At 45.3% G+C, this 60,948-nt stretch overlaps 1 protein-coding gene across 1 annotated transcript; it reads left to right on the top strand.

The window, feature by feature from the left end:
• Positions 1–329: 329 nt before the first annotated feature.
• c34h6orf136 (chromosome 34 C6orf136 homolog) lies at positions 330–38,820 on the top strand. The gene is made up of 7 exons (XM_052043806.1): positions 330–561; positions 2,249–2,450; positions 9,230–10,099; positions 26,496–26,584; positions 31,046–31,246; positions 31,537–31,606; positions 33,381–38,820. The coding sequence occupies exons 2-7, from the start codon at positions 2,271–2,273 to the stop codon at positions 33,522–33,524; spliced, it is 1,554 nt and encodes a 517-aa protein (XP_051899766.1). The 5' UTR covers positions 330–561; positions 2,249–2,270; the 3' UTR covers positions 33,525–38,820.
• The last annotated feature ends 22,128 nt before the right edge of the window (positions 38,821–60,948 follow it).

Below are 60,948 nucleotides of genomic sequence, written 5' to 3'. Positions count from 1 at the left end.
AATGCCAATAAGAATGACGCAGGAAGGAGATGGAAAAACTGATGTGGACGAATTAATTACTACAACAAAACCCAGAGTTAAAACCAAGAAGGCAAAAGCCTCAATCCTTCCACATTTAGACCCCAAGGGACTACATCTCCCAGAATCCCACAGCATTAAAACGCGTGCGCACTAACAACCCCGTCCCAGGGCGCTGCGTCACAATCCCCACGCAGATTGCACCAATAGGCGCGTTGGTTTCTTCCCACGGAGGTGCCGGCCAATGGGAGGGCTCGTTTGAGGTGGCAGTTGCGACGTCTCTTCTGGAAGTGTCTGTGCGTGTAGGCGCATGCGCGGGGCGCCAGTCTGCCCCGGTATCCAAGGGCAAGGAGGTGGAGGAGAAGCCGGGCGGTGGGAGAGGTCCTGAGGGGTGAAGCGGGACGCGGCGCGGTGGAGCGTTGCTGGACGGGTGGCGGCGGCGGCGGCGACGACGATGATGATGATGATGATGATGCTGGCGGTGGTGGAGTAGGAGGTGGTTCTGGCGCCGAGGCCGAGCTACGGGGCTGCAGTTGCTCTCAGGTGACTTCTGCATCCCCGACGGCTGCCGGCGCCGAGAGGCAGTGCGGGCGCGCTGCCGGCGGGGGGCGCTGCCGCCGCTGGGCGGGGCCACCTCGGTGTGGGCGGGGCCAAAGGAGGGCTGGGCTCAGACAAGGTGGGCATCAGTATAACCTCGGGAGGGTTAATGGGGCTGGTGCATCAGGTTGGGTGAGGTGGGGGGAAAGGAGGCTAAAATGGCATAGGGCAGGATGCAAGGTGGTGTGGTGGACAGGTAGGTTATTGCAATGGGGGATGGGGTTATAGCAGTGCACTTTAATTGGAATTGGTTTATTATTGTCACTTGTGCCGAGGTACAGTGGAAAATCTTGTCCTGCATACTGTTCATACAGATCAATTAATTACACAGTTCATTGAGGTAGGACAAAGTAAAACAATGCAGAATAAAGTGTAACAGCTACAGAGAAAGTGCAGTGCAGGTAGACAATAAGGTGCAAGGTCAAAATGAGGTAGAGAATCCATCTTATCCTACCAGGGAACCCGCTAAGGTGAGCTCCTGTGTAACAGTAATAGGGTACGGTGCTGCAGTGGGGTTGGAGTAACTGGAGGCATGAGAGACTACAGATGCTAGAATCTGGAGAAACATGCAAAACGTTGGAGGAATTCCAGCATCTGCAGTCTCTCGTGTCTTCCTTTTGCTGCTCCACTGCAAAGTCCCTTTAAGGTATGCTGACTTTGCAGAAGTTTTCCTGCTTTGAAGTGACCTGCTGAGTTCCTCCAGCATTTTATAAGGTGCTGGAGGAACTCGGCGGGTCAGGCAGTATCAGTGGCGGGAAATGGACAGTCCACGTTTCAGGTGGAGGCCCTTCATCTGGACTGAAAGATAGAGGGGAGGTTGTCAGTACGAGAAGGAAAAGGGAAGGCGTGGAGCAAGAGCTGGGAGGTGATAGGTGGATCCAGGTGAGGAGAGGTGATAGGCAGATGGGAGGGAAGGGTGGAGATAGTGACAGAGGCTGAGGGTGATGGGTGGAGGTGACAAAAGGGCTGAAGATGATGAAATGTGATGGGAGAGGAAGGGGGATGCAGAGTGCTTTAATGGACAGATATGCTATTGTAACGGAGGATGAGGTTATGACTGTGCTTTAATTGGAAGGCTAAGATGTGCCCCTGTCCAATAGTGATAGGGCATGGTGTTGCAGTGGGGTAAGTATAACTGGAGACACAAGAGACTGCAGATGCAGGAATTTGGAGCAACAAATAATGTGCTGGAGGAGCTCAGCAGGTTGAGCAGCATCTGTGGGGGGGGGGGGGGTGAGGGTGGAAGGACGTCAACGTTTTGGGTCGAGACCCTACTTTGTGGGCCAAAGGGCCTGTATTGTGCAGTAGATGCTGCTCGACCTGCTGAGCTCCTCCAGCATGTTGTCTTTTGGGTAGGTATAACTTTTTGCATTTTAGGCTAGGGAAGCTGATTTATTGGGCATTGGCAGAGTAGGATGGTGGCCTCCAGTGTACTAGAGAACGAAAGGCATAGGAGGACATGGTCCTTGTGCAGACAAATGGGATTGGTGTAGATGGGCAAAAAGGTTGATTTGGATGTGGTGGGCCTGTTTCTGTGCTGTATGACTGATTCTGGGTGTTGTTAGGTTTGATGGAGTGCGTCGGTGGTGTATTTTCGGGGGAGGTTGTAGTAACTGGATTTTGTACCCCACAGTGGCGGTGGGCTGTGTACATGCATGGCTGGTGCAGTGAATTGCAGGCAGAGTGCAGCCAGGGGACTGGCAACGCTTGGACTCAGGCAATGGAAACCCAGCAGTTGCACTCTGATCAGGATCAGAGGGATTGACAGCAGCACCCACTACAGTTGCTACTATCCGATCAGGAAGCAGGATTCCTCCTCTCGCTGCCGCGTGCAGGTAAGCCATGGGAATTGTTGAAGTTTTGCCTTGCGAATTTGATCACTGCTTGTTGTGGCTTGGTGCGTGTCCATTCTTGGATCTTGACGCAGCAAGTTGTAAGTTCGAGACCTTTTCTGGAAACTTGAGGATGTGATCTATCCTGGTGTAGCACTAGAGGTGCTACGTTTAGGGTGAATTGTTAACGTGAGGTGGTCTTGAAGGATGAGGACTCTGAACACAATCTCAGAGATAAATGATTTATTTACAAAGACAAACACAGGGAAAAGGTAACAGGAACAACACACACGCACAGTTGATAGCGAGCGTGGGAGAATCGCAACAGGTAAAATACGCGCACGCAACAAACTGGGTACATACAGTCAAAGAAAAACAATACGATACCTGCCACCCCTTGACTCAGTGCAGGCACAGCTCTGCTACCAGGGATACTAACTAATTTCTCCAGTGTCATTCCATGGTTCCTCAGCCTGGAATGAAGCAGATGCTCCTAACTCTATTAAACAGTACACAGCTTACCAACAAGGCATCCCTCGGAGACAAAAGAGACAGAACCAAGCACATGTGGCACTCTTTATAGTGCTAGAGGGATGGGGGGTCCAGCCCATGTAGTTCAAACAGGCCTATGGCCCAAGGCCAAGTACAAAGGTGCTTAAAGGGACCAATGGTCAGGTGTGCACTGATGGGTGGGGTGGAGCCAAACCTTGATTGATAGTGGTGTGTCTTTCGACCAGGTAATGGGCAGTGCTGTCATGTGACAGCCACGATCCTCCACAATACAGATGGCAACTGACTTTTCTGATGGATTTTAAAGAATCAGTGGCTCCAATAACCTGTCTGTCTACTCAAACACCCTGCATCCTCCTTCCTCTCCGATCAGATTCCATCATCTTCGGCCCATTGCCGCCTCCACCTATCACCTCCCAGCCTCTGTCGCTACTTCCACTCTCCCGTCCTCCATTAGTGGCTCCAGTATAATTGAGACAGAAGAGACTGCAACTGCTGGAGTCTGGAAAAACAAATTGCTGGAGGAACTCAGCGGGTCAGGCAGCGTCTGTGGAAGGAAATGGATGGTCGATGTTTTGGGTCGAGACCAGTCCAGGTGAAGGGTCTCAACCTGAATCGTCGACTGTCCATTTTCTTCCAGAGATGCTGCCTGACCCCGCTGTTCCTTCAGCAGTTTTCTTTTTGCACCATTATAACACTATGGGAACCCCTAGCACCCTGAGTGGTATTCATAGAATGACGCAGCCTGGAAAGAAGCCCTTTGTCCTATTGAGTTCGTACATTGGGCACTGGTTTACGCTAGTCCTTCTTTATTGTCTTTGCATTTCCATCAATTTTCCCCAGATTTGACCACTTACCTGCACAAGGAGTAATTTACAGTGGTTAATTAACCTACCAACCCTCACATCTTTGGGATGTAGAAGAAAAGCGGAGCACCCAGGGCACCCACACATGAGACCAGGATTGAACCCTGGAGCTGTGAGGCAGTGGCTCTGCTAGCTGCGCCACTGTGCATTACCTAGCATTTTCATAATGGTTCCTATATCACCAAGTACTTAACATCGAACAGTACAGCACTGGAACAGGCCCTTCAGCCCACAATGTCTGTGCCAGACATGATGCCAAATTAAACTAAATCCCTTCTGCCAGTATGTGATCCATATCCTTCCATTCCCTGCGTATTCACGTATCTATTTGAAAGCCCATTAAATGCCATTATCTTATCTGCTTTCACCACCACCCCTGGCGGTGTGATCCAGCCACCTACCACTCTGTTTAAAACAAAAGAAAAAACTTGCTCTGCCCGTCTCCTCTGAACCTTCCCCCTCTCGCCTTAAAGCTTTGTCCTCTAGTACTGGACATTTCTATCGTGGGGGAAAAGATTCTGACTGTCTACCCTATCCATGCCTCTCATGATTTTATAAACTTCTATCAGGTCTCCCCTCAGCCTCTTGACGTGCCAGAGAAAACAACCCTAAGTTTGACCATCCTCTCCTTGTACCTAATATTCTCTAATCAGGCAGCAATCCGGTAAACCTTCCGAAGCTGTGAAATGTTTAGGACTTTGAGGTTGGGGGCAGAGCTTTAAAAATTTTTTAAGATCTTTTTATCGATTATGTATAAAATGTGACCTTGAGCCACTGTTCTGGGCATGTTGATGTCTTCTGTCACTTTGGTTCCAATGTTATGTCTCAAATAATTGTGCCAAGAACTTCAAAGTGAAAGGCTAAGATCTGAATGGATATATGCAAAAATCAGGAGTGCATGTCGTAAAAGGGAAAGTTTAATGGGCGATTTTTAACTTTTATAGCTCGGGATATGCAGACTTTGCATGTGTCTGAAAGGTAGTCAGTTTTAATTGCACATGATTGAGATTTGTCTGTTTGGTGTCTAATGTTAACCACATTAAAGAAACATGTTGAAGCTCCTGCAATACAAGATTCCCTCTGGAGTTATAACCCCCTAGTTCTAGACTGCCCAGATGGAGAAGCAACCCTGTCAAATCCTATTAATAATTTTGTACTTTTCAATATTCTCATTCTTCAAAACCCCAGAGAATGTGATCTTTATCGTAAGAAAGCAAACAGCAATTTAAAAGGGAGCCTTGACTTTTTCTTGAAACTCATTTTCCGAGCCCCGCTGTGGCTGTAGCCAGCAGTAGCAGTTCTGGTTGAGGTCGGCTGACTAAACATAAGGATCATACTGGAAACCTGACTACAGTGGCGTGTCGAATAATGTGGTTGCTGTCGAGAACCAGTGAACCAGGTTCAATCCTGACCTCCGGTGCCATCTGTGCAGAGTTTGCACGTTCTCCCTGTGACTGCACAGATTGTCCCCAAGCGCTGATGTGCTGGTTAGTAGGCTAATTGTCTCTTTTAAATTACCCCCCGTCAAGGTGGAAGGCATAGAATTGGGTGGGGAGGGGGGAGGTTGGTGGGCATGTGAGAGAGGGGTAGGTTACAGGGAAATAGAACATAGAACAGTACTGCACAATACGGGCCCTTTGGCCATGATGTTGTGCCGACCTATATAAACCTACTCCCCGATCAAATGGTGGAATGGGACGTGGAAATGCTTCTGGACCTGATGGGCTGAATGGCCTCCTGAAATTTCTGAAAACTGCTCAGCTGGTCAAGCAGCATGTGGAGAAAACGGCTGCTGTTGGATGATCAGAAAAGCCTTTTGTTTAAACCTCCTGTTTGCAAAGAGTACGTGTTATATGACCTCAGGATGCAGAAATTAAAATTTTTAAATATAAAACATTTAAAAAAAAATTTTATTTACAGCATGGTAACAGGCCCTTCCGGCCCAACGAGTCCGCGCTGCCATTTTTAAACCCAAATTAACCTATCTGTATGTCTTTGGAATGTGGGAGGAAACTGGAGCACTCGGAGGAAACCCACGCAGACATGGGAGAACGTACAAACTCCTTACAGACAGCGACGGGAGTTGAACCCCGATTGCTGGTGCTGTAATACGGAACAAAAGAGAGGCAACTAAGGGAAGGGAGTTAGTGATTAATTCTCTTGGAACATGATCAGCATGATTCAGCACCTAAGAAATAAAATTAATGCATAAATCTGAAGTCAAAATACACTGGTAGAAATGGTATCTGTGGAAGAGGAAATGGAGTGAATATTTTGGGCTCAGACTTCTGTCGTGACTGAGGGGAAAATTTAGAAATGGGGCATTTTGTGCAGTAGGGCAGAGGCAGGGAAGATGGGAATGAGATTGGCAGAAAGTCTGTGGTGGGATGAGTGAAAACTAAATGGCAAAAGGAGGTAATGGTCCAGGGAATAATGGGACGTAAAGACTCGTCTAGGTCTAGAGTTGCTGCACGTCTTATAGGAAAGACGTCATTAAACTGGAAAGAGTGCAAAGAAGATTAACAAGGATGTTTCCAGGACTCAAGGGCCTGAGAAAGAGGGAGAGGTTGGGCAGGCTAGGACTTTACTCCTTGGAGTGTAGGAGGTTGAGGGGTGACCTTATAGAGGTGTATAAGATCACGAGGGGCATAGATAGGGTGAATGCACTCAATCTTTTTCCCAGGGAAAGAGAATCAAAAACTTGAGGGCATAGGTTTATGGTGAGAGTGGAAAATTTTAAAAGGGACCTGAAGGGTAACTTCTTTGTGCAGAGGGTGGTGCGTACATGGAACGAGCTGCTAGGGAAAGTAGTTAAGGCAGGTACAATAATGACATTTAAAAGATATTTGGTTAAGTATATGGGTAAGAAAGGTTTAGAGGGATATGGGCCAAGCATGGGCAAATGGGTCCAGTTTAGATTGAAATCTTGGTCGGCATGGACGAGTTGGGCTGAAGGGCCTGTTTCTGTGCTGTATTATTCTGACAAAATGGTGGTAGCCAAGTTAGTACTGGAACCTGATGCCTGGGAAAATGGTGGCTGCTATGAAATTGTTGACCTTGTTGAGTCCAAAAGGCGCAAAGTGGAAGAGATCAAAAGATAAGGTGTTGTGCTTAGAGTGTCTCTTGAGCATCGTTTGAATAGTGGAAGGGGCTGAGGTTGGAGGGTAATGTAGAAATGAAATGGTAATGATGGGCTGGTCCATCTCAGGTTTGTGAATGGATTGTGGGGGAGTTTTGGATATTGCTCTGAGTCTACCTCGCTCTTCAAAAATTATGCATCACCTTCAGTAACTTCTATTTTCAATGCTGCTTGAATTCCACTTGCATAGAATTTACATCAAGCATAGCGATGAATAAATGATGATTTTTATTCCTCACAAGAACTCTCTCTACTTCACTCTGCCCTATCCACTTGGCCTTCCATATCCGCCTCACTGTTCTCCACCTGTCGATGAGGTACCTTGGATATAGGGGTAGGTCACTTGGCACCTCAAGCCCATTCTGACATTTGGTGAGACCACAACTGATCTCTGGTCTAACCCCGTGTATCATCTTTTGTCCTACGTCAGATCACCAGTGGTTAACAAAAACCTATCAATGTCACAATTAAAAATTAACAGTTGACTCCGTGTTAATTTTGCAGAAGAGCTCCGAACTTGTTTTGCCTGAGGGAGTATTTCTTAACTCCAATCCTATATTTAGACTACATCCTTAGTTCATGACTCTTTAGCCGAAAGATACACTTCCTCTTCATTTATCTTATCAGTTCAATTAAATTATATTATTCTTCAGTAGGTGACTGTGCAGTTCTTGGAATGCTGTCATTTCAGTTGTTGCATAGAAAATAAAAACGAGCCATTAAATAGGGCTCCTATATTTTCTTCATCTTCCCATGGGAAAGTTCCAATCTTCCAATAAACTGCTGACAGTGGGAAGATTGAACTCAGAAGTTCACCACGTGTTGGGATTGATGCCTGTGATTCAGCTGATTAGTGTTTCTGAAAGGGTCCCTTGCTCAGTAGGCTGGTTGGGATTGCTTGCTGGCATGTGGTGAGTGAATTTGATTAATGGTGAGACTAGTTTCCTGCAATGTCCAGAACTGAGGTGACATTTGTTCAGTTCGACCCCCAAAAACATTCCAAATGTTGTAAACCCCTACACAATGTAGTTTATAAAATACTCCCCTTTTCTGTTTCTGTGCAGCATTTTGTGTGGGTTTGGTATGTATAAAATTCACAGTACAGAAATAGGAGAGGTGACACAGTTGGACTTGCTGTTGTTTGCGTTCCATAGACCTACCCTCCTACGTTGCATCTGACCTGATCAGCCTATCTGATTATTCCTCCTCAGATCTGCTCTCTGCTTGCCATTAACTGCGCCTTGACTACTTGTGGGTGTGAGTTCCACATGCTCATATCTCCCAGGTTCTTGAGCGTTCTTGTAGATCACATACATTAGTGTACTAGCACTGGGAGACTTGATTAAAATGCATTTGGCCTTAGAGACACTGAGTATGCAGTTGTTTTAATGTTCAGGAGTTGTGTGCACCTGGGTTGAACCAGTCAAGGCTTGCTAGATAATTACCATTAATGTGTTCTTTTTATTTGAGCTTGTTAGATCTTTTCATAGCTTTCATTCTTTACAAACCGGAATGACTAATTGGCAGGCTTATTGAATAGGCTTCCACAGCCTTTTGAAGTAGTGATTTCAGGTTGCGAGCCCTGTACCTATTTGATGAGCATTATGCAGTTGCATCCTTTTTATGGGGTTTTGGTGTAGTAACTTCAAAATTGTCGATCATAAGTAAAAGTGGAAAGTCAGTGAAAGTCTGCTTCAAGTTACTAATTAAAGCACAAGCTTGTGTTAAAAGGCTGCATTGTCTACTCTGTCTTAGTAATTGATTCTGGTGCAGTGGGAAATTGAGAAGCCAATACTGATCTTCACCCCTACCTCATTGCCTATAAATTTCAGTTTTTATCGGAGTGACATTTATTTTGTTTGCTACTGAAAAGTACCTTTGATTTGCATGCAGAATGAAATTCTTTAAAGACATACGGGTTAGGAAGCTGTGGGCATGCTATGTTGGTGCCGTAAGCAGGGCAACACTTGTGGGCTGCCCCCAGAACACTCTACACAAAGATGCATTTCACTGTGTGTTTTGATGTACATGTGACTAATAAAGGTATCATATCATTGGTCAAACATGCAACTTGCAATCTCACGGAATGGCTAAAACAAATACAGCCACGTTTAATATCATCCTTTGCATTATCTCTTGCATCTATTGTTTTTATAACTGGACAGGGAATTGGTGTGTGAAGCCAGTTCAACTTGGCAGGTAAATTTGGAAAAACTTGTCAAAGCTTTTTTGTATTGACTCAGGCTGATTTCCCTTTCCTTCCGCAGAAGTTCGAGATGTGTCATGGCAGATTCTTTCGGCATATCAGCACCACCTCATGGACTACGCCCGTCTGCGTGTGGCACCAAAACAAAAGACAGATAGGCGTGGAGAACTACACGGCAGCAGATCGCAGTCCAAGCCTTGTGGCTCGCGACTTGCCTTGCTCCCAATTCCTTCCCAGTGGTTCTTTGCGCAGTGCTTGCATTCAAGGGACACACCCAGGTGATGTGCATCTCCAGTCCCTCGTCTGTATCCCGGATCAGAAGATCAGCATGCAGGTGATCGTGCATAGCCAGGGCAGGGAGCAGGCGGCCCTCGTGGAGAAGTCCTGCGCAGGTATGGAGCAATTGGTGGCCTCCAGGATAGAAAGTGGGGCCTGTGAGCTGGAGGAGTGCCTTGGTGCCGAGCAAGCAAGGGCACTTCTGCTTTCCCATCTCTTGGATTCAATCACCACGGTTGACGGGCGCAGTACAGATGACATCGCCGTAGAGCATCGCTCCATGTCTGACTTTCACGTGAGCCCAGTAAGTGAGCCAGCAGCTGAGGGCATCCCTGAGACACTGGCGGGGAGTTTTGCGGGGGCAGAGGTGCCCACTGTAGGCAGGCCGGCTTCCCTGAAAGAGGAGTCCCTGGACAAAGTGGTGAACCCTTGGGACGTGAGCGAGGGGCACCTGGACTCTTTCAGGACTCTGTTTGACAGCGAGTGCTGTCGGGTGCCGTACCATGCAGGCCTTGAACATCTAACTGTGACTGCACCTCAGCTCCGGGAGCTAGCCTTTCGCAGAGCAGGGGAGCTGAAGAGCACAAACCCACAGAAGGGGGAGCCCAGTATGGAGGAGCATCTTGCTGTCCTTTACGAAAAGCTGAGGCAGGAGGTAAGGGAACTCTTGATTTTAATTGTCAATTAAATCTTGCACAAAGGATACCTACTGATTGGTAAATGTACTGACTATGTCTGTAGTAACTTGCATTTGATGTAGAATACTGTACACCAAATATCAAACAAAATCCATTACCGTAGATTGTCAAATCTTTGGTCAAAGAGCAAAGCTCTATGTGGTTTCTAGAAGGCAGAGCAGTGGAGGGGTTTGGGGGGAGAATTTGTGTGTGGAGCATTGGCACCACAGTCAGCATTGGCGAATAATAAAGATCAGCATGTTCATCAGCACAGATCGCTGGGAAATCATTGAACTGGGAAAAAGTTACAGACTGGGAGAAGCTGAGGGAAAAGTTTTGAAAATTTGAAGTACTCCCAAACAAGGGTGTAAGATAAGTTAACTTGCAAATGACCTTGTATGCTTGTTATGACACAGGGTGCAGATTTTAAGACAGGAATACTTTGTTTGTATCATCATCTGGATGTGGTGGTTTCTGAGCTAGAGGGATGAGCAGGTTAGAGTAAAAGGGTCTGTCTAAAAAATCTGTCGAAATGCCTCCTAAATGTAATGATCGTATCTGACTTCTCCATCTCCTCTAGCACTCATTTCCAGATACCAACTACATTTTGTGTGGAAAGATTTGCCCCTCGGGTCCCCTCTTAAACCTCTTCCCTCTCACATTATGCCTATGCCCTCTCGCTTTAGACACGCCTACCATGGGAAACAGACACTGGCTATCTACCCTATTCATGCCTCTCATAATTTTATATATCATGTCACCTCTCTGACTCTCTCGCTCCAGGGTAAGCAACTTTAACCATTTGTGATGGCCCACACGGGAATAGTTTGGTGACACCTCTAAGTTCAAGAATAGGTGCTTGAATGAGTTAATGGAGAGTGTCAGTAAATCCATTCTAAAATATATTTGCAAACAGCCTTAATTTTGTACTGTTTTCCCTACCCCCATCCCCAGCCTTCCATTTCTTAGAACTGCTTTGTGTCTACAGCTTGGAAATGGGCCATTTGATCCTGCTGTTTATAGGGGCATCATCTTGATATATCTGCCTTACCAGCATATTCTCAATTTATTTCTCTAGTTTCCCCTTAAATGCGTCTGTGTTACTTGCTTTGATTACTTTGTATTGGTCCCCCAGGTTCACTAGAATCCTATCAGAGCTCAAATTATGAGGACAGGTTGCATTAGATGGAATAGAAAACTGTCCATATCACGATTTTCCGTAACCTGAAGCCACGTCATTTGTGCGTGCGTCAAGAAATAAGAGTTGATGGAAAAAATACACTTTGTTTATTTACCTTTTTTCCACACAAATTTCGCAGAAGTGAATTTTTATTCCTTATTCCAGATTTTTTTTGGTGGTGATGTGTGAATTCCATAACGGAGAATTTCTATTACCTGAATAGCCGTAACCCGTGGGTCACCTTACTTGGTGCTTTATTCCTTTATTTTGTGGTTGCTGTCATTAATAGTCTGGTATGGAGCGGTAATGCACACCTGTGGGAACATTGGTCGCTATTCAGTCTTTCCCTAATAAACAGTGGAAACCAAATGCACTGCCATCACTGGCGTAAGGCAGGGGTCGCCTGTAGTGGTGAGTTCCAGCCTATGGGGAAAGGACGTACTTCCAAATTTCTTACAGGGACCAGGAGTGATTGCCGGTATGGTTTTGGATTCCCTGTTGTTTGTACTGCAAAGTTTTGTGTTGGCTCTGAAGGGTGCCAACTAAAAAGAAAGTGATCACCTCTGGCCTAATGTCTCCTTTGAGCATCTTCGCTTGTATCTCCCAGTGCTTGCTGGTTGGCATTGATGAGCTGAGGGTGATCAGCTCGGATAAAAGCTTCTGATGCTCAGCAATAGAAACGGGTTTGTCATTTTAAGGACAGCTCCGTTAATTTTTTCCGTGATGACACTTTAACAGCAGGAGGACTTGTACCTTTTTCATGGGTGTCCATATTTTGTTAAACACAAACTTAGAAAGAGGCTTTTCAATATCTCCGTTAGTCTCTTGCATTCAAACTGGGGATTAATTTGGTCGCAACTTTTTCAATGTTTCAACAGCGACTACATTTGAAAAGACTGTCAGTGGTTTCATGAAGGCTGCGGAAGCCACTGTGGAATGCTTATTTCCTCTGGGAAATTCTTGGTAGGAAGCTGTTCTAGTCTTAACAGAATAAATGAAAGCAAAACGACACAGGAAATATTTGAACAGTGCAGGATTGTGAGAAGGTCTGAGAGCAAGTGGTCTCTTAGCTGCACTTCACTTCCTAAATGACAACTTGCCTTTCTTTAGCATCTTCCACAACCTCCTCTTTGAACCTTCTGAAGCGTAGTCACTATTTTAAAACAGCAAAGTAACAATCAATTTGCCCACAGCAAGATTCCACAAACACCAAGATAAATGACCAGATGATCTCTCTTCAATGATGTTGGTTGAGTTAAATACTTGCCACCTCACTGGGCAGCATTCCTTTGCTGCTCTAAGTATATCTCATGGCAAAATTTTGGAGAGAAGAGATGACGCCTCACCTGAAAGGTAACACTTAAAAAGGGTGCAGTGCTCCTTCAGTATTGCAGCCTGGATTTTGGAACAGCTTGAACCCACTCCAGACCACCAAATCACAGCTGATGGCAATTTCTTGTTTAAAATACAGAATTGCGGAACTTGGGTAGCAAATCACACTATACAGTTAAGCTCCAATAATCTTGTCACACTCCAGTCTTTGGCTGCACTGGACTGACAGATTTTCCAGACTCAGATTTCATAGAACATAGAACAGTACAGCACAGGAACAGGTCCTTTGGCCTACCAGCGATCGGGGTTCGATTCCCGTCACTGTCTGTAAGGAGTTTGTACGTTCTCCCGTGTCTGCATGGGTTTCCTCCGGGTGCTCCGGTTTCCTCCCACATTGCAAAGACGTACGGGTAGGTTAATTTGGGTTTAAAATGGGCGGCGTGGACTCACTGGGCCGGAAGGGCCTGATTGCCACTCTATAAATAAAAAAAACTAAATCTCTCCTGCTTGTACATGATCCATATGCCTCCATGTCCTGCATATTCATGTGTCTAACAGCCTGTTGAACACCACTATCATGTCTGCTTCCACCACTACCCCTGGCAGCCTGTTCCAGGCACCTACCACTCTCTGTGTTTAATAAAAAAAAACTTGCCCCTCGCATCTCTAAATTTTTCCTCTCTCACCTTAAGTGAACGTACTCTAGTACTTGATATTTCTACCCTGGGGTCAGAAATAGGTTCTGACTATCTACCCTATCTATGCCTCTCATAATTTTATAAGCTTCTATCAGGTCTCCCCTCAATCTTCGACACTCCAGAGAAAACAACCCAAGTTTGTCCAACCTCTCCTTATAGCTCATACCCTCTAATCCAGGCAGCATCCTGGTGAACCTCTTCTGCACCCTTTCCCAAGCCTCCACATCCTTCCCGTAATGAGCAACCAGAACTGCACACAATACTCCAAGTGCAGCCTAACCAAAGTTTTATACAACTGCAATGTGACTTCCTGACTCTTACACTCAGTGCCCTGACTGATGAAGCATGCCGTACTCCTTTATCACCATATCTACTTGTGTGGCCACTTTCAGTGAGCTATGGACATGGACCCCAAGATCATTATTGATATTATTCCTATCAATACCCCAACTCATGGGTAATTAGTTTTTTGGATGTTATGATAAATTCTCCAGTGAACCCAATGAGTTTCAAGGGTGTGCAGGGACTGGGGCCCTGATGAGTTTCAATGGTGCAGGGGAACTGCTGAGTCTTGGAGAGTGTGGGAATCTTCAACTGAAGAGCATGGTGCTGAACCATTGGAATTTCTGAATAGTGGGACAGTGGAATATTGTTTTATTGTACTCCGTGTAGGCATCACAGCTTTGCTCATGCCTGACCACTTGCTACAGAACTCAATCTCAGCACTCTGTGCTAAGATGCTAAGCATTACCAAAGGCTTGTGCCAAATCTTAGTTTTGAGGAATGCTTTCCATATTTGAATTAGACTTGTTCCCTTCGACTTCCACCACGAGCCTTCAGGTGAAAAACACGATGATGCTGGAGAAACTCAGCAGGCCAGGCAGCATCCGTGGAGAAAAGCAGGTAGTCAACGTTTTGGGTCAGGACCCTTCTTCAGGACATCCAGTCCCTATGTACCTCCATTTCCCATCATGACAGCCTCACCGCCTTCCACTTCTCTTGACTAGAGACAGAACCAGTCCCCTTCCACTAACACTCTCCTCTGCCTGGCTGACCTCGTCCTCACCCTTAACAACTTTACTTTCGATTCCTCTCACTTTCTACAGACCAAGGGCGTAGCTATGGGCACTTGCACGGGCCCCAGCTATTCCTGCCTCTTAGTTGGCTACGTTGAACAGTCTCTGTTCCAAGCCTACTCTGGCCCCATTCATCAACTTTCTCCCCTATATTGACGACTGCATTGGTGCCACCTCTTGTACCTGTACGGAACCCAAAACCAGTCCTGAAGAAGGGTCCTGATCCGAAACGTTGACTGTCTGTTTCTCTCCACGGATGCTGCCTGGCCTGCTGAGTTCCTCCAGCATCATTGTGTTTTTCATCTGGATTCCAGTATCTGCAGTCCTTTGTTTCTCTATTGAGCCTTCAGGTGACTTTTCACAACTTCTGCTGCTCTGTGGTTTAATCGCATTTCTTAATATAGTTAAAGAATGATCGTTCTTATTGGCCTATAGAATTGAGCTTTAATTCAATTACTGTTAAGCAGCTTAATCTTTGTGAGGTCACTCTATATAGGGTGACCCCAGGTAATGAACAGGTTCTGTTTTCACAGATGTCCATAAGTCGATTTTTGTCCATAAGTTGTAAAATTCACAAAAATCACTCTATGGTAACCACACCTTCAGTATTGTAATGATTGGCATCAAAAGCACGTAAGACTGATGTGAAAGAATTACTAAAAGTTAGGGAGAGAGGGGAAACCAGTTCTGCTGTTCATCAGAATGAACGTATGCCGGACTTTTGAATTTAATAATATTATGGGAGCTCGCTCGTATGTTGGCGTGTCCATAAGTTGGGCAGGCACGTCATAAATTGGGCATTCTTAACCCAGGGGTGGCCTGCATTAAATCCCTCTAAACTTGAGCTCATCGGAAGCTCTGTCATCCATATGCTAACAGGCACTAAGTCTGGTTTGTCTTTTTCTGCCTCTGCTCACTCACTATTATTACCCTTCAGTCTGAATTTTAAAGTTCTCACCTTTGTATTTTAAATCCTTACCCCTCCCTGTCGCTGTGATCTCTCCACCCTGCAACCCTCCCAGATCTCTGATCTCTTATTCCCTCCTTTGCACAATCCTTATTTTGTTTGCTCCATTGTTTGTCTTCAGCTAATTGATCCTGTGAAGTGATTTTCAGGAACTTTACTGTGTTGGAGGTACTAAAGAAATACAATAACATGTCAAATTGCCAGCTAACAGTATCAGAATTTTGAATGGAAAACTACAAATCTGAAATAAAAACAAAATGCTGGAAAAACTCAGCCGGTTGGACAGCATCTGTGGAGAAAGAAGCAATTACCATGTTGGTTCAGTTTTCTTATCCTACTCCTACAGTTTGGCCTGCCAGGCAGGTTCTGCACCCTTGCCATTAGCAATACCTTATACAGACTAAGAAGCTTAATGTGCTGATATCTGCCCCCATTAAGCCGTTTTGACTCACCCTATCACAGACGCTACTTTTTTTCTATACATCCCTTGCCCACCTCCTCTCCTACTGAAAACTAACTTGTATCTCTCTCTTTCCCAGTTCTGATGAAGAGTCACAGACCCAAAACATTGACAGTTACTCTTTCCACAGATGCTGCCTGACCTGCTGAGTTTTCCCAGTGCTTTGTTTTTATTGCAGGGGGTTATGCTTAAGCCTTCTGTCACTTCTCATCTGAATCTATTGAGGTAACCTTCTATTCCCTTCTTCCTCAAATGCTTGTCCAGCATCTCTTTAAATATGGAGACACGAGACTGCAGATGCTGAAACCTGGAGCAACATCTGCTGGAGGAACTCGGAGGTTGGGCAGCATTTATGGAGGGAAGTGGATGGTTGACGTTTTGGTTTGAAGCCCTACATCCTCCAGCATCTTGTTTTTTTTTGATCCCTTTAAATATTTCAACAGTCTTCTCCTCAACCACTTCCTATGGGAACGGTTCCCATGTTCTCTTTGCTCTTTCAGTAAAGAACTCTTTTTCTGAATTTCCATTTGGATTTCTTGGTGACTGTCTTGTATTGAAGACTTCCTAGAACATAGAACAATTATAGCACAACTCAGGCCCTTCGGCCCACAAAGCTGTGCCGAGCATGTCCCTACCCTAGAAATTACTAGGCTTACCCATAGCCCTCTATTTCACTCAGCTCCATGTACCCTATCTAACAGTCTCTTGAAAGACCCTATCGTATCAGCCTCCACCACCGTTTCTGGCAGCACTACTTCCTGTAATGATCATTCCCACAAGTGGAAATATTTATTCACTCTTAAATGCTCAAAGTTTAGAGACGTCTCAGCTGCCTGTTCCTAAGAGAAAGGAGACACAGTTTGTTCATTCTTTCATGACATGTACACTCTCCCACTTCTGGTACTGTCCTTTATAATTCTTCTCTGTAGTTTGTCTAATGCCTCTATAATTTTCATGATATTGTTACCGGAATTGTGTTCAGTACTAGGACTAGTTTAACCAAGGTTCAATAAGGCTTGGTATAATTTCCCTACTTTTCAATTCATTCAGTCTCGAAGCAACTGCTTGGTTTGTTGTTTTTTAAATGGCTTTACTAACTTGTGGTGCAGGTCTTAATGATGAGTGTATTTGTACTTTGAGATCTTAGTTTCTCAACCTGACTTAGAGTGTTTGTTTTGTTGAACGTCACTTGCTAATTAATTGTCCTTTCTACAAGCTAATTAATTTCTTTCTGTAATTTGCTGGAGTCCTCCCTTGTATTGACTATTTCCCTCCCTCCCTCACCCCCACCCCTACCCCCCCCCAAAAAAATTCAGGAAGGTATGCAGATTTATAAATTACTGTGGCTCTTTGCCTCAAAATCAAAGTTGTTGGTTTAAAAATTCTGGTTTCATCTTGATGCTGGACAGGATTAGGAAAGAGCCATTTTTACAGAAACCCCTATGTCCGAACCTTGCCCTTTGGTTTGCATCAAATACAAAGGAGTGGAGTGACAGGTATTGGGGTTTACGTGGTGCCCATTGACCAAAGGGAGTTTGAAATTGCTGCTTGACCTCCTTATGTGAGTTTGGTTACTGCATTGCAAGATTAGCAAACGTAGCCTTGTTGCACTATGTTGAGATCTCCAAGTACTTGGCCAGGACCCAGAGGTAAAGAGCAGGTGGCAGATGTGAGAACACAGAGCATTGAGATGAAATGAAGGAATTTGACCAGTGTCACTTCAGTGATTGATGAGAAATCTCTACTGGAAGAGGAATATATTACCATTGTGATCTATGAATAGCTCTGATTTTGTGCAATTTCTATCCATAATATAGTATCAGGAATAACCTTGTGCCTTCTTGCCAAACATATAGTCATGTTCAGCTGGAGGTGTCTACAGTGATGACCTACAGTCTAAGATTGCATTCCTGATGTAAAGTTCAATATAAATTGCGACAGAATGCTCAGGTTCTTTTGGCTTAGATTCTTTCCCCTTGAAAATAGAAGTGACCCCAGATCTACATTAATCCCTTCCGTAATTTTAAAGTATGTGTTGAAAAATCCTTCTGCTTGTGTGCAGTTTGAAATTAGATGCTGTTAAACATGAGAGCCACTAATAAATTCTGTGGGGAATTCAAGAGAAACTTTATCCAGAAAGCTGTGTGAAGGCTCTGCCTTGAGCAGTAGTAGATATGACTGAAGTAGCATTTAAGAGGAAGCTAGATGGTACTTAAGGAAGGAATAATGAGGAGGTTTGAGGAGGCCTAAATGGAGTATAAAACATTGGGATAAGGTTGCTTGGCCTTCTCCCATTTCTTGTGTTCTTGTTACCTGCAGAGAACATCCTGAAGACCTTTTGAGCTCTGACTTCTTTTGCCAAGGTTTCTCAGCATGGCTGTTTGACCATAGACAGCAGGAGCCCTTGGCTGATTTTCTTCTCTGTCCCGCTGAAATCAATTACACAATCTGTGCTAAAGCACACTGTGTTGGAATCTGATGTAAAGATTTAGGCTTTGCCTTTCCTTGGGTCTTCTAAACAGAGAAAAGTAATGATCTAAAATTTGCCCCTTTGCATATAGTGAGTCCAAGATTGTCAGTTAACCCATGTGTGTGTAGAGAGAATATTTAAATAGAGATTGTACAGAATGCTTACCAAATACTTGTTGATTCTTAGTTTAATGCACACACGGAGCTCTCCTTTTTACCAGCTGAACACCTGAGAGATTGAAGAGAAAATATCTATCATTATTTTAATTTTTTAAATTTTATTTACAGCGTGGTAATAGGCCCTTCCGGCCCAACGAGTCCGCGTCGCCCATTTTTAAAACCAATTAACCTACCGTTATGTCTTTGCAATGTGGGAGGAAACCGGAGCACCCGGAGGAAACCCACGCAGACACGGGGAGAACGTACAAACTCCTTACAGACAGTGACGGGAATCGAACCCCGATCGCTGGTGCTGTAATATGTTACGGACTCAGTGAAAGTCCCTTTAAGATAGAGAGTGTGTGTGTATGTGTGTGTGGGGCGTGCTTACGTCAATAGAAGATAAAGGACGTAATGACGTTGTTGAAGAAGAAGAAGAAGAAGAAGAAGAAGAGAGAGAGAGAAGGGAGAGAGACACCAGCCTGCTTGTTTTTCTCTATCGATGGATGAGAAACAATAACTGTGTTTACCACTGAAATCCATGTATGGAAAAGTTGGAAGTAATCCGGTGGAGTTCACTTTGTTGCTGACCTGTAGAAGGAAACAGGTATTTGTGTGTGGACGACCACGGTTCGGATGCTTTTCGGGGTGAGGAAGTCACTACCGAGTAAACACTGAAGTGTCGTTTGGGTTCCATCATGGAACATTTGGATTTCGTATGTACTCTCTCTATGTTTTTCTACATCTACATCTTATCTTCAGACAACGGTGGTTGTTGAAGAAGCCCTTGCTCATGTTTCACCTTATGGCTTGCGGAACTGAACTTTAAGAACCATTCAGGAACTGGGAGTTTTGGACTTTGTCACACACACACACACGAAGAGTTTAGTTTTGGGGTTAACGTTCGAGGTTTAACATTCTTGAATTCTAACATACTAACTTTTTTTACTTTTATTTTACGTATTATCAATAGTAGTGATTAATAAAATAGTTTTTAACACTGAAACATGCTCAGTGTGTTTCTTTTGTTGCTGGTTTGTGACAAAATTGGGGGCTCGTCCGGGATAGTTCCCAAGGTTAACGAGTGTCGTCTGGGATTGTACCCCAGATTGACGAGATTAGTTCGGGATTCAATCCAAAGATTTTTGAGGGAGGTCTGATAAATTCTTTTTAATTGGCTTGTGTGTGTGGAAACCAGCAGCAATGGATATTAAGGCATTTTTGGAGTCACCAACCCAAAAGGGATTGGAGGTGGCGAAAAAGGATGATTTGATAAAGATTGCTACAAGGCTAAACCTTACAGAAGTAAAGCAGTCTATGAGAAAGGCAGATATTCAGAGACTGATAGCTGGCCATTATGTGGAAAAGAAGGTGTTTGAGAAGGAAGTGTTAAAACAGTTTCCTGGCAGTGAAATAGCAATTTCTGAGGCACAGGTGCAGCTGGCAAAGATAGAGGCTGAACGAGAGCAAACCCAGTTAAAGATAGAGGCTGAACGAGAGCAAACCCAGTTAAAGATAGAGGCTGAACGAGAACAAACCCAGTTAAAGATAGAGGCTGAACGAGAACAAAAGAAATTAGAGGCCGAACAAGAGGAAAAGAAATTAGAGGCTGAACAAAAGCTAACTCAGATGAAGATAGAGGCTGATCTAGCAATGAAGCAGATGGAATTGAAGAGGATGGAGCTGGATAGTGAGGAGAAGGAAAAACAGAGGCAGCATGAGTTACAAATGAAGCGTAGGAGTTCGGAATCTGATTCTGATGATGGTTTTTCAGCCAGCAGGGAGGTTCGATTAGTCCCTCCGTTTGAAGAAGATCAGGTTGATCAGTATTTCCAACATTTTGAAAAGGTTGCTGTGAGTTCAAACTGGCCAAGGAAAGGATGGGCTCTTATGGTACAGAGTGTGATTAAAGGTAAAGCTCAAAAAGCTTATTCTGCTTTGTCTGTTGAGGATGCAGCTGATTATACCAAGGTAAAACAAGCTATATTGAAGGCCTATGAATTGGTCCCTGAGGCTTATAGACAAAAATTCAGAGACTTGAGGAAATCTGCAGATCAGACTTATATGGAATTTGCCAATGGAAAGAGAATATGTTTTGAACGATGGTGCCTGGCTAAAAATGTAGATGGGGATTACGATAAATTGACAGAATTGATACTGGTGGAAGACTTTAAAAGATGTGTTCCAGCTGAATTAACAACATATTTAAATGAAAAGGCAGTGGAAACTTTACAAGAAACTGCTAGGTTGGCAGATGATTATGCTTTAACCCATAAATCCAAATGGGGACAACCTAAAACCTTTCAAAAGAGTTACAAAGACAATCCAGGTAAACCAGAGATTAAATTGGGAGGTAATCAAAAAGGAAAAGATGAAAAGAAGCCAGGGCTGGAGAAACCTGTTGAGCGTACTTGTTATTACTGTAGGAAACCTGGCCACGTGATATCTAATTGTGCCCTTTTGAAGAAAAAGAAGGAAGCTGGGCCCAATGCTTGCTTTCAGGCAATTAAAAATCAAAAAGGTTCAGGAGATGCTGTTAAAGATCAGTCCTTGCAAGAGGGAAAAGTGGAAAAGTTGGAGGAGGTGAGAAAAGAATTCCATTCGTATGTATCAGAGGGTTTTGTTTCACTGAATGATGAGTCACCCCAGGTGCCAGTGAAAATTCTTAGAGATACTGGGGCTAGTCAATCTCTCTTGCTGGACAGTGTTTTAAATTTTGGTGAAGAAAGTGACACTGGTGAAGTAAATCTAGTACGAGGCGTTACAGGTGAGACCATGTCTGTCCCTTTTCACAGGGTGATTTTAAAGTCAAAGTTCGTGGAAGGACCAGTCGAGATAGGGATAAGACCTAGTTTGCCAGTGGAAGGAGTTTCTTTGTTATTGGGAAATGACCTTGCAGATGGAGAAAGTGATCCTGTGGTACGGTTAACAACCAAACCAAGGATTGATGAGTCTGAGAATGATCAAGATGTTTACCCATCATGTGCGGTGACTCGAGCTAGAGCTAAAGAATTAGCCAAGACAGACAGTCCGGTGCAGTCTGATGTGGTTCCTTGTGACAGTCCTAAACAGGAAGAAAATTTTGATGCCTTATCTGAGACTTTTCTGTCTTCACTGGAGGATCAACATCCTTATAGTGAGCCTGAATTTAAAGATTTGTCTTTGTCGAGGAAGGATTTTATGGTGGAACAGACAAAGGACCCTGAGTTGACAGAATTGAAAGAAAAAGCTCTCTCATGTGAGGAGATTGAAAAAGTGCCAACTGGATACTATGTCAAAAATGGAGTGTTAATGAGGAAATGGAGACCTCCTCATGTTCCTGTTACTGAGGAATGGGAAGTTATTCATCAGGTTGTTGTTCCAAAAGTTTATAGGGATGAGATTTTAAACCTGGCCCATAGTATGCCTTTGAGTAGTCATTTTGGTGTGAATAAAACTGTAGGGAAGATCTTGAAACAATTCTATTGGCCTGGTTTGAGAAAAGATGTGGTGATGTTTTGTCGAACCTGCCACACATGTCAGATGGTAGGTAAACCAAATCAAAAACCCCCTGTGGCTCCTTTGAAACCAATTCCTGCTTTTGGTGAACCCTTTTCGAAGGTGATTGTGGACTGTGTTGGCCCCTTACCAAAGTCTAAGACTGGAAATCAGTATTTGTTAACCATCATGTGTGCCACTTCTAGATTTCCAGAGGCAATACCCCTTAGAAATATTAAGGCCAAGACGGTGTCAAAGGCTCTTGTAAAATTTTTTACCTTGTTTGGTTTGCCAAAAGAAATCCAATCTGATCAAGGTAGTAATTTTATGTCAAAAATTTTTCAACAAATAGTCTATGAGCTGGGAGCAAAGCAGATTGTATCATCTGCATATCACCCAGAATCTCAAGGAGCTCTGGAGAGATTTCATTCTACTCTCAAAAATATGCTGAAGACTTATTGCTTTGAAAACACCAAGGATTGGGACGAAGGTATCCATTTACTTTTGTTTGCCGTTAGAGAATCGATCCAGGAGTCAATAGGATTTAGTCCGTTTGAGCTTGTGTTTGGACATAGGGTGAGAGGACCTTTGGAGTTGTTGAGAGAGCAATGGGTTAATGAGGAAGTTCACTTGAGTCTGTTGGACTATGTCCAAAAATTTAAAACTCGGTTGGAGAGAGTCTGCCAGCTAGCGAGAGAGAATCTGAAAACAAGCCAGATAAGAATGAAGACATATTTTGATAGACGTGCTCGGCCTAGGACATTCGCAGTGGGGCAAAAGGTGTTGGTATTTTTCCCTAGCCAAAATAATCCCTTGCAAGCTCGTTTTTCTGGACCCTATGTTATTGAATCTCGAGTGACTGATCTAACATATAATCAAAACACCAGATAGACGCAAGAAAACACAACTCTGTCACGTAAACATGCTAAAACCTTATTATGAGAGGGATTCAGTTGTGGCCTTGGTGGATGGTGAAAAGGTTGTTTCTAGAATGCCTGATGTTGATGTTGAGGAAGGCCAATTTAGACCAAATATTGTTCCATCGAAACTAAAAAACCAAAATATCATGGAGAACCTTGAAACGAAGTTGGACCATTTACAAGTTTCACAAAAACAACAGATGAGAGAATTAATTTTAAAATTTAAAAATCTGTTCCCAGATGTTCCAAACAGAACATCGATAATTACCCATGATGTTGATGTTGGGGATGCAAAACCAATCAAACAACACCCATATCGAATGAATGTGGAAAAAAGTAAACTTGTTGATCAGGAAATAAAATACATGTTGGAAAATGATATTATTAGACATTCTACTTCAAATTGGAGTTCGCCCTGTGTTATTGTACCTAAACCTGATGGAACTGTTAGATTTTGCACAGATTACAGGAAAGTGAATGCTGTAACAAAGTCAGATGCTTACCCTATTCCTAGGGTGGATGATTGCATAGACAGAGTGGGAAAGGCAAAATTTCTTACAAAGATTGACCTATTAAAAGGGTACTGGTGTGTTCCATTAACAGATAGAGGAAGGGAAATTTCAGCCTTCGTAACCCCTTCTGGATTGTATGAATACAATGTTTTGCCATTTGGAATGAAAAATGCTCTGGCAACATTTCAAAGAATGATTAATTCAGTGATTCATGGGTTAAAACATACAGATGCCTACATTGACGACTTAGTGACTGGGAATGATACATGGGAGGATCACATCTCTGCGTTAGAAAGGTTGTTTGAAAGACTTTCCAAGGCTAACCTTACAGTTAACTTGGCTAAAAGTGAATTTGGCCATGCCACTGTGACGTATCTTGGTTATGTTGTAGGTCAAGGCAAGCAAGCTCCTGTTCAGGCAAAAGTTCAAGCAATATCTGAGTTCCCTATTCCCACAGGTACGAGGACTGTTAGAAGATTTTTGGGAATGGTTGGATATTATCGAAAATTTTGTAAAAATTTTGCTGATATTGCTCTTCCCCTAACTAATCTTCTGAAGAAGGGAGTAAAGTTTGTTTGGACAGATTCTTGTCAAGAAGCATTTGAGAAGCTGAAAGCCATTTTATGCTACCATCCTGTGCTCAGAACACCTGACTTTGAAAAGCCATTTTCATTAGCAGTAGATGCCAGTGATGAAGCTGCAGGAGCTGTGTTGTTGCAGAAGGGTGACCTTGATGATATTGACCATCCTGTAGCTTACTTTTCAAAGAAATTTAATGAGCATCAAAAGAATTATTCCACCATAGAGAAAGAATTACTGTTGCTTGTTTTAGCTTTGCAACATTTCAGTGTATATGTTTGCACCGCTCAGAAACCATTGACTGTGTATACAGATCATAACCCATTGGTGTTTCTGAGCCGAGTCAAAAACAAGAACAGAAGGCTGTTAAACTGGAGTTTAATTTTGCAAGAGTTTGATCTCATGATAACTCACATTAAAGGCAAAGATAATGTGATTGCTGATTGTCTTTCTCGATGTTAAATGGGAAACATGTATCTGTACTAATCTGATAGTCTGTAGTTGTGTAGCATGATAATTATTAACATTACTAACTGTATGCGCGGTTAAAATTTTCTTGGGAAAATTTTTTTTTAGGTGGGAGGTGTTACGGACTCAGTGAAAGTCCCTTTAAGATAGAGAGTGTGTGTGTATGTGTGTGTGGGGCGTGCTTACGTCAATAGAAGATAAAGGACGTAATGACGTTGTTGAAGAAGAAGAAGAAGAAGAAGAAGAGAGAGAGAGAAGGGAGAGAGACACCAGCCTGCTTGTTTTTCTCTATCGATGGATGAGAAACAATAACTGTGTTTACCACTGAAATCCATGTATGGAAAAGTTGGAAGTAATCCGGTGGAGTTCACTTTGTTGCTGACCTGTAGAAGGAAACAGGTATTTGTGTGTGGACAACCACGGTTCGGATGCTTTTCGGGGTGAGGAAGTCACTACCGAGTAAACACTGAAGTGTCGTTTGGGTTCCATCATGGAACATTTGGATTTCGTATGTACTCTCTCTATGTTTTTCTACATCTACATCTTATCTTCAGACAACGGTGGTTGTTGAAGAAGCCCTTGCTCATGTTTCACCTTATGGCTTGCGGAACTGAACTTTAAGAACCATTCAGGAACTGGGAGTTTTGGACTTTGTCACACACACACACACGAAGAGTTTAGTTTTGGGGTTAACGTTCGAGGTTTAACATTCTTGAATTCTAACATACTAACTTTTTTTACTTTTATTTTACGTATTATCAATAGTAGTGATTAATAAAATAGTTTTTAACACTGAAACATGCTCAGTGTGTTTCTTTTGTTGCTGGTTTGTGACAAATAGTATTGCGCTAACCGCTATGCTGCCGTGCTATCGCAACCATTTCCTTGGGTCCTTTTCCCATCCATGGTTGAAAATTTCCTAACCACAAATTTGCTTTCTGTCATCCTATTGTTTAGCTCCGTGCAGTAAAGTGATGTGGGCAATAAAATTAATTTAAAGTACAGCAGACAGAAAAACATTTGCAACCTCTCTCAACATTATCCATCAAGCTGAACTCTGGGTCCTGTCTCTGGTATGTTGGTTGTATGTTTGCACTTCCAAGCCAGCTCGAGACCCCAGTTTATGTACCCTTTTTAGTCCTGTTTATGGCCTCTATGCTCTCAAAGCCACAACCATCATTGTTTTTCACAACCTTCTCAGGCATCTCCTTGAATTGTGAGATATACCTCCCTCCTATTTCACATAATTATCTTGTTTAGTTAGCCCCAGTCTAAGCAGAGCTTGGGCTTCTATTGATACTGACCTTCCCCTCCACCCTCCTTGCTGTTGCTGGGTTTCCCTGACTCCTTTGTACATGTTATTTGTGCCCATCTGTTTCTCTACTACCTATATCTCTTGTGTTTGATTGCACCTCCTAATCTGGCCCTGTGCACCCATCATACATGCTTGGACATGGAATCCTACAGTGTGGAAACAAAGTCCACTGAGTCCATGCCGACCATTAGCGTCCATTTTGTTCTGCCTGCATTCCCATTATCTCCCTGTTTGTCCACGCACTCGGGCCAATTATCCTACCAACCTGCACTTCTTTGAGATGTGGGAGGAAACTAGAGCACCTAGGGGAACCCATGTGGTCATGGGGAGAAGGTGCAAACTCCACACACCACCAGAGGTTGGGTTTGAACCTGGGTCACTGGAACTGTGAGGCAGCAGCTCCACTGGTTGTGCCACTGCTGCCCTGCTGTCTCCTACAGCTTTTATTACTGTACTGAATTAGTAATAACAAGTTTAGGATAATAACCATTCCCAGCCTGCTTGACTAGCAAAATATGTATACATTTCACAAAAAGGTACAGTCTTGTGTCATTGGCTGAGTTCCTGAACTGAAGGATCCCTTGCAACACTATTATGTGGTTGGAGACTCTGGCCATAGAGGCATTGTGGAGCACTACTTATAGTCTCCCAACTCTTGCTGCTAACTGCACAGTTATAACAAAAGCTCTGCCTTATTTTGTCAATCGATTGTGTGAAACTGCTGACCATTATTTTTTTCTTTTTGCTCTCTCGCGCTTCCAGTTGCCGAACTTCTTCCTGAAGCCGCACGATTATGAGATGTACTCCAGGGACGTGGAATTCATCAGCGCATTTCCGCGGATCAAGATACAGTGAGTACCCGCCTGTTTTAGTTCCCTCTTTCGTCCATCGTGGAATCATTGGGTTGGACGGGTCCTTCAGCCCAACACGTCTGGGCCAACCATCATGTCTGTCTATACTAATCCCACTTGCCTGCATTATTTCTGCAACCCTGTACAGGTACCTGAATGAACAGGGCATAAAGATGCATCTTAAGTATTTTCACCACCACCACCTCTGCTGGCAGATCATTCCAGATCCCATCTACTCTGTATGGGGTGGAAACAGTTACTCTTCAGATCCCCTTTAAACCTCCTCCTCCTCACCTTAAACCTGTGCCCTCTAGTTTTAGACATGGGAAAATGGCCTCTGGCTATCTACCCTATCATCTTCCGTTTATTCCTCTTCCAGGCAGATTGGCTGTGATTAACATCTTTACCACCCTCTGTCTGTAAGCATCGGCACAATTTGTGTCATTCGGCAGCAAGACCAAGCACAGATGGCCACCTTGAGCTCCGGATGCCCTCCCCTCCCCTATTCCCACACCCGCCTGTCTGTCCTTGGCCACCTTCACTGCCAGGGTGAGGCCAAATGGGTGAACACAGGCACGGTAGTGTAGCGGTTAGTGTAACACTATTACGGCGCCAGCGACTCGGGTTTGATTTCGGCCGCTGTCTGTAAGGAGTTTGTACGTTCTCCCCGTGTCTGCGTGGGTTTCCTCCGGGTGCTCCGGTTTCCTCCCACGTTCCAAAGACGTACGGGTTAGGAGCTGTGGGCATGCTATGTTGGCGCCGGAAGTGTGGCGACACTTGCGGGCTGCCCCCCCAGCACATTCTACACAAAAGGTGCATTTCACTGTGTGTTTCGATGTACATGTGACCAATAAGGATATCTTATCTTAAATGCAAACTAGAGGAACTGCACTTCATATTCCAGCCGGGTAGTCTACAACCCAATGGTATGGTCATTGAATTCTCTAATTTCATCCGTGTCCCTTTACCTTTCCTTCTGATCCACCCAGATCCTCTCTCACATCATCCTCTTTCCAACCTCTTCCTCCCCCACCACTGAGCCCCCTGTTACCCAATTACTTGCCCCTCCCCCACCTTGTTCCATCTGTCTTCCTGCCACACACTCCATCCACCTGGTCCCTTATCCCCTCCACCTACTGGCACCATCTGTTCACCACTCCTGCCTTATCTGCTTCCTCTCATCCATTCTTATCAGTTCCCATTAACTGGAGCCCTTTGCTGCCTCCACCTTTCACCTCCCAGCACCTATAGCTTTATCGCTACTCCTCCCTTCCCCACCTGGCCCCATGTGTCCATCAACCCCTCCTCACCTGGATCCACCTATCGCTTGCCAGCTCCTGCCTCGCCCCTTCCCCTCACCTCTTTATACTTGCTACCTCCCCTTTACACTCTCTTTACTGATGCAGCATCTTGACCCAACGTCAACTATCCTTTTCCCTCCACAGATGCTGCCTGACCTTCTGAGCTCCTGTATCAGCTTGTTCTTGCTCCTGATCCCATCATCTGCAGTCTCGTGTCTCCCCACCATTCAGTGCCTCTAAGCCCCAACACACACGTTCCCCTCATTCTCTCCTTTCTCTGCACTTGTCTGTTTTCTAACTTTTCAGTTCTGATGAAAGGTTATTGGCCTTTCTCTGCACTTGTCTGTTTTCTAACTTTTCAGTTCTGATGAAAGGTTATTGGCCTGAAACTGTTTCTCCACAGATGCTACCTGGCCTGAGTATCTCCAGCATATCCTTCTACTTTCTTTTTCTTTAAATCATTGCGAAAAGTTTAATGAGGCCATTTTCAAGAAATTATTTCACAATCATTTCTTTAAATACAGGAAAAGTGGAAATGTAGAGTCATTGCAAAATCCCAGACTAGTAGAGAATTGAGTGCAAAGTTCTCTGTTGAATTTGGTTTTGAGGTACCATCTAGTGGTGAAACATGCAACTGCAGGCAAATCTGCTAATTTGCAATTATACTGAGATGCCTTGCCAAGGGTTGATGCAAAGCTGACTAAATGTGTGTGACGTGTAATGGGCCAAGATATTCACGTTTCTGAATAGCTGTCAACATTAAAGATTTTTGGTGTGGGGGGGGGGGGGGAAGGTGTGGAAATGTTGAACTATAACCAACTTCTGTATTTAATAATGATTGTCTTAAATTGACTCTTTCACCCACCCCATAATCTCAGCTGACAAACGATGGCAGTAAATCCTTGTGAATTGTGCACATTAAGTTGAAGGGTCAAATATAATCCTTGAAAAAATTTCCTAGGCGCAAGGGTCTATTTAAAATGCTTTTACAAATTTGAGTATCTACACCAATGGAAATTAATAAAAGGTTCCACAACTTTAGAAACTTGCAGGGATTTTTTTTGTTTAATTGTTGGGAGACCCTGATGTTGTTTCTATAAATGCTTTTTGTCTACGAAAGTCATTTTAACTGCACTAGATTACCAATTTTATATGCATAAAGAACGTTCAATGCAAGTCAATAATTACACTGCCTGATTGAAGTGCTTTTATATTTTTAATTGTGCAAATAGTTTTCCCTGATGACTTGAAGTATATGATAGTTTGGGGAAAAACAGCACATTTTTTAAGCCAAATTTGTACTCCTTACCTGAGTGTCCAAAAATTTTAAAATTGTAGATGTTGATTCACTGAAAAGGTTGGTGTGATGACTGCAGATTAGAAGTAACGTAGCAGAGTTTTTCAAGGATTATTACTGAACAAGTAATCTATTGTCTTGGGAAGATTCTTCACCCCTGATGCCACACATTTTGGACATGTTCTTCTGTTAAGTGTTCTGCAAATAACACACTGTGTATCATATTTCATTTGGAACATTCTGAAGAAAAAAAGATGCATTTATACAGCTCTTCCCACAACCTTGGGATATGAAATCCAATTCCAGCCACTTTTGAAGCGTGGCTGTCATTTTGTTGTATAAAACATGGCAGCTGTACATAGCGATGTCATAAATGACCAGGTTCTTAGTTGAACTGATATTGGTCAAGGCACTAAGTATAACTCCCTTAGTCCTTTATGTATCTAAACAAAAAAAAGTGCTGTGCATTTTTTTTAAAAAACATAGAAGAAGGCATATAAAGCCTCTAACATTTCATCTGAAATTCGGCACCGTCAGTACTGGAGTGTGAACCAAGATTATGCACTTCCATACTGTGGGCTGGGCCCTGAGCCCACAGCCCTCTTTGTGGTGTAGGGGTGTGGTGCGAGGGAGGAGAATGCTGTCCTCATTTTTTTTAAGATAATATATTTTTATTAGTCACATGTACATTGAAACACACAGTGAAATGCATCATTTTGCATAGAGTGTTCTGTGGGCAGCCCACAAGTGTCGCCACGCTTCCGGCGCCAACATAGCATGCCCACAACTTCCTAACCCGTACGTCTTTGGAATGTGGAAGGAAACCGGAGCACCTGGAGGAAACCCACGCAGTCATGGGAAGAATGTATGACCTCCTTACAGATAGTGGCCGGAATTGAACCTGGGTTGCTGGCGCTGTAAAACGTTACGCTAACCCCTACACTACCTTGCCTGCCCCTACACTTGTGGGCAGCTAAGTACTTCTGGCAAATCAGTCACCTGTGTAAATCTGGAATTTGACACTTATTTCAGTAATGGTGACCAGCGTTGTACTGTCCTTTTATAAATCTGTCTGGTCCATCATTTACCTGAACCGACAATGCAGTTAAGGGTGAATCGCATTGATGCCTGGAACCACACAAACCAGTCTGGGTTAAGGTAATGGTTTATCTGTCATCCTTCTATAAATTTCAATGGGGGAAACAGCTCTAATTGTTGGGATTTCATTGTGGGGGCACATTCCCCCATCACTGCTTGAGGACACATTGAGAATGAACAACAAATTCAGCCCTTTCCAGAGGTGGAAAAGCCCATTTTGGCTTCTAATGGTTTAGAAAACTTTTGGCTCTTTTTATTTCTGTTCTTCTTCCAAAGCTGCATGGTATGTTTGGGTTGACCTTTGTGTTAATCTTACTAATATCTTTAAGAGAAAAAGAGGATAGTAATACAAATTGTTACAAAATCATTACATTGTGTTGAACCATTCCTGTTCACAATGACCAAGTAAATTTGCATTTGGCCTTACTCCTATCTATAAGAAATAAGAATGCCACCCATGGCTTCAAACCATCTGGAAGCTGAGATCAAATATCTTTAGAATAAAGGTTTGACCATTAGACTGAGATGAGAGAAGTATCTTGGGTCACTATGGGTTGTCAGTCCAGGAAATTTTACCCCAGTGGTTGTGGATGTGCAGTTGGCTGATGGATTCAAGATTGATGTTGATAGACTTTTGACGGTGAAAATGGGATTTGATTCTGAAGGCCAGGTATGAAGTAAAAAGCAAAGGAGTTTGAGGCTGCTTCATGCTGTGCCTCTGCTCATGTTCCTTATTTTAATTGTGGTTTGCTTTTAATCCTGTAGGGGCCGAAGCATCTATCGGGTACTGGTGACGTTGTCTCGATTCATTGCCTGGAATTACTGTGCCGACCTTCAGATGGAGGTGATGAAGATGACGCAGCATCTGGAGGACTGGACGGTCCAAGTGCGCTGGCGGGTGACGGGCATCCCACTCCACGTACTGATACTGAGGTTTTACAAGAAGGACAAGACTGAACTATATAGGTGAGAAGACACGGTCCTAGAGAGATGCAGCATGCAAATGGGGCCCTTTGAGCCACCGAGTCCACACCAAGCACCCATTCACGTACTCATCCTGCACTAACCTATACTGTTCTCCCCACATTCCCCTTAAACCCTCCTCCGGATTCCACCACCCGTCTACGCACTCAGAACAGTTTATAGTGGCCGATTAACCTACCAACCCAAACGTTTTTGGGATATGGGAGGAAACTGGCACATTTTGAGTTTTACCTGGAAGTTGTAACGTATAATTATTTTTCTGCCTCTCCCAGAACCTATGATGCATATTCTATCTTTTACCTGGGCCCTGATGGACTTGTTCACCGGCACAAAGTCAGCAAGGTGAGTCGGAGAGGTAACACTGATTGTCTTGAGCGCTACTGCAAGTATGCTGTCTTTTCGTTAGAATCCTAGAGTTGGAATTTCTGCCCATCCATAAACTCGTAAAGAAACTGTTGACGCCAGTGCTTTGGGAGCAGATAACTCGATTAGCTTGTGCCTTTGGCTACCCTGTTACTTTTGAGTTGTGGATTCAGCATGGTGGGGAAAGCACCCCAAGGATGGACACTTCATAAAACCCTAGAAGAAATTAAGAAGCTGATGAGAATGTAGAACGTCCTTCACAGCGTATGGTTGAGACACATAGCATCGAGATACTTGAGGAAAGACTGTCTGGCTGATAAACAGAATAGAGGGATATGCCAATGGAATTAGATAAAGAAGAACAGGAGAAGACTTAATTGTAGCTTAAATACTTGGTGTGGATTATTTGGGTTAATGGTCTGTCCTCCATGCTCTGCTTCATTTAAGCTCCAGAGGTAAAAATGTGCCCACCTTCTTCCCTGCCAGCACCTCTTCCAAGTAACTTCTCCACCTTGTGTCCCCTTCTATGGAGCCTGCTGGACTGCAAAACAGTTCAGATGCATGGTTGTGTGGATTATATTTAAGATGTACAGGAACAGATGGTGCTCCCTGTTTTTTTTTATTTCAGATTTCAGGTTCTGCGTTTTTGTTTTGTACTTTTTGAGAATTGTATTTGAAGGATGCTTATGGAACCTAGTCAGCATGAGGGAGTTAAGTGGGAAAAGATGATTCAGCACCACACATTTGACTGTTCCTGAACCACTTGCATTCTTGGTGTCTCTTTTTGCAATGTGATGCTGCTAATATCAGTTTATAGATTATAGAGCTATACAGCAGGAAACAGGCCCTTTGGTCCAACTCGTCCATGCCAACCAAGATGTCTATTTAGACACATCCCATTTGCCCACGTTTCTTATCTATGTACCTGTCCAAATATCTCTTGAACAATGTAGTTGTACCTTCCCCTGCCACCACCTCTGGCAGCTCATTCCACATACCCACCACCCTCTGTGTGGAACATCTTTCCCTTCAAGTCCCCTTTAAATCTTTCCCCTCTCAACTTAAACCTATACCCTCTTGTCTTAGACCCCTACCCTGGGAAAAAGACTGTGGCCATCCACGTTATCTATGCCCCTCATGATTTTATAAACCTCTGTCAGGTCACCCCTCTGCCTCCCATGCTTCAGGGGAAAAAAAAGTACCAGCCTCTCCTTATAACTCAAGCCCTCCAGTCTGGGAAACATTCCTGTGAACCTTTTCTGAACCCTCTCTAGTTGAATCACATCCTTCCTATAGAGTGGTGACCAGAACCACACGCAATATTCCAAGTGCAGCTTAACCAACAGGGACACGAGACTGCAGATGCTGGAATCTGGATCAACAAACAACCTGCTGGAGGAACTCAGCGGGTCGAGCAGCATCTGTGGGGGTGGGGTGCTGGGGAAGAGAAGAAATTGTCGACATTTCGGGTTGAAACCCTGATGCAAAGTTTTGACCTGAAATGTTGACGATCCTTCTCCTCCCACAGATGCTGCTCGACCCACTAAGTTCCTCCAACAGATTGTTGCGGCTTAACCAAGGATTTGTCCAACTTTAACATGACGTCCCAGCTCCTATGCTCAAAGCCTTGGCCAGTGAGCGCAAGCATACCACGCGCTCTGTCTATGTGTGTTGCCACTTCATGTATTGATTTCAAATGAAGACAATAAATGACTTGCTGTGACCCTGATGTCTTGTCTCCCCCTCTCCACAGATGATTCCGACCCAGCCCCCCATTGCCAAGGTGAAGAGACTGCTGATTGGAGCCCTGGTTGCCCTGGGACTGGAGGAACACCGCCCGGCATTGAACTTCCTCTTTGCTCAGCTTGCTGACAAAGTGGGGCAGAAACAATGCTGAGCGTGCTGGGGGGGCGGTGTTGGGGGTGGGGTAAGGAGGTGAAGAGCACAGTCTGCACTGTCAGAAATACATCCACGCAGAGCTCACTGTGACAACACCGACACCTCACACCTCCGGGCTTCTTCTGTTGCTCCCACGACTTGGGGCATTTGGAAATCCCTTCCGTCCGTATCACGTGCTCTGTACCATGTTTGTACTGAATCTAACCCGGTGGAGAGAACTTTTGGCTGAAAAGACTCCAATCTGATGGGTGAGGGGTGTGTCAGACCACATGTTGATAATAGTCCTTTGTATGACCAAATTACTTTACGTCCTTGTATAAATTTCTGCCCAACAATTGCAGGCTGCAGTGAGGTAAAATGCCATTGTTTTTGTTTTCCACGCGCACTGGGTGACCTCTATGGGGTGGGTTTTTCCCCCAGTTGTTAGAGCTTGTTGGGTTGCGTCCAGTAACCTACACTTGATGTCACCCATTCATCGTTACGGTGTCATAGGTGGTAAAGCTGCTGCCTCATAGCTTTCGGAAACCTGCATTTGATCCTGGCCTTGGCTGCTGTCGGCGTGTGGAGTTTGCATGATCCCCCTGTGACGGCGTGAGTTTGCCCCAGGGGTGCTCCGGTTTCCTCCCACATCCCAAGGACTTGCTGATTGGAAGGCGAGTTGGCTGCTGTAAGTTTCCCCGAGTGCGTAGGAGAGTGGAATTGATGGGAATGTACGGAGAATGAAATGGGCTGAGTAGTGAGTGAGTTGGTCAGTGCGGTGGTCTGAGGGGCCTGCTTCCGAGCCGTAGGACTCCATAATGTCACAGGCGTTAAGGGTTAGAGGAGTGCTGAGGAAAGCGTACGTTACCCAAAGAGTGACGGGTGTCTGGACCTTGCTGCCTGGCAATGATAAGGAAACACCTGGATGAGTGCTTAATGAACTGTCACTACAACCCAATAGATGCAGTGGATTTCACAAACAGTGACCCTGTTTGTAGTGTGATGTCGGTTGGCTGTGGGATAAACAGTAGCTGGGGCACCAGAGGAATTGGCCCTACTTTTCTTGGAGATAATGCCACGCGATCTGTTTGCATCCTTCAGTTATCATGTATTCAAAGGACAGCGCCTCAGCCAGTGCAGCACTCGCCCAGTACCGTATTGGAGTGTTGGCTCATTTAGAACACCCGGCTTTAGATGCTCCCCACATGGCAGCGTTCTTTCCTCTTTTACCCTTGAATCGGTTGGCTCAAGTTGTTTGAATGTTCCCAAAAGGAAACAAGTACACGAGAGAAAAGGGAATAGAAAGGTACGCTAACAACTGCGATTAAAAACCAAGGGGTGTCAGGGTGGCACAGGGAGAGCCACTACCTCCCAGCTCCAGAGACCTGGGTTCAATCCCGACCTCCTGGTGCTGTCCACGTGCAGTTCACACGTATTTGTGGCTGTGTGGGTTTGCACCCACATCCCAAAGACATGCGGATGGGTGAGCTGGGTGGCTGCTGTAAATTGTCCCCAGTGTGTGGTTGAGTGGTAGAATTTTAGTGGGGTGGGCGGAGGAGAGATGAATTGGTTGGTGGGAATTATTGTAAATGGGTGCCTGGTGGTCAGTGCAGACTCAGTGAGCTGACACTCACCATGACGCAAGTTCACAAAAAAATAACGGAATGTGTGCCGAGGTTCCTGTATTTGCTGGATACAAGAACTGGAAATTTTGCCCCAATCTGTGTAAGTTTTGCTGTTACCATTTCTCCTATGTGCCCACTTCCCTTAGTAAGATGGATAAATATTGGGGAATTTATTCATTTTATTCACTCTCAGACCTACTGCAGAGGCAAAATACTGTGGAAATCTGAAACGTGAATGGGAATTCCTGGAAACGTTCAGTGAGTTGAGCAGCATCAGTAGTGAGAGAAAGGAGAGTTGGTGTTTCGGGCTGGTGACTCCAGTTCCTGAAATCGTCGGATTGTCCCAAATGAAGCTGAGAGAAACTGGCTTGTGATTTTTCTTTTTTCCCCTTCTCCCCTCCCTCCACCAAGTGTTATGAAAGCCCACCCATCTGAACCACCAACTCCTTCTGTCCGAGATGCTCCTGATTTGCTGAATATGTCCAGGTCCCCTCTCCCAACCCCACCCCACTCTCCCAATAGTGCTTTGTGAGGTTCAGTGCTTGAGAATAAGAAAAATATCAAAACTTCATCAGTAAGGGTTTGACTGGCAAAGATTTTACTTTGCTTAGTGGCTTTAACTTGTCACCTTGTTCTGTGGTACCAGTACTCAAGCACAATCTGCCTTCAACACTGCAGAGTAGAGTCGTAGCATTGCTCTGCTGATAGTTGGTGTCCTTTGGATGAAATGTTAATTTGTTTGTTCTAGTGAATGATAAAGATCCCGTGGAACTGTTTAAGGGAGAGAGTGGAGCTTTATTGGTACACCTGTGTTGATGTTTCTCGTTTGCTGTGTTTGGCTTCATTATGGAGACTACACTTCAAAAGCACCTCATTGCTTTGGGATGTCCTGGAAAGAAATGGAGAAATAGTCATTTCCTAGCCCTGCTGCTTCATTGTATTTTACCTCTTGGAATAATTGTATAAATTGACCAAATTGTGAAGGGAATGTCTGGCACTTGTCAATGGTGAAGGATTTGAAAGAGCGGTGTCATTTTAAAACCTTTCAAAGTGAGCCAGAGTTTGAGCTGTCTCTGGAGATACTGGTGTTATGGCACATTGTAGATGAGTGGCAGGAAGGTCAAGAGAGTGAATGAGATTTGTTTATTGTGCTCTGATAGTTCTGAGTACAATGCCAGCTGTTCCCTGATGCAGACAGCATCACTGTGCCACTGTATCGGCTGCCTTCTGGATCTGTGAGACCTTGAAGCGAAATCCACCAGTGTCCAAAGTTCTAAAGACGAAAAAGATGGAAATAAGTAGCAGATTCAGATATTCATCACTTATTCTGTGTGCTTTGGCTGTGTGACTCTATAGTGTGGAATAAGTTCTGATGAAGGATTTTGCAGTTTTGAACTCTTGTCCTTCAGCAGTCGGTGGACTGTGCTCATTGTATTATGGAAGGCTGTGCTGTGTCCTAAAACACTCCATGCAGACTGTGGGTAGAGAGGGATGAGGACGTAACTGAGCCCATCAGATCCTTCAGACATCTGACGCTGTCTTTCACCCATGGTTGTTACTACCGAGTAGAGGTTAGAGAACGGCACTGGGAATTCTGGTTAAGTAGGACTCTTCTAACCACCTAGTGACCTACTGTGTTGGTTGTAGGTAGGGTGTTCTAGTGGGTTCACAGTCATCAGCAAGAAGAAACTAAGTTAACGTTCAAGTCTGGATTATATGTGACCCAAGGAGGGGAACTTGGTGACAAGAACATAATGCACTCCTGACTCCTACGGTCCCTGATTCCCCCAGAGTCTCCCTCAATGAGTTGGCATCCAAAGCTCTCTGGCATAGACATTTCCAAATTATCTTCTGAGAGGAAATTTATCTCCAACAATTTAGTTCCAGATTTGCCCACCAACAAAAATAAGAGGCAGGAGTTAGTTCCTCTTGCTTGGCTCCCATTCAATAAGATCATGTCTAATCTTTGGTGGCTTTTCCCAATACTAATTCCATATCCTTTGATTCCCTTAACATCCAAAAATACGGCGTGTGATTGTTGAATCCCCATGAAGGGTTTTCCTTCACTGGTTTCACTTTACCTTGTTATTTCTCTGTTGCTACTATTACCTGGAATACATTGCTTCTTCACCAGCCTTCCTCCAGAACGCTGTTGTCGGTCACTTGATTATATTTCTGCTGTGACTATCAAACCAGGGCAAATCTTGACTAACAACTCACAGGGCAGTTGTTCCTTAATCTTAATTTTTGGTTGGCCCATGGGGTGGTGCAGCCAAACTGAATGTAGATCAACCATTCCCAGTTGTCCTGGAACAGCTGTGGTGGTGACCTGCTTTGTCAAACTGTTGCCGTCCATGTAGTGAAGTTGCTCCCACTGCAGCTCACAACCCAACAGCACTGTCCAGTGGAATTATCCTGTCTTTTTTTTAAATAAATGATTTGATTTGGAGGAGCCACATGTGGAGTTGACATAATCAAGGCCAATGTGTAGCAAGATATTTGGATAGGATGGGATTGGGGAGGGCATCAAATATCAGAGGAAATTGGATCTGGATCTTTAAGTGACCAGATGTAAATGTTAGACATGTTATCTCCTGTTTTCACGTAAATAATGGTGTTAAATCAAAGCACATTATGATATTTTTTTCCAGCTGGTTGCACTGACAGGTTGTATTTAATCCCAGTGATTGATTTGTTTTTTGGTACATTCTATGAAAAATGTTTCAAATGCCTAGAAGCATAACTTGCAGATGCTGGAAATCTGAAATAAAAACCCAAGTACTAGAAATACTGAGCCAGTCGAGCAGCAATAGTGGAGAGTGAATCAGTTCAGCATTTCTGGCCTGTGGCCTTTTGTAAGGTTTTGGCTGTTTCTCACAAGTAAGGCTGGTTTGTAATGTGCAATGTGATGGTTTGTAATGGCACCACTTTAATGAACACAAGCCCTGAGATTATTTGAACTGATAATTCACAAAGGAACAACATAAGTGATGGAGAAAGAAAAGCAAATCAGTAAATGCTGACAGGCTTAAAAGAAAAGATGGGTTTCTGAGAATTCACTTGGGTGAGCTCTGTACTTTGTTGACAGATTTTGAGGTAGAACTGTTCTTTATACGCCTTGACCTATATTCAGTCCCACTGACATTGCCCTGAATATTGTGCCCCGCAGAACTGGCTGTCTACCTGCCACTGTACTTCGCTGGTCCCCTGAGAAGAATTTCTACCTAATTTGTTCTGACACGTCTCTCCACCATTTTAATAAACATTGCAATTGAGAAGTCACCTGGCCAGCATCTCCTCTGAAACAGTCGAATATTTGTCAGTACATTTAACTATTGGCATCAGCAGCCATTCCAAAGCTGTATGGACAAGGTGCCAGTGGTGGTACCAAGCTCCAAGAATGGGCAATGTTGGTGATATTTATAAGGGATTGAAGTGGCCTCGATCGCAAACCCACTCAGAAGATGCAGTGTGCCCAGTACCAGTGAATATGCCACCTGGGCTTGATGGGAGATGGGGGCTGGCAGCTGAAATTCTTGCAAGCGTGATGCTTGTTTGCTTCTTTGAAAAGTGCTTTGTGTTCTTCATGGATGCATGTGTCATTGTGAACTGATTGTATAAACAGCTCCATAATTTGACTGTATATAGTTCTAATATATATGGGAAAAGAATCTATAAATAAAATTAATACCAAGCCTCTGACATCTTTGAATAATTTTTGTTGGTGGAGTTGAGTATTTTTGGGTGCAAGGGTTTTAGACTATTACTCCCTGTCTCAACTTCCACAGTCCAGTCTTGGCTGGGCCTTTTAAACCTGGGGTCATCTAAAATGTCTTAATTCGTGCATTGCATCTTTTGCCCATCATCCCTGTGCTCACTGACACCAGCTCCTGAATAAGCAGTGCCTCAACTTAAAGTTTCTTACCCTTGCTTTCAAAGCTCTGCTTGGTCTCAAACATCCCCATCTCCAGTGTAATGAACCTGCAAGATCCAGATGACCCTGCAAAATCCAGGATGTTGCCTGGATTAGAGGGCATGTGGACAAACTTGGGTTGTTTTCTCTGGAGTGGCAGAAGCTGAGGGGAGATCTGACAGAAGATTATTAAATTATGAGAGGCATAGATAGAGTAGCCAGCCAGTATCTTACTCCTAGGGTTCAGATGTCAAATATTATGATGTTGTGGCTGTTACAGAGACTTGGCTACCTCCAGGGCAGGATTGGTTGCTTAGAACCATAGAACAATACAGCACAATACAGGCCCTTCAGCCCACCATATTGTGGGGTTTAGATGTTTCAAAAGGGATAGGGAGGGAGTTAAAAGGTGGGGGGGGGGGGAGAAAGAGTGGCATTGCTAATCGGATAGTAATCACTCTATCGGGAGTATTCTGTAGGCCACCAGGACACTGAGGAGCAGATAAGTAGGCAGATTTTGGAAAGGTGCAAAAATAACTGGTTGGTTGTCATGGGTGACTTCAACTACCCTAATATTGATTGGCACTTCCTTAGTGCAAAAGGTTTAGGTGGGGCAGAATTTGTTAGGTGTGTTCAGGAAGGATTCCTGATACAGTATGTGGACAGGCTAACTAGAGGACAGACCATACTGGATCTAGTACTAGGCAATGAACCTGGTCAGGTGATAGACCTCTCGGTGGGTGAGCATCTCGGAGGTGACCACAGCTCCCTGACCTTCAGTGTAGCCATGGACAAGGATGGGAGCAGATGATATGGGAACGTATTTAATTGAGGGAGGGCTAATTACAATGGTATTAGGTAGGAACCTGGGAGTGTAAATTAGGAACAGATGTTCTCAGGGAAATGCAGAGCAGAAATGTGGAGGTTGTTTAGGGACCACTTGTGTGGGATTCTGAATAGGTTTGTCCTACTGAGACAGGGAAAGGATGGTAGGGTGAAGGAACCATGGTTGACAAGAGGTGGAATATTTAGTTAAGAGGAAGAAGGAAGCTTACTCATGACTTCAGAAGCAAAAATAAGACGGGGCTCTTGAGAGTTGTAAGGTAGCCAAGAAGGAGCTTAAGAACGGACTTGGAGCCAGAAGGGGACCTGAGAAGGATTAAGGAAAATCCCAAGGCGTTCTACATGTGCATGAAGAACAGGAGAACGACTAGGGTGAGGGTAGGACTGCTCGGATTAAAGGGGAAATGTGCCTGGAGGTAGGGGAGGTCCTTAATGAATACTTTGCTTAAGTGCTCACAAGGGAGAGGGAATTTGACGAATGTGAGGTCAGCGTAGAACAGGCTAGTGTGCTGGAGCATGTTCAGATTAAGAAAGAAGCAGTGTTGGAGATTCTCAAAAACATTAGGATAGATAAGTCCCCGGGACCGGATGGGATATACCCCAGGTTACTACAGGAAGCGAGGGAAGAGATTGCTGGGGTGTTGACAATGATCTTTGAGTGCTTCCTGGCCACAGGAGTGGTACCAGAGGATTGGAGGATGGCAAATGTTCCCTTATTCAGGAAAGGATAATCCTGGGAATTATAGACCAGTGAGTCATGTCAATGGTGGGCAAGCTGTTGGAGGGGATCCTTAGGGGCAGGATTTCCAAGCATTTGGAGAAGCATTGTCTTATTAGGGATGGCTTTGTGAGGGTCAGGTCATGCCTCATGAGCCTAATTTGAGTTTCTCGAGGATGTGATAAAACAAATTGAAGGTAGAGTGGTGGATGTGGTGTATATGGACTTTAGTAAGGCGTTTGACAAGGTTCCCCATGGTAGGCTCATCCAGAAAGTCATGAGGTATGGGATCCATGGAGACTTGGTTGCGTGAATCCGGAATTGGCTTGCCCACAAAAGGGTGGTAGTAGATAGTGTATTCTGCCTGGAGTTCAGTGACCAGTGGTGTTCTGCAGGGATCTCTTCTGGGACCCCTAGTCTTTGTGATTTTTATAAATGACTTGGATGAGGAAATGGGGGGGGGGGGGGGGGGGATGGGTTAGTACGTTTGCAGATGACACGAAGGTTGGTGTGTTGTGGATAGTGTAGAAGGTTGTCGTAGGTTACAACAGGATATAGACGGGATGCAGAGCTGGGCGGAGAAGTGGCAGATGGAGTTCAATCCAGAAAAGTGTGAATTGAAACACTTTGAACTTCAAGGTTAATGGCAGGAATCTTAGCAGTATGGAGGATCAGAGGGATCTTGGGGTCAAAGTCCATAGATCCCTCATAGTTGCTGCACAAGTCGATAGGGAGGTTAAGAAGGTGTAGGGTGTGCTGGCCTTCATTAGTCACGGGACTGAGTTCAAGAGCTGCAAGGTAATGTTGCAGATCTATAAAACTCTGGTTAGACCACACTTAGAGTATTGTGTTCAGCTGGTCACCTCATTGTAGGAAGGATGTGGAAGCTTTAGAGTGGGTGCAGAGGAGATTTACCAGGATGCTGCCTGGATTAGGGAATGTCTTGTTGAGCAAGACATAAGGGCTTTTCTCTTTGGAGTGATGATGAGAGGTGACGTGATAGAGGTGTATAAGATTATGAGGGGCATAGATAGTGGACAGCCAGCATCTTTTTCCCAGGGCGGCAATGGCCAGTACCAGAGGACATCCATTTATGGTTAGAGGAGGAAAGTTTAGGGGAGATGTCAGAGGTAGGTTTTTTCACACACAGAGAGTGGTGGGTGCCTGGAACGCACTGCCGGGGGTGGTGTAGAGGCTGATACAACAGGGACATTTACGAGACTCTTTGATAGGCACATGGAAGTAAGAAAAAATGGAGGGTTATGGGCTGTGTAGGGTTGAAAGGTTAGATTGATCACAGAGTAGGTTTGTATAGGTCGGCACAACATTGTGGGCCGAAGGGCCCGTACTTTGCTGTATGGTTCTATTAGATGACATATTTTAAGGTGAGAGGGGTAAGTTCAAAGGAGATGTGGGGGGCAAAGTTTTTTTTAATGCAGTGGTGGGTGCCTGCAATGTGCTTCCAGGGGTGGTGGTGGAGGCAGATACAATAGAGGCATTTAAGAGGCTCTTAGATAGACACATGAATGTGCAGAGAATGGACGGATTCGTTTAGTTAGCCATTTAATTACTAGATTAATTAGTTGGGCACAACATCATGGGCTGAGGGGCTTGTTCCTGTGCTGTACTGTTCTGTGTTCTAAGATGTTGAGCCTCTTCATCAGGACCCTACCATTGGTGCCACCTTCAATTGCTGATGCTTGAAGTTCTGGAATTCAACTCCTAAGCCCCTCTACTTTTCTGCTTTGTTACCAGGTCCTTGGCTATCTACCTGTTTCTCATGTGGCTCAGTGTCAAGTTTTGTTTGATAAATCCTCCCGTGAAGCCCCGTATGACTTGCATTTGGATAATGCTGTTGGAGCGGTTGCATGAGCTTCAAACAGGTGCCAGATCAAAGGGAATATATTAGATCTTGCGTTAAGCTCTGTACCTTGCTGTGCTTGTGCACAAAATTCTTTCCCTGCAGCTTGCACGTCTTATTTTTTAAAATGCCACAAGAATCGTAGTCATACAGTGCAATGGGAGGACATCTCAAGATCCATCCAATTATCCATTGACAAGTTCTTTCCCCCTCTTACTCTCATTGGAAAGAAGCGTTTCTTCCAGCTCCTCAGCTGAGTGTGTTTCAGACTTGTGCTTGAAAGCTCACTCGGGGCTGGACAAACCACTTTACGGCCAGTGTTTCTCCTGATGTCCTTTTCCTCAAGGCTCTGGCCTTTGGGAGCTTCTGCCAGCCGTCTGTAACGGTTGTGTGTTGGTCTGGGAGTCTGAATAGATAATTTATAACCGAATCAAAAGCAAAGTAGTGTGGTTGATGGAAATCTGAATTAAAAATAGTAACTTCCACCAACGATAGGGTAGGGCAGCATCTGTGGGCATCAAAACAATAGCCTGAATTTCCTGTGAAGCAACAGTACTTGGTAATGACCTCAACAAAAAAATGTGTAAAGATTTGGTCAGCTCAGTATAGAAAGGACGTGATTGATTGTAGGGTGCGGTGGAGATTCACCAGGATGTTATCCAGGATGGAGCGTGTCAGTTATGCGGAGAGACTGAATAGGCTGAGATTTCCCTCGCAATGGAAAAGGCTGAGTGGGGAGGCTCATGGAGATGTACATAGGCTATAGCAAACTTTTCCCCACAGCAGAGGTGTCTATAACCAGTGGGGACATGTTTAAGGCAAGGAGTAAGAGGTTTAGAGGAGAAATGAGGAAGAATTTTTTTCATCCAGAGGGTGGTTGGAATTTGGAACGCACTGCCTGAGGGGGTGGTGGAGGCAGAGAGACTCTCAGCATTTAACTTGTGTCTTGTTGGGACTTGAATCACCAATGTGTAAAAGGCCACAGACCAAGTGCTGGTAAATGGGATTAGTGTGGTTAATGGCTGGCATGGACAGGGTGGGCCGAAGGGCCTGTTGTCATGCTGTATGACTATTGAGTGAATTTCCACTTCTCCAAGTGTGTTGCTGCCCAAAGTTTAAAGCTTCCCCTGGTATCTCTTTTGGCAAGTAGCCATAAACATTCTTGGGCAAAATTTATATGCACCATTGTAGTTGGACGGCTGAGTGACCACTGTGGTTTAATCAATCCCAAAGCTGAACAGGGTGTTGGCCAGGCTATGGGGCACACTCTGTTTCCCCCAAACAAAAGCAGGGGGTCTGGCTCATCACCATGTTGCTGTTTCTGGGAACTTTCTGAGCCCAAATATTTTAAAGCTGGAGGTCATGAAGGATGCTGCAAAATTTCAAGGTCATCTTTTAATAAAATAATGGAAGGATGAAGTTTCAATCATACTTGGTAAATGATTGCTAAAAGTGGTTTTATTGCAACTAATCTAACGAAGTAAATATTTTCACAGCAACTAGAAGCAATAGTGTTGATTCTTTTGCATATGTTAAAGCATCTGTTCTCTACTCTTGAACCAATGCAAATACACTTGCTGGAGATTTGTAACTGTCGCCAGTTTCTTGGCTGAGTGCTTATTATGATGAGAATAGACAGGGTGGACAATGAGAAGCTTTTCTGCACCTCGGGCATGTCTAAAACCAGAGGGCATAGAGTGAGGAGTAAGAGGTGGTTGACAGCACACACAGACAGCATCAGAGGCCGGGATCGAACCAGGGGTGTCCAAGAGTGATTGCAAGGAATGCACTGCCTAAGTAGGTGGTGTAGGCAGGAAGTCTTGACGTTTAAGAAGTATCTGAATGAGCAGTTGAACCACCGGGGCATCATAGGTCACAGACCAAGTGCTGGTAAGTGGGATTAGTATAGATCGGTGCTTGATTTTTAGCATGGATGTGGTGGGATAAAGGGCTTTTTCTGTGCTCTGTGGCTCCTGTGGCTTTTCTAAAGCACTACACTCGCAAAGCGCCTTGCTTGTTGATGAGTTCCCAGTCCACTGTGCCTTGATTACAGTCCTGAAACAAGAACAGAAGAGTTTGAACCAAGATCGAGTAATCAGCTTAGTTTAGGCTCATGTTGCATAGGACGTCACTTACACCCCTCAGCTAACTTCTAACTGCAGATAAACAGGTGGCACAGTAGCATAGCGGTTAGCGTAATGCTATTACAGCTCCAGCGACCTGGGTTCAATTCCCACTGCTGCCTGTAAGGAGTTTGTATGTTCTCTGCGTGGGTTTCCTCCGGGTGCTCCGGTTTCCTCCCACATTCCAAAGACGTACGGGTTAGGAGCTGTGGGCATGCTATGCTGGTGCCAGAAGTGTGGCGACACTTGCGGGCTGCCCCCAGCACATTCTTAGCAAAGCAAAAAGACATACTTCACTGTGTTTCGATGTACATGTGACTAATAAATAAATATGAATACTTGGTGTCCACCAGAATTATTCTGTAATTACTTGTTTTATATTTTTAATTTAATCATTCATTCGATGCAGATATCTTTGGCAAGGCAAAAACTTGGGGTCACAATCTCTCAGTTAGGGTTTGGTCAGCTGGGACAGAGATGAGGGGAAATTTCTTTGCTCAGAGGGCGGTGAATGTTTCAAATTCTCTATCCTGGAGGGATGTGGAGGTTCAGTTATTGACTGTATTCAGAATTGAGATCCATTGAGCAGCACAAGTCTCACAGCTCCAGTGACCCAGGTTCGATCCCGACCTCCGGTGGAGTTTGCACATTCTCCTTGTGACCGCGTGGGTTTGCCTCAGGTGCTCCAGTTTCCAACAACATCCAAAAAAACGTCTCGGTTGGCAAGTTAATTGGTCGCTGTAAATTGGCCCTGGTGTGTAGGGGAGGGGTAGAATTGATGGGAATATGGGGAGAATGAAATGGGATCAGTGTAAGTGAGTACTTGTTGGTCAGTACGATGGTTGTAGGGCCTGTTTCTGAGCTGTAGGACTCTATAACAACACGTTAAGTGTTAGAGGAGTGCTGAGGGAAGTATATATTAAGGTAAGATATTTTTGTTAGTCACATGTACATCGAAACACATAGTGAAATGCATCTTTTGCGTGTTCTGGGGGCAGCCCATAAGTGTCGCCACACTTCCGGCACCAACATAGCATGCCCAGAACTTCCTAACCCGTACATCTTTGGAATGTGGGCGGAAACCGGAGCACCCGGAGGAAACCCACGCAGTCACAGGGAGAACATACAACCTCCTGACAGACAGCAGCGGGAATTGAACCCAGGTCGCTGGCGCTGTAATAGTGGCGCTAACCACTACACTACCATGCCCCAAAGAGTAGCAGGTGTCTGAACCTTGCTACCTGACAGTGTTAAGGAAACACCTGGACAAGTACTTAACAGGCTATCAGCACAACCCGACAGACCCAGAATTAGGACGGTGATGTTGACCCACCTTTGGGTGAAGTTCTCCCACTCTGCTGTTAGGGAGGGATTTTCCAGCATTTAATCCTGGGGTCAATGAAGGGCCAGAGTTGTATTCCCAACTGCATCGTGCGAGGGGAACCTTAAGATGTTCCCCTGCTAGTTCTGTCCCTTGTGGTGGTAGAAGTCATGGGTTTGTGAGGTGTGGTATTAGCCAGCAGAAGTGGCTGCGGTATAACCTGTAAATGGGACCCACTGCGGTGGAGGGAGTTCATGTTTTGGGTGACGGATGTGCTGCTGATTCTGGTTTCCCTTGTGGTGATTGCCATTCCTTTGAGCCTCTGAGTGCACCTCAGAGTAATTCCTTGATTTACAATATTTTGCCATTGACTCTATGGGGTATGTGTCTTCGATTTACAAAGCCATCGCTCCCTCTAACAAACAGCACGCCACTCTTGACTGTACCAAGTTATTCATTACGCTCAGCAATCTGGATGTATGGAATTTCACTCTGCGGTTGTGCAGCCAGCAGAGTCGCTGCCTCACAGCTCCACCGCACCGGCTTCAATCCTGACCTCCGGCACTCGCTGTGTGGAGTTTGAACGTTCTCCCCGTGACCGTGTGAGTTTCCCCCGGGTGCTCCAGTTTCGTCCCACATCCCAAAGATGTGCGGTTGGTGGGTTAATTGGCTGCTGTAAATTGCTCCTAGTGTGTAGGTGAGGGGTAGATTCTGGGGAGAGTTGATGGGAATGTGGGGAGAATAACGTAGGATTAGTGGTTGGCGCAGACCTCCGTGCTGTATCTCTCTATGAAATGCTTTCCAGGAACACGTCCTGTTAAGTAAATCGCCCATATATAAAGCCACACTAATCCTACACTATAAAGGCGAGGTGCATATTGATATATGATCTAACTCTCTTACAGTAGTTCCAGGCAGAACCACACCAGTGAGTTTAATGTGACCCACCTGCTAACTGGAGGGAACTTCTATTGAGGGGACCATGTGGAAGGTGTGAGGTCGAGCCTTTGGGGACAGAGATGATCATTTTTAAGAAGCTGGGATGAATTTAAAAATTCTATACCCGTAACCCTTACCTCAACTTAAATTATTTAACTTTGCTGCTGCATAGAACAAAAATAAGATTCAGAATATTGGTAATACTCCGCATATCAATAATAAATTGCAGTGCCTGTGCTGGGACTTTATTACTAAGGGAGAGTTGAGCAAATTAAACTAAAATGCTGACACCAGAGACTGCAGTTGCTGGAACCTGGAGCAAAAAACAAACTGCTGGAGGAACTCAGCGGGTCAGGCAGCGTCTGTGGAGGGAAAAGGAATTGCCAATGTTTCAGCTCTCGACCCAAAACGTCGACAATTCTTTCCCCCTCCCCCACAGATGCTGCTCGACCTGCTGAGTTCCTCCAGCAGTTTGTTTTAAACTGAAATGCTGGCTGATGAATTGCAGAGGACGGTTTATAAAAGGTGGATATTGTGAAGACAGGATTGCCCTGTGACCCAACTCTCATTGAATATTCTGATTACCAGAATAGTTAATCTAAATTCAATACTAATAACTGACCCAACATTGTAGAAGAGAGTTCCAGCAACCTTTTGTGTTTGGAAATGTTCCCCAAATTCACTTCTGGTTAATTTTTGGCCGCTGTACTAACTCCCGAAGCAGCCAATCCCATTCTATCAATTCCCTAAGAACTTTGATTGCCCCATTTAATTTAGGAATACAATCCTAGATTGTGTAATGAGCCCCAGCCTCACCGTGCCCTCTTTCCTTCAGCCCTGGTAATCTGGCATCAATCTTCTCCCTTTGATCACCTGGGATCCCCCTTTCCTCCCACATCCCAAAGATGTGAAGGGTTGATGGATTAATTGGCCGTCGTAAAATACACCTGATACAGATGAGGTGGTAGGATCTGGGAGCGTTATGGGAATGTGGAGGGAATAAATTGAAATTAGTGTAGGGTTGGTGTAAATGGGCATCTGATGGTCGGCAAAGACTCGGTGGGCCGAAGGGCCTGTTTACCTGCTGTACGACCACTCCCCTTTTGAAGTTCACTCCACAGGAGCAGTGGGGCATGGAATGGTATAGCAGCCCACTGCCAGACTTTGACCTTACACAGAAGTCACCCTTCCTCCGACCAAGTTTCAAGTCAACCGCCTAAAATGCCCAAAGGAATTTTCCACGACACCATCCAGCCTCTGAGGAGGCAAAATTCAACGGTGGCGGATTGCCAAGTGTTCAGTAGCGGCTGTGGTGCCTCTCCAACCTCAACGACCCTCAATTTTACCTCCCAAAGAGAAGGCTCATGTGATTTTATTTTGCCCTTTCCACTCCCCCTCCCCCCCCATCACTTCCCTCTTTCCCCACTTCTGGAGATCCCAAAAACTCAGTCCTACCGAAGTCCCGATAGGAGATCTGGAGATCTGAAAGAAGGGGATGATGAGTCATTCTCAGACAGAAGGGTAGACAAGCGCCCACAGTGGAGTTTCTCAGCACCCCACATGCATTGATACATGAACATTAAAAAAAGCAGGAATAGGCCATTCCTCCCCTCGTGACTGTTCTAGAACCCCGTCAGATCAATCTGATCTTCTGTCTCTCCATCACTTTCCTGCACTAATGTCTCTTGATTCCATTAATATCCAGAAATCTATCAAACTTTGTGAGTAGACTCAGCACAGAGAGACAACCAGTCAGGTGCTCTGCGAGGGCGAGTTTAACCCAAGCTGAATGAATCCAGTGTAGATCCCTGGGCGATGGATTGATCACTGATTGAGTGATGCCCGTGGTGGTGCCTCACCTGATCTTGTGGGATGCCGCCCACCACCCCCTCACCAACTAAAGGTGAGGTTAAAGTGACCTTGCCCCTCAACTCCCACTGTGCATCGGAGACTAGAACATAGGGGAGCCACAAGAGACTGCAGAAGCTGGAATCCGGAACAACATACAAACCACTGGAGGAACTCAGCGGGTCAGGCAGCATGTGAGGAGGCAGAGGGATGGTCGACGTTTCGGGTCGAGGCCCTGCGTCAGGACAGAGTGTAGAGGGGAGATAGCCGGTGTAAAGGGGTGAGAGGGAGGGGTGCTTTTGGGGTGCGGATGGCTGGCTTTAGGGTCTCACACTGCAGGGGACCAGGTTCACTGGGTACCACAATGAATTTAAGGTTCATAAAACCTGGAAGGAATGAATGGAGAAGGGATTGAAGGCTCAGATGGAATACAGTAATACTCTCAACATCTTGAACCTGTTCCTCCATTTAGTAAGATGGTGGCTGATTTGATCGTAACCTCAAATCCACATTCCCACCTAATCCCCCGTAACCATTCACTCCCTTTAAAAAGCATCCATCTACCTTTGCCTTGAAGTTATTCAAAGACTCTGCCTCCACTGCCCTTTGTGGAAGAGACCAGCTTTACAATAGATAAAGGGACTTCCAATTTCAGCAGACCAAGATCTCTGTCCCTTATTTTAAGATATAAAATTCCATTATTAAATTAATTGGGAAGACGTTAAAAGGTTTTAACATAATCATTTCATCGAGCTTCCCTGAAAGTGGAGACACAGGTAGACCAGGTGGTGAAGAAGGCATTCAACACCCTTGCCTTCATTGGTCAGGGCGTTGACTGCGAGAATTGGGACTCATGTTAAAACAGTGCAAGATGTTGGTGAGACTGCACTTGGAATATCGGGTGTAGTTCTGGTCACCCGGATACGGAAAAAATGTCATTAAACTGGAAAGAGGACAGGAAATGGTTCACAAGGATGTTACCGGGACTGGAGGACTTGAGTTCTAAGGAGAGGCTGGATCTTTTTTCCCTGGAGCATAGGAGGCTGAGGGGGTGAGATGATAGAGGTTTATAAAATCATGAGGGGCATAGATAAACTGGATGGTCACAATCTTTTTCATAGGGTAGGAGAGTTTAAAACTAGGGGGCATAGGTTTAGAGTGAGAGGGGAAAGATTTTAAAGGGATCTGAGACCTTTTCACACAGAGGGTGGTGGGTTTATGGAACGAGCTGCCAGAGGAAGTGGTAGAGGCGGGTACAATTGCAACATTTAAAAGACATTTGGACGGGTACATGGATAGGAAAGGTTTAGAGGGATATGGGACAAACACAGAGAAATGGGACTAGCTCAAATAGACAACTTGGTCAGCATGGACGAGTTGGGCTGAAGGGCCTGTTTCCCTGCTGTATAACTCTACGATTATTGAAAATGTTCCGGTTTTCGCCTGGCCTTCAATCTGGCTTCAGATAGAGTACATGACTAACAATCTAACTTAGCTACACAATCATTGCCTGTGCAACCGATCCAGGGATCGATACAAGTCCCAAGATATTTTTCAAATAATCTTGGTGCAGTTAAATTTAGCTCACTACCATTAAAAGGCCATTTCCCGACGGAGTTAAGAACAAAAAATCTGAGAGAAACAAGATTGTGTCATCTGTGTCTTAAACGGGCAACCCCTTATTTTTGGACAGTGACCCGTAGTTCCAGATTCTTCCACCAGAAGAAGCATCCTCTCCACATCCAACATGACCAGACCCCTCAGGATCTGATATGGTCCAATCACATCACCTCTCACTGTTCCAAACTCCACTGGTTACAAGACGACAGTGAGAATGAAGGTACATGAAATTTTGATCCGTTTTGACAGAGTAGTGTGAGGACTGAACTTTCATATTTATTCATTTAGCTCTGATTTTAGATGAAATTCCCAGTTGGAAAGCAAGTTTTTGTGGTTGAGAGAGCAATACAATCTGAGTGGAGTGAATAAGCTCTGTAGATAGATGTTAGTTGGAGTCCTAAAGGAAATAAAAACGAGTGAGGCACTGTAACTTAGGGCTCAAGTCTCAAGCATCCCTGGCCCACATGCTCCCTACTCAACAGTGAGATGGGAAATATCACTCAATAGTAGGGCAGCACAGTGGCGCAGCGGGTAGAGCCACTGCCTCACAGTGCCAGAGACCCGGGTTCGATCCTGACCTCCGGTGCTGCCTGTGTGCAGTTTGCACATTTTCTCTGTCACCATGTGGTTCATTTTAGGTGCTCTGGTTTCCTCCCACATCCCAAAGATGTGCGGGTTGTGAGGCTGATTGGTGCAGGTTGGGGGTAGGATCTGGGGGGGGGGGGAATTGCTGGGAATGTGGGGAGAACAAACTGGGATGAGTGCAGGGTCAAGGTAAATGGGTGGTTGGTGGTCAGCATGGACTCGGTGGGCCGAAGGGCCTGTTTCTGTGCTGTGTCTCTATATGACTCTCTATTAACTCAGAACTAGGCAGGCACCAGGGGAGGTGGATGAGGAGGGGCAGCAGGTAGACCTGAAGCCTTGTGTCCACTTATATCTTGTGTCCTCTTCCCCGATGCATTGGGAAGGAGGGATGAAAAGTCCTGGATTGATGGAAGTGGAGGGGATCGGAGTGAGACCCGATGGGTCAATGGGATGGGATATTGGTTGGTGGGAGGCTGACCGGAAGGAGGTTGGAAAACCTGGTTGCGGAGATTGATGAGGAAGGGGATGGGTTTCTCAGTTCCCATTTTGGATTGGGATAAAGTCCCAAGCCTGGTCATCCTAGGATGTGGGATATACTTCCGGACTCGGTGGGGCTGGCTTACCTTCCAACTTTCGGCAGGCGTCAGCTGTGGGAACAAGAAGAGATACAGAAATTCGGTGAAGGCTCCTTCAACAGAAGCTGAATCTCCTCACAAAATAGCTACCTTCACCGTCGCTGCTCAGCTAACACCAGCTACATTCCAGTTTCTAACCAACTGCCTCTACCTGAAGAGAGAAGCCCCACGGCCATTTGCCAGATCAACGCTGACTGGAGAAAGGTCTTCCCTGAGGGCAGGTTGATGTCATGGTTTGGGTTACCATCCCACTCTGTGTCATCTTGTGCCCTTCCAAAGGTGGAGACGATGCCCATATTGTCGGTGGCATGTGTGTGAGTGGGTTCAGCTGAGGGTTGTCCCCTTGTCTCGAGGGGTGATCAAAGCCGGGGACCTCTCCAGAGGGATCAGTACCGGGGTGTTTCTTCTCTGCGTGGGTTCCCGTCCTGTGGGATACCTGCTCAGCGCCAGTGCTCCCCCAATGCTGGCAGCCGTCCCCATGCCCCAGATGTTGGCTGGTGTTTCCCCGAATGACCGATTTGCAGTGAGTCCCTTTACCGAAATTTTTCCGCAGCTTTTCCACTTCTGAAAGAGAGGAGGAGAGATACAGAGAGGTTGAGGTCTGCCAACTTGCATCTATTGCCTGAAGTCAACGATGTGCAGGGGTTGGGAGGGCAGAAAGCATCCTGACACCTGGGCCACTGATCTAGAGACAGGAGTTCAAATCCTACCCCGGCAATTTGGGGATTTATAATCCGGTAATTAAATGAATCTGGATTTAAAGAACTAGTCTCAGGAATAACCATGAAACAATTGGATCGTTGTATGGTTCACTATATCCTACAGAGAAGGAAATGTTGCACTCTTACCCAGCCTAGACATGTCTCCAGACCGTGGGTGAGCTTAGCAGTTCTGGTACTTAGGGACGGACATTAACTGCTGTTACGGGACGTCCCTGAGTAACGAATGGACTCTGTTTTCACAGACGTCCATAAGTCAATTTTGTCCGTAAGTCAGAAAATACACAAGAATCACTCTATACGGTAACCGTTCCTCCACAGTATTGAAATGAACGGCATCAAAAGCACATAAGACTAAGAAAGGACAATTACTAAAAATGGAGAGAAAAAGAGAGAAAACTAGTGCTGCTGTGCATAGGTATGAATGTATGTATGTACGTCGGATATTTGAATCTAATTATGTTATGGGAGCCTGTTCGTATATAGAGGTGTCTGTAAGTTGGACATTGGTCACCCAGGGAGAGCCTGCATTGCCACCAATGACACAATTGTGGGCAATCGGTTTCCTCCAGGTTTTGCTGTGCCCACATGCAAATAATTCCTTGGCTGGACTTTGAACGGAGCACTGGGGTTAAAAAACGTTTAAATGAATAGTCTTGACCCACCTTGCTCAAGATCATACTCTGGGTTTCAAGACCGAAAGCAGAAAAGAGAGAGAACATGATTCTTACATACATTGTGTCATAAGTAATAATGAATTACATTTAAAATCAACTCACATTCCTATAGCAGATTTCACAATTACCCTCTGCCGCTGACCCAGATGCCCCACAAGATCAGATATAGCCACTATTGCAATGTGGCTGTCGATCTCATAGTCACACAGCACAGAAACAGGCCCTTTGGCCCAACTGGTCCATGCCGACCTAGATGCCATCTAAGCCGGTCCCATTTGACCCATATCCCGCTAAACCTTTCCTTATCCATGTACCTGTCCAACGGTCTGTTAAAAGTTGTTATTGTACCTGCCTCAACCACTTCCTCTGGCACCTCGTTCCACATAGATACCACCTCTTGTGTTAAAAAGTTGCCCCTTAAGTTCCTATTAAATCTCTCCCCTCTCACCTTTTGGATATTTTTCTTGTTAATATTGCAACATACATTTAATTCACAATTGTTTTCGATTTTACACAGTAGAATAATACATTTTCTAGCGAACCTGCTAGATTGAAAGGGTGTGTGGGAAACAAGGTCCTGGTAATTGGAATTGGAATTGGTTTATTATTGTCATATGTACTGAGATACAGCGAAAAACATTTGTTTGTGTGCCAGACAGATCATGCCATGCACAAGTACATCGAGGTAGTAAAAAGAAAACAGAGTGCAGAATATGGTGTTACAGCTACAGAGAACGTGCAGTGCAGGCAGACAAATAAAGTGCAAGGGCCATGACGAGGCAGTTTGGGAGATCAAGAGTTCATCTTTTAGCGTGTGAGAGGTCAAGAAACTGATAACAGCGGGATAGAAGCTGTCCTTGAGTCTGGTGGTACGTGTTCTCAAGCTTTTTTATCTTCTGCCTGATGGGAGGGGGGAGAAGAGGGTATGACCGGGGTGGGAGGGGTCCTTGAGTATGTTGGCTGCTTTCCTGAGGCAGCGGGAAGTGCAGGTTTCAAGGGAGGTGGAAAATTGAACCAGGTAAGTTTCAAGGGAGTGTGGGAACCAGGGCTCCAGCGAGTGAAAACGAGCATGGAATTGGGGACCCAATGAGTGGAAGGGGGCACAGGAATCAGAGCCTGATGCCAAACCATCAGAAACTCCGAACAATCGGGATAATGGATTATCGGAGTTTTTACTGCAGAACTTCAATTGTTGAGGGAGGTGAGGACCTACCATGGCTATTAGTCCATGTTCTCATCAACTCATCGGGAATTCCAAAGGATAATCGGGAGTTTTACTATGGAACTTCCATAGGTGGTGGGGGGATGACCTATCATGGCTGCCCATCCTTCACAAGTAGATGGCCTCCCGTCAATGGTGGATCATGTTATGTTCATCATCCAGTGATCACGTCCATCACTGGGATCAGAGTTTAACGCTGCACCTTTTTTTTAAAGCTGGGCTATTGTTTTGCATCGTACAGAGGGGAAGGGGAAAATAGTTCCCTGTTCACTATGGCTAATTGTGTATGAAGCAACATACAAAACGCTGGAGGAACTCAGCAGGTCAGGCAGCATCTACGGAGGGAAATGGACAGTCGGTGTTTCGGGTTGAGTGTGAATGTGGCTTTGGTTGCCCCTTGTGGCAGGACGTACAACCTGCAACTGATACTTGGAGTCATAGATCCGTACAGCAGGGAAACAGGCCCTTCGGCCCACTGAGTCTGTACTGGCCATTAACCACCCGTTTACACTAACCTTACACGAATCCCATTTTATTCTCCCCTCGTTCTCATCAACTCCCCCCAGATCCTACCCTTCCACCCACACACTGGGGGCAATTTACCGCAGCCAATTAACATTCCAACTCGCACATCTTTGGAGTGTGGGAGGAAACCAGAAGGAAACCCACACGTGGGTCACAAGGAGAACGTGCAAACTCCACACACCGACAGAGGTCAGATTCGAACCCAGGTCTCCGGCGCTGTGAGGCAGCGGCTTTACCCGCTGTGCCACTGTGCCGCCTTTTCCCAGATGGTGCACTGCCATCCAAAGACAAATTTCCTCCCCCACTCTCACTCTCCCCCCACCCACCACCAATCGTTTCAGACACTGGGCTGTGTTTGAAGAGAGATTCCAAAACTTAAGGCCAAGACGTCGACGTCAGCAAAACAAAAGAGCTGGTCATTGACTTCAGGAAGCGAGGTGGAGCACATTCCCCTGTGTGTATGAATAGTGCTGAGGTGGAGATGGTTGAAAGCTTCAAGTTCCTAGGTGTAAATATCACCAATAGCTTGTCCTGGTCCAACCACGTAGACACTATGGCCAAGAAAGCTCACCAGCGCCTCTACTTCCTCAGAAGGCTAAGGAATTTTGGCATGTCCCCGTTGACCCACATCAGTTTTTATATATGCACCATAGAAAGCATCCTATCTGGATGCACCATGGCTTGGTACGGCAACTGTTCTGCCCAAGACCGCAAGAAATTGCAGAAAGTTGTGGACACAGCCCAGCACATCATGAAAACCAGCCTACACTCCATGGACTTCTCACTGCCTTGGGAAAGCAGCCAACATAATCAAAGACCCCTCCCACCTTGGTCATTCTCTTTTCTCCCCCCTCCCATCAGGCAGAAGGTATAAAAGCCAAAAGCACATACCACCAGGCTCAAGGATATCTTCTATCCCAATGTTATAAGACATTTGAATGGATCTCTTGTACATTAACCATGAACTCCTGATCTCTTGTCATGGCCCATGCATCTTATTGTCTACCTGCACTGCTCGTTCTCTGTAACTGTAGCACTATACTCTGCATTCTGTTATTGCTTTTGCCTTTGTACTACCTTAATGCCTTTCCCCGTGGATTGTCACCTTGTCGTGGTGGAGAAGCTTGTGTGGTCCTGAGATCCCGAGAGCGATGCCGTCTGGAGCTATGCTCCTGGTAAGGTTACCCATGGCGTAAGGTCGACGGTGAGGTCCCTGACAAAGAACAATCCAACCAAGACCTCAACAGTGGAACAGGCGGATAAAGTTATTTCGAACTCAACGGCTGTGAAGGCGGATGAAGGCTGCAACAAATCCATCAGCTCCAATCGTCGTGGTTTCAATGCTGTTGGAATCAGTTGGTTGATTTGTGAAGTACCGTGTGCTTTTTGTAGAGCAACATCAAGTACATGTTAAACAAACACACGCACAGCCGTCTTCACTCTCTGGGCTAAGATTGGACTCATAAGCCACTTGAGAGCCCATAAATAGATCAACGGAACGAAGACCATCATCCTCAACCTTGAGGGATAGGCACGACGACGACCTTGATGTACTGATGTTTTGAAATGATCTGTGTGGATGGCACGCAAAACAAAGTTTTTCCACTGTATCTTGATACATGTGACAATAATAAACCAATTACCAATTACCAGATGATCAATTGGAGAACATAACTTGCTGTTGGAATTGGAGTATGGCAGGAAACTTTCTTTTGCCAATATAAGGGAGGAGCATTTATAAACATTGACAGAAGCATGCATCTTGTTGCAAAGGTTGTGACAAGAAAAAAAAATCTGGTTTTGTCTTACTCAGAGTCTGAAGTGCAGTGCAACCTGGAAGCAAAGAAAGGTAAAAAGACTATTAATCCTGTGCAGTTATAAACCCTCCTGCCTTGTTGAATAATAGATGCCCATTACCCTTGGGGAATTTTTAACCCAACCCATCTGTCGAGGAGCTTGCCGGTTTGGGTTAGGTCCTAGTTTTTAATGCTTGTCCCAAATTGAGCCTCTAACAAAGTCAAGAGAGATGAGTTTTGGATTGGTTGACCCCGTGACGTGACTCCGTTGCACTCTGTCCGCCATGGCCATCTTCAGCCCCCCATTGCCAGGCATTTCAATTCTCCTCCCCGTTCCCACACTGACCTGTCTGTCCTCGGCCTCCCCTACTGCCAGGGTGAGGCCAAATGCAAACTGGAGGAACCTCATGATCGGCCTGGACAGTCTGCAGCCTGACGGCATGGACACTGAATTTGTCAAGTTTCAGGTAACCAGCTCCCCTCTGTCCATTTCTCCTTCTGATCTAGTCCTCTCACCACCCCCTCCTTTCCAAATGCACTCCCTCCCTCACCCCCAGCCCCACTGTTACCCAGTGTCTCTTTTCCCTCCCACACCTGGTTCCATCTACCCATCATCCTCCACCTCACCTAGTTCCAACTATCCCCTGCCTCACTCCTCCCCCTCACCTCTTCACACAGGCTTCACTCTCCCCTTTTCACTCTCGGTCATGGTGCAGGGTCTTGACCCGAAACGTCGACCATCCCTGCTCCTCCAGCGATGCTGCTCAACCCGCTGCGTTTGTCCACCAGTTCGGCGTCTGCTCCATGATGTTCCCTCCTGGGTTTGGGTTAAAATGCCTCCCATTCATTAGTAATGGAAATGCTTGCTCTGTCCATTTATGTCTTCTTGGTCCCAGCGACGAATGGACGTTTTGTTCCGGGACCTGTTACTGTGACCAACCAAAGGTTCCGGGAGACTCCCAAGGATCCCAGGAACCTGTGGCATCCGAGGATTAGAAATGGGAGCAGTCGGCCACTCAGGCCCTCGAGCCTCTCAACAAGATCAGGGCTGTTGAAGGGGAATATGGGAGAGTTGATGGGGTTATGGGGAGAATGAAACGGGTTAGAAGGGAATTGGTGTAATAATGGGTGCTCGATGGTTAGCACAAACACGGTGGACCAAAGGACCTGTTTCCTGTGCCTTTTTGTTCATTTTTAAGTCCAAGAGTATGGAAACAGGACCCTTGGCCAACTGACCATTAAGCACCCATTGTTACACCAATCCCATTCCAACCCATTTCATTCTCCCCGTATTCCCATCAACCCTCCCCAGGTTCTCCTGTTTGTGGTAGAATAGGCATTGACATACTCCTAGAGCCTAGTGAACTGGTGCTGGTTGTGACTCACGATTCTCATTTACACAGGCTTCATTCCGCCGCTCCCTACATCTGTCGCAGGCCCCAGCTCTTCCCCTGATACGTCAGGGGAGCAGTGACTGAGTCTAGATTGCAACACCCCTCTCAAGTCTTGCTCCAGGATCATATTCTATCTCTGAGCAATGCCAGGGGGAGATCTGTCCATTGTTGGAGAGTAGGTTGCAGTGGTAATGAACGGTACCTGGAGAACCGGATGCCGAATTCGCTTCTGTGAAAAGAAAGTGAAACTGAGCAGGAACCCCCAATTAACAGGGTGGCAGGACAAATAACCCTGGTGTGGAACAGGACCACCTTTCAGATTAAACCGCGGAGACATAAGAGACTGCAGATGTGGAATTTGGAGCGGAAAAAAACCCCAAACAGCTGGAAGGACTCATCATCTGTGGAGGGAAAAGGGACGGTCGATGTTTCAGTTCAAGACCCTGCATCAGGACTGAGGGTGTAGAGGGATGAGAGCCAGTAGATAGGACAGGTGAGAGAGAGGCTGGTGGCTGATAGGTGAAACCAGGTGAAGGGGGGATCTGGGGGTGGGTGTGGGGGGAGGTGGTGATGATGATCCAGGTGGGGAGGTAGAGGAGGTGAGTGTTGAGACAGGTAGGTAATAGGTGGAACCAGACAAGGTGGGGGAGGAGATGGGAAAGGCGTAACCAAGGGAGAAGAAACCCAGATAGATAGGTATGTGGGTGATGGTCAACTCCCTGACCATCGCCTGTTCCGCCTGCCCCTGATGTGGGTTTGCAATATTCATTTGGTTTATTTCCTGCTATAAACAAAGACAGAACGATTGAAAGATTTCCCGGAATTTCCTTGGCACTTCGCTCCAATGGGAAAAATACACTTGGATGTTTAGTTCACATGGACGCCATCTCCAGCCACCGCACCGCTCATCAAATTCCCATGTCAGAGAGTCATACAGCACGGAAACAGGCCCTTCGGCCCACTGTCTATGCCGTCCATCAGGTACCCAACCCTATCTTATTCTCCTCATCTTCCCTTCAACTCCAGGACTGCACCTGTGTCGCTGGTGTTGTGAGGCGGCAGCTTCATTCACTATGCCTCTGTGCTGCCTTTGATGTCCCCTGATTTCATATCACATCGTTTGACATTGGCCCTGTTTCATACAGTATAAGGGAACCTTTCGATAGTCGTGAGAAATACTGACCACACTCTTCTGCCCTTCTCGATTTATCTTTGTCACCTCACCTGCCCTCTTAAGGGCTTCTTGCAGTCTTTGGATTTCTGTGATGAAGAGAGATTACAGTGAGCAACTCCAGCAGGCTGAGAGCGAGAGCACTGGGCTGGTTTTCCTCACCATTTCTGGCGCAAGTTTCCCCGGACGCTAAGATACACAAGGAACTGCAGATGTTGGAACCTGGAGCAATAAAAACGAGCTGCTGGAGGAACTCAGTGGGTCAGGCAGCAGCTGTGGAGGGAAGCGGAGAGTAGATCTGGTCTAGATGAAGGATCTTGACCCGAAATATCGATTGTCCATTTCCCTCCACAAATGCTGCCTGACCCGCTGAGTTCCTCCAGCAGCTCGTTTCTTTTGTGTTAAGAGACAGGCAGGGTAATCGTCTTAAATACAGAAATGATCATTGGACTGTGGCTGGTTATCATCATGATACATCTCTGAGCTTCAGAACACCCCAAGCACTGTATAGGCAATGACATCCTCCCGAAGTGTATCTGTTGATATGCAGCATAGGAAAGTTCCCAAAAACTTTAATAGTTGACTGAAGGCTGAACACTAACGGAAACATCAGTATATGAGGGGACCTCACAGAAACATTTCGCATGTTGAAAGGACTGGACAGAGTAGATGTGGCTAAATTGGTGGGTGAGTCCAGGACAAGAGGACACAGTCTTAGAATTAGAGGCACCCATTTAGAACAGAGATGAGGAGAAATTTCTTCAGCCAGAGGGTCGTGGATTTATGGAATTCGTTGCCACGTAAAGCTGTGGAGGCCCGATCATTGGGGGTGTTTAAGGAGGAGATTGATAGGTATCTAATTAGTCAGGGTACCAAGGGATATGGGGAAAAGGCCGGGAATTGGGGCTAGATGGGAGAATAGTTTAGCTCATGGAGCAGACTCGATGGGCCGAATGGCCTACTTTGTCTTGTGATCTTGTCATTCGTTTTTCAATTAGCACCATGGGACCTTTCACATTGAGGTCTCGCTTTCACAGTAAAAGTCAGCACCTCTGACACTGCTACCACACTCCCTCGGTGCTACAGTGGAATACCGGCCTGGATTAGAACCATAGAACCATAGAACCATAGAATCATACAGCACAAAACAGACCCTTCGGCCCACCATGTTGTGCCGTCCATCAGACCACCCTCACACTACCTAACCCCTTCCTCCCGCATATCCCTCTATCTCACATTCCTCCATGTGCCTATCCAACAAGCTCTTGAACCTGTTCAATGTATCTGCCTCCACCACCACCCCAGGCAGTGCATTCCATGCACCAACCACTCTCTGGGTGAAAAATTGTTGAGGTCCGGCGGAATTTGGAGCCACGATCTCCTGGTAGTTCTATCCACACGTGGTAGAAGTCTAGAGCGGTTGGTTCTGGATCATTGTTCGTTGTAATAATGGTTGGATAATTGACTCAAGGGTTAACAGCAGCCAGAATGTCAGCAACAGTTTATTTGTTAATCAACAGCATACGATCTTTCACATCAGGGACAGATTTTAGCTGACTGAAGTATGAAAGGAAATTGGAAAATCACAGTTTCATCGAAGTAGGTCACAGAATACCGTTAATCTGGCATGGTTGGAAATTTGGTGGTGCCATATTTTCTGAACTATCGGAGGTTATCTAATTAACCCTAATATCCCACAACACTGAACCACCCTGACAAATCCTAGCCAATACCCCCACAAGTTAAAACCCTCCACAAACCCAATAAACCCCCCCCTCCCCCAACCTCACATACACGCACGGTAGTGTAGCGGTTAGCCAGCGACCCAAATTCAATTCCGGCCACTGTCCGTAAGGAGCTTGTACGTTCTCCCCGTGTCTGCGTGGGTCTCCTCCGGGTGCTCCGGTT

This window comes from Pristis pectinata, chromosome 34, assembly GCF_009764475.1.
Source record: "Pristis pectinata isolate sPriPec2 chromosome 34, sPriPec2.1.pri, whole genome shotgun sequence".
NCBI lineage: Eukaryota > Metazoa > Chordata > Chondrichthyes > Rhinopristiformes > Pristidae > Pristis > Pristis pectinata.
Note: the sequence above shows the minus strand (reverse complement) of the source record. Positions and strands in the feature narration are given on the sequence as shown.

Excerpts from the sequence above, each read along its gene's own strand:
- c34h6orf136 (XM_052043806.1), top strand. The coding sequence starts at position 2,271 with ATGGCTGGTGCAGTGAATTGCAGGCAGAGTGCAGCCAGGGGACTGGCA. Across the intron at positions 10,100-26,495 it reads ACGAAAAGCTGAGGCAGGAG|TTGCCGAACTTCTTCCTGAA; the intron begins GTAAGGGAACTC and ends TCGCGCTTCCAG. Across the intron at positions 26,585-31,045 it reads TTTCCGCGGATCAAGATACA|GGGCCGAAGCATCTATCGGG; the intron begins GTGAGTACCCGC and ends TTAATCCTGTAG.